Raw genomic sequence first — 72,089 nt, forward strand, 5'->3', positions numbered from 1 at the left:
GTTTTAAACTTCGAAGTACCAGCTCACCTGCTGGTACTTCAAAGTGCCAGGGCAACTTCAAAGTCCCTTCAAGTTGAGGAGTAAAGGGACTTTGAAGTTGCCCTGGCACTTTGAAGTACCGGCAGGTGAGCTGCGGCTAGACGTGAGCCAGTACTTTGAAGTTTAAAACTTCAAAGTTGCCGTGGGGGGGAATTTGCTTAATGAAGTGCTGCGTATGCAGCACACCACTTCATTAGTAAACCTCCAACACCCTACTCACCATCCTTCCTTCGAAGGAGGGTGGTAGTGTAGCCACAGCCTTAGTGTCATTGTTTTGTATAAAAATAGGAGAGACAATATTTTTCAAAAAAGCACTGTCCTTCTTTGAAGCTTAAAAACATTTTTTATGTCCAAGAAATGCAAAACAAATTAGGTATGGAAAAATATTTTTAAATTGTGTGTTTTTATAAATTTGTTATTTTTAGAGAAAACTACTGAAAAATAAAAAAAGTAACATTTGACTGTTTATTTAATGGGAAGAGCGTTTTTGCATCTTTTGATCACAAATCTGCTTAATATTAAGAATGATGACGGAGAGCTGGCTCCTTATATTGGGTGCATCATCATGTGGTTTATCTGAACATGACTCCTGTCGAAACAATCTGAATCAACTCTGACTGTTTCCGTGCAAGTCACATAATAACTATATTAACTATACTACTGAAGAAGTGGGTCTGTCCCATGAAAGCTCACCTAATAAATTATTTTGTTAGTCTTTAAAGTGCTACTTGACTGCTTTTTTGTTTTGATAATAAGTATACTATTATGACTGTTATAAATATTAATATAACTTCACTCTGTATACTATTCAAATACCTTAGTATTTTTGATACACACATCATTTCATATTTAGTATTTTAGAAGGAAAAATATTGCTATCATCAATTTTTTTCATGGAACACCTCTTCACCTTTCACGGATCATCAGTGTTCCATGGTACACAGTTTGGGAAATGCTGATTTATTGTATGCTTAACTGCCAAAATCACATTTAAATATGAATCTTGCAAACTCTTATTGACTGCCATTGACCAACAGTGGTCAGCTGAGACTATATACAAGGAGGACTATTGATATGAGTAGCAGTTTACAGGCAAGGACTTCTGCTATAATGTATATTAGTTCAGGGAGTACTTTGTTAATAAGAAAATCAGCAGCATATTACAGGGCTAAAAAATTCCAGCTTCAGATAGCAGTGTCTTATTCATAGAATGTTTTTCTTTGATACCATATTTTCAAATTAAATTGTCCTTACAGTTCATAATCTTTCCAGAGCATGTAACTAATAGATGAATTACACTGATACAGAATGGGGCTCTGGCACTGCCTTAGCCAAGCATGAGTGGGGAGATCTCCCTTGCTTTTATCAGTAAAGGCTGTGCTTCTGTATACTCCATCTTGCTTTATCCTCTGCATGCAGCTATTGTTGGAATTATATTCCTCCCCTTGAAGCGCTTCATAGCTGAGAATATATGCAGCATGACATCAGTTGACTGTTACATGCCAAGTTATCTTGCTTCTCTAACCGTGTTCTATCTGTGTGGTAGATTTTTTTGGTAATGTCTGTCGTCATAATGAGGCCAAAATAGGCACAAGCCATTACCACCGAGGCACTGAGCAGTCTTAACTTCTCCTGGCTCCACTGGGAATTAACTATGCTCAGTATCTCACAGGATATGCTCAGCACCTTGCAAGACTGGGGCTCAATCACAGTGGGCCTGAATGGGTTGTATACAAGAAGTGTGACTGTTACAAAACACCCTTTCCAGCTAGGCATGTTTCTGAGAGATTTTATAGACAAAAATGTAATTCACTGAGATGAAAATATTATTCTGTGTTACTATCAGTTGACAGATGTAAAACTAATCCAAATTCAGCAGTTTTCCTTTGGCATTACATCTGACAGAAAAATCAATGGAAAGAACAAATTTGTAGGTGAAGATAAAATAAGTAATAGTATTATGTTTGTAAAAGTGAGTGACCTTCAAGCCAAGCCAATGACAATGGAAAAACAAGTGCAATCATCAGAGGTCATGTGTGTGATTAGGACATAATAATTAGCAGACAGACATTTTCTAACCTCAAAGACCTACAATTGCAAACAACCCTTATAACAGTCATCTGTGTCTCTGTTTATTAGAGAGACCCCAAGGTAGGTGAGATAACATCTGTTACTGAATTGGTCCAGTATATGGTGCTATTTTAACCATCTTGCCTTTCTAGCATTCTAGAATGAGCACGGCTATAACAACATTGCATACAACTGTGTTTATTGAGATTTTAATATATACATATTTTCTACATGCCCCACATAGGGAAGTCTGATGTGTAACTATCACAAACAGTATACTTAAAAGAGTCCCATAGGAAAATTCTGTCTGGAGTAAAGTCTCCCCTTACAACGTTTTCTTTACTTTTACAAAGTAGAACAGAATATTTACTCGTATAGGATGAAGTATAATAAATAACATAGTGTGATGGCTAGCGGGTATTCCCTATTTATTAGATACTAATCCTATCCAGGATAATCTCTGAGGCCTAAGGCCAAGATTTTATTAGCTCAGGATATGGTTATTATCACTCAATTATCTGGAAGCAACCACAAGCTATTGTTAAGGGTGAAATTTTAATTAAACATTCCATTTTAAGCGACAGGAGAAAAAAAGCTTACAATACATGAGCTATCAAATAGAAGGGGAAGCTAGATTGTTTTATAAAATGTAAAACTTTTCTTTCTCCTGCTATTTTCCCTTTACTTCCTATTGTTGAGGGGTATCATAATTACTAGTTGTCTGTTAATGTTAATGTTAATGATAGTTATAAGATATTAGCCGTGTCTACACGTGCACGCTACTTTGAAGTAGCGGCACTAACTTCGAAATAGCGCCCGTCACGGCTACACGTGTTGGGCGCTATTTCGATGTTAACATCGACGTTAGGCAGCGAGACGTCGAAGCCGCTATCCTCATCAGGAGATGGGAATAGCGCCCTACTTCGACGTTCAACGTCGAAATAGGGACCGTGTAGTCGTTGCACGTCCTGCAACATCGAAATTGCGGGGTCCTCCATGGCGGCCATCAGCTGAGGGGTTGAGAGACGCTCTCTACAGCCCCTCAGCTCAATGGTGGCCACGTGGAGCGGCCCCTAAAAGGTCCCTGCCCCCTCCCTTTCTGTGCAGAAAGCTGAGAGAGAGTACAGGCAGCAGCAATAACACGCGGCCAGCCTGCACGCTCTTCAGCAGCCCCAAGAACCCCCCAGCGCACTGAGTCCGCCCCGGAGGTAAGCCCCGCACCCCGGGGGCCCCCCGGAGCCCACCCCAGGGGCATCACAGCAGGAGGAGGAGGAGGAGGAGGAGGGGGACTCCTCCTCCGCTGAGACGGGGCTGAACATCCTCCTCCCATCCCGGAGCAGCTGGGCGTCTGCCCCCCGGGTGTCCCCGGACCATGGGAGTGGACCTACAGGTATGTACCCCCCTGGTGTATACCCCCGGGGTTGAGGGGCAGGGGTAATAGATATGTGGCCAGGGCCCTCCACATGCCCAGATGGCCATGGCCCCAAGGACAGCAGTGCCATGTCCCTCACAGGAGTGCATCAGCCCCTGCCCCCACCCTCAGCACGACAGTGCCATGCCCCATCCCCGGGGCTGGGGGGAGCAGAACCTCTAGGTTCCCCCGGGAGGAGGGGGTGGGACACCCTGCAGCAGCAGCAGCAGCCGCAGCAGCATGTGATGGAGTGGGGGGAGTGCAAATGCGAGACTCAGGCTAGATATGAGCAACAAGCTGAATAGCTCCCAGGGGCAAAGGATGATCCTGGGGCTACAACTGGCAGGTGACACCTCTGCCCTGAACAAAGAGGAGGGAGGAGTCGAGCTGGCTTTGAATCGGTGGGCGGGGGGGGAGGCCGCAGGTAGAGGCGAGGGGAAGGGAGAGCTGGAAGGCAGCCAGTCTGAGGAGGGGGAAAGCTACACCCCAGAGGGTCACCCCTTGGGGTCTTCTCCCCAGGACAGGTTGGAAGGACTGTCTCTGACTGCTGTACTGTCTCTCCTGGGAGAAACTGGGCATCTGTGGCCTAAGAAACCTCTCCTGTCAGACTCTGCTTAGTGAAGCGAGAGTCACTCCCACCAGGGGACGGGGTGCAGTGCAGGGGGACCCGTGAACCCCATGACAGCAGCATCTCCCGGGGACAGGGATGGGGAACCTGCAGCACAGGGGTGGGGGGACAAGGGCCACGGCTGGGGGCCCACACTAACGCCTGTCTCCACTCTTCTTCCCCCTCTCCTGTGTTCCGCAGCTGCACCATCGGAAGGACCAGAGAGCGCCAGTGAGGCTTCAGTAGTCCCGGAAACCTCTCCGGGGCATCGCTCCAGGCAAGCCCCTCGGCGGAGGACCGACCGGCCCCACCGTGGGCAAGATGGCTGACCCAGCAACACCACATGCCGGCGACGGACTGCCAGCTGCTGGCCCTCCACCGCCAGCAGGTGGAGGTCGCGGAGCAGTGTCTGCGGGTGGAGCAACGCCACCTCCACCTCCAGGAGTGGGCGCTGGCCTGGTGCCAAGAGGCATGGGGGGCCTACATGGATACGTTCAACCGCCTCATGGACTACCTGGCTCCCCATGCCGCGCCGGCCGCCGCTGCGCCCGCCCTGAGTGCTCCACCCGCCGTGCCACCCGCTGCTCCGCTCGTCGCCGCGCCATCCGCCATCGCCCTGCCACCCACCACTGAGGGTGGACCGCTGAGGGACACCTGGGGCCAGCTGAGACTCGCCAGACGTATCTTCCGGTCCACCCGGCCCCCAGCCAGCCCCGGACAGGGCTGCAGCCGACGCAGGGCTCCCGGCCGCCCACCCCCAGTGCCGGACTATAGGGGCGTGGGGCCCAGGATGTGCCCCACCCCCGTATATAGTTTTGGGACTTATTTATTTGTGCCCCCCGTTTGCCCCATTCCCCGCCCCCATGTAAATAGTTCCCCCCTTCCTTGTAATCCCTGGTTTTCTGTTTTTTGTATATATAATATATGCAAACTTTTTTATTATTCACTTACATAATAGTTTAGTTAGAAGGTCTTGTATATAGTTGTTATTAGTTAAAAAAACAGTTCAAAGAAAACCAGTTTCATTTCAACAACAAATGTGTGCTTTTATTTGTCCAGGAAAAGTGGGGGTGTGTGTGCTGTTGGGTGCTCCGTGGTGTGGGCGTAGGGGCAGGGAGTGTTGTGGAGGAAGGGGGGGCAGTGGGGGGCCTGGCAGAGTTCACCCCGCTGCATCATCGAAGTGGGCCCGCAGGGCCTCCCGGACCCGGGTCCCTTCGGGGTCCACCTGGCGACTGGGGGCAGCGGGTGGCTGCACATCGGCCCTGCTGGCCTCCACAGCCCAGCCCTGAAAAAAGGCCTCCCCCTTGCTCTCCACCAGATTGTGTAGGGTGCTGCACACACCCATAATCTGGGGGATGTTGGTGGGACCCGCATCCAGGCAGGTGAGGAGACATCGCCAGCGTCCTTTCAGGCGGCCAAATGAGCGCTCCACCACCTGGCGCGCGTGGTTCAGGCACTGGTTGAAGTGCTCCTGGCTGGCAGAGAGATGGCCCGTGTACGGGTGCATGAGCCAGGGCCAGAGGGGGTATGCCGCATCTGCGATGACGCAGACGGGCATGGTGGTGTCCCCCACAGGGATCTCCCGCTGGGGGATGTAGGTCCCCACCTCCAGCCGGCGGCACAGGCCCGAGTTCCGGAAAACCCGGGCGTCATGGGTGCTGCCAGGCCAGCCCACATAAATGTCCTGGAAACGGCCCTGGCTGTCCACCAAGGCCTGGAGGACCACTGAGTGGTAGCCCTTGCGGTTTACGTAGTGCCCTCCACTGTGTTGCGGGGCGCAGATGGGGATGTGAGTCCCATCCAGAGCCCCGAAGCAACTGGGGAAGCCCAGCATGGCAAAGCCCGTGATGGTGGCATCTGGGTCCCCCAGCCTCACGAGCCTGTGGAGGAGCATGGCGTTGATGGCGCGCACGACCTGCAGGGAAAGCACATGGGAGAGCACTAATGAGGGGTGAGCAGGGTGTGCGTGGCCCTGCCCTGCCCGGGCCCCCCTGCCCTCCCCTCCCCTGCCCTGCCCTGCCCTGCCCTGCCCTGCCCTGCCAGGGCCCCCTGCCTTCCCCCCCACCCCGTGGGTCCTCTTACCTCCATGAGGACAGCCCCGACGGTGGCCTTGCCGACGCCAAACTGCTGGCCCACAGATCGGTAGCTGTCTGGAGTGGCCAGCCTCCAGACAGCGATGCCGACCCATTTCTCCACAGGGAGGGCACGCCGCATGGCGGTGTCCTGGTGCCTGAGTGCGGGGGTGAGCCACTGGCACAGCTCCATAAATGTCTGCCGGCTCATCCTAAAGTTCCTGAGCCAGCGGTCATCGTCCCACTCCTCAAGCACCAGCCGCTCCCACCAGTCGGTGCTGGTGGGGTAGCTCCACAGGCAGCAGCGTGTGAGGCGGGGGCGGTGGGTCAGGGTGCTGCACAGTTGGGGGTTGCGTCCTCCTCCCCTGCAGGCCGCTCCTCCTCCGGTGTGGCAAGGAGGTGCTCAGCTGCCTCCCGCATGGCATGGATCAGGGCGAGCCCTGCTCCTGCAGGGAGGGCTGGGTGGACCTCTGGCTGCTGCTGCTGCTGCTGCTGCTGGGGGTCCATGACTGTGTCGCCCGAGGTCTGCGTGCCTATGGCTCTTCAGACCACGTGCTGTGCAGGCTGAGTGTGTCTGGGAGGGGCCCTTTAAGGGAGCGGCTAGCTGTTGCCCCGGAAGCGCTAGTCCGCCCTGTGACCCTGTCTGCAGCTGTGCCTGGCATCCCTATTTTGATGTGTGCTACTTTGGCATGTAGACGTTCCCTCACAGCGCCTATTTCGATGTGGTGCTGTGCAACGTTGATGCTGAACATCGACGTTGCCAGCCGTGGAGGACGTGTAGACGTTATTCATAGAAATAGCCTATTTCGATGTCTCCTCATCGAAATAGGCTACTTCGAAGTAGGCTTCACGTGTAGACGTAGCTATTGAGACTCTTACATCTGTCTTGAGGAAGAGACTCCATTTTAAAAGGAGGGAATCCATTTTGGAATTCAGGGTCAGGGACTAAGCTGATCATGACTGGATTTTCCTGCCACAGACTGAATGAGCATTCTATTATCTCAGAAGTGTGCACAGCTCTGCACACAACACAGTTTTGTACACATGTCCCAGAGATTAGATACCACCTGGTCTTTTCATTTGGGGGCGGGGTGCTTTTTCATCTACCCACCAGTGTGACCTCTCCATCTATACTGCTGTGTGATCACATCCATCTGCATTCCACTTGTACCGGGCCACTGTAGCTGCTGCATCGAGAAAGGAGACAGATAATCTTTTCAGGAATCTCCCTGGCGCTCCTTCCCAAGAGCTTAAAATTAGCTCAAGGGTTGCAGGTCCCAGGCTTTGGCTGCATATCATTCAATGTACAAACTTTCCTTATTTTTACTCCTTGGTTTCTTTCCTGTTATCCTGTCTCTCTTCTTGCTAAATGGATATCTGGGCCTGGGCTTCATGACTTCTTTATGAAATCCCAGCAGTGTTGTTTAGCTATATGGTCATTATTGGATGCTTAGTGTTGTGTGACTGTTTGATCATTATTTGTTGCCATTTTTCCAGTTATTGTACTTTCATCCTTTAATACACTCTGTAAATTAGCTTAAAATGTCTCCTTTACTATTTGCACACTATACTTGGAGGGACAAATACATAGGGATTCTCCAATACTGGTGATAGATATAGGAGGAAAGGGGTTCATACATCATCTAAAACAGGGGCTGCCTTACTTTCCCTTTTCCACTTATACTTTCCTTTAATTTCCTTCATCCACTGGGTAACACTATATTTTTCCTTCTGTACCCTTCATTACCTCTGCATTTTATTTTCTACCCCTTTATTCTCATTCTCCTTTCCTCAGGTCCATTCAAAGCCCTTCTCCTCAAAATAACTGCAATGTATTTGCTTACTTTGTTTCACAGCTGAGCTGGGAAAGAAAAGCTGGAACTTCCCAACTGAAAACAAAATAAATACTCCACTCTTGTATAGTGCTCTTCATCTGAGGCCCCCACTGTGCTTCTCAGAGGCCAGTCAGTTTCATTACCTATATTTGATAGGTGTGGAAACTGAGTCACAGAGAGGTGAAATGATTTTCCCAAGCTCGTGCTGTGTAGTTCAATTGCAAAGTTAGGGCTAGCAACCATACTTCTGAGTTACAGAGCTAGCGTTGTAGCCAGTTAAATAAACACACACGACCTGTCAAAACAGGGAAGGTAAGGAAGTAAGTGAATCCAATTTTTCATTTTTCATCCTTCTTTAAACATTTGCACTTTCAGTAGTTTGCCAGCATCATTTACCTTGATTTTATTCTTTTTTTTTTTCTTCCTTTTGTGCAAATGCTAGAATTTCAGCATCTGCTAAAGGGAGAGGTAAAGGGAAGCTCAGGAGACCAGCAAATGTCTTAAAATTCTGAGAACGGGAGTCAGAGTAGTGCAGTTAGTGTTCGTAGTCTGGTTATAATTGTGAATTGATTATGCAAAGTAGGCATCCATAATCAGACTGCAGGGGAATTGCATAACAGGGTAGGAATTGGGGGAAAGGAACTGTCACACATCAATAACTCTACATCTCTGTTTTTGATTGACCAAAACAATTCCATATTAGTAAATGAAATGCACAAAAAATGAACAAAGTTTATTCTGTAAGTATCCTTGTGTTGGCTTGCTTATTCACAATTTGAAAATTGTATTTATCTCCAGTGATGGTTCTGTCACATGGATGCTTGTAAGTAAAGAGTTCATTTCCAGAAGGTCTGACTTTCACGGCATCTATTGGATGGTTTATCTGTAGCTAGGAGAGATGTTTATTATTTTGTACAAACTACTTGTTTAATGTGGGGTTTTTTTTTATTTTGCTGCAACTTATTTTGAAAGGTGTAGCTGCCTGAGCTGTTACATTCCTTATTTGGGCGAAATTGTTACCGACTACAGTTACACTATAGCAATCTGTCTAGAGAAGATACTGTCAGAAGAGATGTTCGGAGAAAACTTCTGTTGACAGATCACATCTACACATAAAAGCAGATTGATCTTTTGATCCACTCTGTTGACAAAAGGGCCCCCAGAGCATCCACTCAGCTTCTCTGTTGACAGTTTCTGTTGACAAAACACATTTTGTGTGTGCACACTCCTCAAGTTTTGTCAACAAAACCCCAGTTTTGTCTTCAAACCTCACTGGTGTAACTGTAGCCTCAGTGTCTGGAGTGGCTCATGACCAGGAGTGCCAAGCTCTGAGCAGACTGAAGAGCAGAAGAGACACCCCAAACTGGTTGTATGTTCTATGATTAGATTTCACTAAGACAATAACAAAGGTAAATTCCTGCATCACTGTAACAGTCTTATCATGGTGCCATGGACAGTGCCTTACACTCTCCTATCTGATCTCACCAAGCAATCTGTGTTTAGGAATAAATGTTAATTTACACCAAAAATCACAAAACATTCAGGCTGCTTCCAGTCCCAGGAGACCAGATTAGTCACTTATCCCAGACCTTACACCAAAGACAACACCTGCAACCAGTCTTGTAATAAACTAATAGTGTAGTAACTAGGAAATGAAAGAATAAAAGAAATGAGCTATCTACAAAATAAAGAAAGCAAACGTGTGCAAAACGAGTTAGCATCTAAAAATGGACCTAACGATTACCTCATCTCTGTCATCTATCAAATCAAAATCTTGTCAGAACAGACTCAGGGGTAAATCCTGCAGATCTCTTCCTTAGTTTAATGTCTCTGCCCCTTGGTGAATTGAAAGAGCAAAGAGATGAAAAATTTTCATATCAGCTATTTTTATTTCCTCCTTCTACTGTTGAAATTGATGGGATGAAACCTTCTGCATATACTTCTCCATAGCTGGATAGAGCAGTTAATGAAGCTTTAGTCGTAAGATGACACACTTAATTTTTGCTATTCCTTCTGAGTGGATGGGTGCCTTGTTTTCCATGTCTGGGTTCACAAATTCAGAGCAATCATTTTAAAGTTATAAAGCAAAGTTTACATATTTGCTTATAGCATGGAATACAGACATTGCAAGCAAGATTAATGCATGCAGCAATTTACAAAAATTTAATAGAGTCTAAACACTAAATACTGTCTTATAAGACTAATATCTTGTTTTGAACACAATTAACATGTAAGTGAGCTGGTTTGGTTTCCCACTATGGGTGTGTCTACACTTGCATTCCTCTTTTGAAAGAGGTATGCAAATTAGGTAAATTGAAGAAGCAAATGAGGTATAAATGTGCATATCTGACACACCATTTGTGTATTCTAATTTCTAAAGAGCTTCTTTCAAAAGAAGAAAGCCAGTGTAGATGCTGCTCTTTCGAAAGTAAACCCGTCTTTGAAAGAATCCTTCTTCCCATTAAATAAAGGGAAGAAGGATCCTTTCGAAGATGGGTTACTTTCGAAAGAGCAGTGTCTACACTGGCTTTCTTCTTTCGAAAGAAGCTCTTTTGAAACCAGAATATGCAAATAAGGCACCAAATGTGCAAATTTATGCCTCATTTGCATTTTCAATTCACCTCATTTGCATGCCTCTTTTGAAAGAGGAATGCAAGTGTAGATGCACCCCCTATGAGTTTTTCTTGTTAGCTAACACCCAAGGTCTTGGCCAGAGATGGAGCTGGTTTTATCAGTGTCACAAAAACATTAAAATGCAGGGCAAGAAAAAAGAAAAGGATCTTATGTGAGACTGAAGTACCTCATCAAATATGGGGTGGACAATATATTATATTGGAATTTTAACAAAATATCATATGGCTTCTTTTCAGGATCTGCATAATATCTTTGCCATAAATGCTGTCTTCATTGTACTTATACTCTAGAGATGAGGTCCTGTTGTATTTAAGCTTACCATGAATCCAGTTTTCCCAGATGTGACCTCCTTTATTTTTCAGTCCCCCAACCACCAGCCAGGAAGACTTTTGAAAAAAGAAAAAACATCCATTATGTTGAGCTGAGTGGCTGGAGATTGGCAGCTACTGGCTGGGATTGGCAGTTGCTGGCTGGCATAGCAATTTGGATAGAACCTTAAATCATGGCTCAATTCACCTTCAGACCCAGTAGCCCTCTAGCTTTTAGGATGCCAGACTCAAGACTGAATGTGAAAAATTAGTGTGCAGATGGGAGGGGAGGAGCTGGAATCTTGGTTCAAGCCTGAATCTGAGTCTGGGTTTACAGTGCAATGTAGACACAACTTTTGCCTAAATCTGTAATCTAGCGCTTCTTGACTTGTCCCTGTTAGTTCTACCTTGCTCCCTTGTTTTCTCTCTATCACAAACCACTGGTGAACCTAACTAAAGAGTAGGGACCTGCAACCTTGGTCATGTGCACTAAATCAATTAGCCTGTGGTAAATGTTTCATACACTGGACATAAGCTTGAATATGGCAGTGTTTCTCTGAGTATGTTCATTGGCTTTGGTAGCCTACAGGTGAATTATCTGTCTATTCCAGGAATTCTGCCATAATATTTTAAAATGAATCCTGAGACTTTCCTCACTAAACTTCAGTGGGAGTGTTACGTAATAATAATTAATTGGCATTGGCTTTACTTCCTCATTATACTATCTCCATTTATGCTGCTGAAATTAAAGACACCATTTCATTCCAGGAGGCTGTTAGGGTTTATAAGCATGTAATGTATTTCCCAATATGACACTAAGATCACAAAGTTTTGCTAGGCACGTTCTTCATATTTTTTAAAAAAAGGATTGTCACTGAAGAATTTTGTAATGAGATATAGTTTTTCCACCTTTATGTCACTTCTAAAATCTGCTCTTGATATATATTAACAGAAAGCAGTTGCAACTGACAGCTATTGAGTGATGCATGCAAAAGGGGTCAGTGATTTCCGGGTCCATATCCATCATAACAACACAATTATCATTAGCATTGTGGTTGGAAGACTCAGCCAAGAGACCAAGTCACACAACAGCCAGATATGCCTTTTCCTTTCTGAGGTGTGTTTGTGGGTTCCCTTTGACTCAGTGATGAAGAACATAGATGGGACACAGTGATGACTGACACTGACTGTCTGGCACCTGCTTTTGTGGAAAAATAAATAACTTCAGAGTCCAGGGGAAGCTGGTCCAATGATGAACACTGAAACCACGAGGACTGTTGTGGCTGGGTGGTTCAAGTTTTTGAAAAAATATTGAACTGGCATTACTCACATAAAAAGGCATGGGCATGTATGAATATGTATACCAATTATATTCACTACAACATCAATTGTGTTATAGCAAACAAAGCATTGTACAGCTGTGTGAGAGAGTGGAGAGTCTCAGAAATGGTCATTTACACAAGAATAAAACTGTCTTGCAACAGAATAGTCATCTACTTTGTAATTATGCATCCAGACACAGGTCCCACTCCTGTAAACATTTATGCATAGAGATAACTCTACTTATGTGAATTTTTCCATTTAGTTCATTTTTACAGGATAGGGACCATGCATTGGCCTCTGCAACACACACAATCAATATTTCTGGTTCATATCAATCAAGTCTCTTGTTGCTGGGTACTGATTTCATTTTGGATTGTAGAAATCACTTTTTTTTAAAAAAATGACAGGAAACAGCACTGTTAGGCTGAGTCTACATGTGCCCCTTCCTTTTGAAAGGGGCATGTTAATGAGCAGGTTCAAAAGATGCTATTGAGGTGCTGCAATGAATATGCAGCACCTCATTAGTATAATGGCGGCCGCGGCGATTCGAAAGTGCGGCTGTTCAAATCGCGCACCTCCCGTGGAGATGGGACTTTCCAAAAGGAACCCCCCCCACAGTATTCGAAAGCCCTTCATCCTATCTGGTGATCGGAAGAAGGGTTTTCGAAAACTGGGGGGGTCCTTTCAGAAGGTCCTGTCTCCATGAGCAGAGCGCGATTAGAAAAGCTGCACTTTCGAGTCGCCGCAGCTGCCATTATGCTAATGAGGCACTGCATATTCATTGCAGCACCTCATTAGCATCTTTCGAACCTGCTCATTAACATGCCCCTTTCGAAAGGAAGGGGCAGTTGTAGACACAGGGTTAGCTATGTATCAGAGGGGTAGCCATGTTAGTCTGCAGCTCCAAAAACAATGAGAAGTCCTATGGAACCTTATAGACTAAAACTGTGTCTACACTACAAAGTTCTGTCAACATAACCTCTGTCTACAGAACGGCTGTCTCTACACTTGCACTCCTCTTTCAAAAGAGGTATGCAAATAAGGGAAATTGAAAATGCAAATAGGGTGCAGATTTGCATGTCTGGCACCTCATTTTGCATATTCTTATTTTGAAAGATGGGGTTTACTTCCAAAAGTGCAGTGTCTACACCGGTTTTCTTCTTTTGAAAGAAGCTCTTTCGAAATAAAATGAGGTGCCAGATATGCAAATCTGTATTTTTGATTTCCCTCATTTTCATACCTCTTTCAAAAGAGGAATGCGAGTTTAGACACAGCCAACATGTCCACACATAACAGAGGCTCCCCCATCAACACCCTCCGTCACTAGACAGCAGCCAGGCTGCCCAGCCCTCTGTTGACAGAACAGCCAACTAGAAGCTCTGCAAACAGGGCAGCCTGGTGAACCAGAAGCCTGTCTGTTGACAGAGGGGCCCCTGAAGCATCTACACTATTTTTTGTTGACATAATCTGTTGACAGAGGAGCTATGCCTCATACAGGTAAGACAGAACTCTGCCAGGAAAACTGCTTTGTTCTGTTGACAGATTTGTGACAGAACGCATTTGTAGTGGGGATGTTCCCTAGTTTTGTCAACAGAACGCCTCTTCTGTTCACAGAACTCTGTAGTGTAAACCCAGTTTAACAGATTTATTGGAGCGCAAGCTTTGTCAGATGCATCTTATGAAGTGGGTTTTTACCCTTGTAAGCTTATGCTCCAGTAAACCTCTTAGGCTCTAAGGTGCCACAGCACTTTTAGATGAAGCTATCTATGCAACCAATGGAAGTCAAGATTGTATACATACACCCAAGACCTTTTTCTAATTGGAAAACATTTCACACACTTAAACACCTTCACCAATTGTAAAGATCCCCCAGTGATCCTTTAAACTCCTGTGATCAAAGAAAGGAATAATATTCTTTCTGCTGAAGTCTCCCAGTTTTGCTCTCTAAATAGGTAAAGGATGCCTTCAGTCAGATCATGTTGTTTTCATGCCCCAGTGGGCTCAGGACCTGAACTGAAGTAGTTATATTTTTTTCTTTACAATAGGCAGTATGTCCAATGAGATTATTTTGAAGGCTTATGGAGTAATCTCATATTTACCCATGTCCACTACTGCATTTGTAAAAATCTCCTGCACTATTTCGATTATTACTATTTTTATGTTATGTACCATTTTGAGATCCCTTTTGTACTAATTGCTGTACAGAAATGTAATACACATTTGAGAAGACAAATGAACACACTTTGCACTTTGAACAGAAGGATGTGAGGTTTGTGATGTGCCTGAGATACTGATGGAGTTCATTCCCCAGTCTTGGACTGAGAGGTTATGTCTACACTACAGCCTTATTCCAAAATAAGATATTTCGAAATGGCTGTCTAGAAGGTATGAAGGGCTGAGGGCAGGAGGTGGGATGTTCAGGTCAGAGAACTCAAGCCAGGGGTCTGGGAGGTCTGTGGGGGCTCACTGGAGCAGCCCACAGTGGTGAGGCTGGCACTGCATCTGCCAGCACTCCCCCAGCTCCTGTGGGGTCTGTCTGGGACGGAGGCAAGCTGGTTGTGCCTCAGCCTGGTTACCAGCCCTTTCAGGAGAAGGGAGACTGGAGCTGAGAAGATCACTAAACCAGAGTTTACAATCTAAGAAAGGGAAAAGGAGACAGAAAGAACAAAACTATTACCATTGTCCCCATCTCTAAGAGGTTCTCAGGTGGAAAGAGATTACGGTTGAGATCCACAAGGAACTTCAGTATTGCAATGCTAAGCATGATACATATTTTTTTAAACGCCTAAGGTGCATCTGCACTTGCACGCCTCTTTTGAAAGAGGCATGCAAATAAGGAAAATTCAAAATGCAAATAAGGTGCATATTTGCATATTTGGCACCTCATTTGCACTTTCTTATTTTGAAAGAGCTTCTTTTGAAAGAAGAAAACCAGTGTAGATGCTGCTCTTTCGAAAGTAAAACCCATCTTCAAAAGAATCCTTCTTCCCATTAAATAAATGGGAAGAATCACAGGAACACTACATTCCCCAAAGGTAAGTTAGGCCCCTCTGTTCCCTATACAGTACGTGGGGAGACAGAGGAGTATCAGAGTTGAATTCAGAAAGCCAGCACATAGGATGGGGTGGGGAGGTGCATAGACTAGTTAGGGGGTGGTGCTGATAAGAGAGATAGGCACTAAGCTCTGCCCCTGCTCACATATAGGCACCTACATCCAAGCTACAGGGAGATGCCTAGCTCCACTAGCAGTTCACAAACAGGAATCTGGCACCTGCCATCGGGTGAGTTAGGTTCCTATAGCATTTCTTAACAGAACAAGTCTGCCTGTCTCACTCCATTCAAAACTCAACAGAGGAAAAGGAGGTGCCTACCTTGTAATTTTTAAGTCCAGTTTAAGTTTAGAAACTCTGGTTCAATTCCCAACAATCTGAGGGGTAGGGGAAGGATTTGAACAGGGGTCTACCACCTCTCATGACTACTGAGATATTCTAATGTAGGATTCCTTCAAACTCTGTGACTTAAGTGGTTTTACTAAGGATAAATAATGAAAGAGTGATTGGAGGAGAGTCTGACTCCTGGGCCTCCCACATCCCAGGGTGGGGGTGGGAATGGGGATACCCTAACCACTGGATGAAAGAGTCATTCCCATGCATGTTCTTTCACTTCTTCTCTCTGGTGCAATGACTTAAGTATTTATCCATGGTGGAACAGTGAATTATGCACCTAAATCCAGTGTTTTGGGACCTCAGTACCATATGGAGTCCACCCTGAGGCTGTGTCTACACTTGCATTCCTCTTTTGAAAGAAGTATGCAAGTCAGGGAAATCAAAAATGCAAATGAAGTGCAGATTTGCATAGCTGGCATCTCATTTGCATATTTTTATTTCAAAATAACTTCTTTCGAAAGAAGAAAACCAGTGTAGACACTGCTCTTTCAAAAGTAAACCCCATCTTTGAAAGAGCAGTGTCTACACTGGTTTTCTTCTTTCAAAAGAAGCTATTTTGAAAAAAGAATATGTAAGTGAGGTGCCAGCTAGGCAAATATGCACCTCATTTGCATTTTCGATTTCCCTCATTTGCATACTGTTGAAATATCCTCACTTGAGTTGCTTGATATGTCCCTGGCCATGGGCTGAGGTGTCTGTGTGTTTCTCCCGGCATCTTAACCAAAAACCGTAGGAACTGGGCATTTAAACATCTATGCTGTTTAATTCGTGACTTTATTCCCTATCAAACCCATAGAAGTGCTTTGTAAAAGGTTTACTTCAAAATCCCCTTTAAAAATACTGTATAGGGCTGTGTAATGCAAGGTAAATAAGAATGACAGTTGGAAATGACAGTTGGTATTAATATTTATAAGGAGTAATTAATATGTATAAGTTTAGGTTTGAAATTCTAACAATTGATTGGTTAGTTTTTGATACCTTATAAATATGTAACATAGAACTTTTCTTGGTTGCCGTGGCAACCAAAATGCAACAAGGTTTTCAACCAGGTCCTCACTGGCTCTATAAAGTTAGGAGCCTGAGGCCCCTGTCGGTCAGTCGCATCAGAGCGGCCGAAGAGAGTGGATCACTGAAGAGCTGAGAAATCACTAGAAGAAAGAAGACAATGAACGTCGTGTCAATCGTCTTACCCTAGCCGTCGTGGGATGTCGAAGAAAAGAAGAGGACCGATTACAGGAACTCGAACTGTGCGACCATAGTCACCGAGGGACGCAGAAGAGCTCCTGTTAAGCGAAACCACTGAAGGCTCCGTTTTTTGCTGGAGAGTTTTGCCCATGCCAGGTGATGCCACCTTACGAGTGCCTGCCCTGAGAAGCAGGCAAACCACAGCAACGGCCCTGTCCTCCCCCTCACTGACCATTGCCTGTGGCCGGTGACGGGAATTAAAGGCCATCTTTTTTCAGGAGGTTTTTTTGTTAACCAAGTTGGTGCTTTTTTCCTCCTGCCTTCTTTTTTTCCCTCTTTCCTGTCAGGCCTTGTGCAGCACTGTAAAAACGCGCCTGTGCCGGCCATAACTTCCTAGCTCATGTGTCAAGAGATCCACAGGGCCAGCGCCTGGACACAGAACAGGATAAGAGGTATTGTAAAAATACAATATACAGGCTAAAGTCGTAATAGTTTAAGTATAATGAATTGCTTAATGTGTCTGTTTTATGCTTGCTGCTGTATATTTGCCTGTTGTTGGATGTGCTAGAACTGTTAAGATTTAAAAGTGGCAGCAGCATATTTAAAGGTAGTGGACTGGGACTGCCCCAGATCCTTAATGCGGCTCAGATTTTGTGACCCTTTAACACACTAGCTTAATGTAAAGCACAGGGGGCTGTATTTGAAACCAGCCAGTGAACTTACGCATTCCACATATTAGAATAGGAAATTGTATTTTATTAACCCTTAAAGGGACAGAGCTTATATTATTTAAACTTTGAAACTGACCTGTAAAGGGTGAACCCATACTGAATGAACTGCTGTGAGAGGTGGTCTTAGGTTTAGGGTTATTGGAAGGAACCGCCGTGAGTGGTAGCCCTAATAGGGAGTTGTCGTAAGAGGCAACCCCCCAAAAAATGGGAGTCTGCCAAAAAGGGGATTCCAACAGAGATATAGTTGGAACCATCGTAAGAGGTGTGCTCTCCGCTATATCTCAGGAGCTGTCGTAGGAGGCGGCCCCACAAGATCTGCTCCTCCCTTGCTTGAGAGGGAGGTCGAGCGACCAGAGTCATTGTAGGAGGTAACTCTGGAAATAGGGTTGAGAACCTTGAAGTTCTTCCCGACCTGCTTGTGAGGGAATAATACCCCACAGCGGGCTTTCTATTAAAAGAAGATTATAAAGCTCTGAGTATTAACAGTTTTCCCTTTGCAGCACCCACTGAAGACAACATGTGGCCTCTAAGATGTGCAGTAAGTAAAGGGTTCAACTAAGGTTGCTGCTTGTTGCAGCGTTACTGCTTGTTGCAGTGTTACGAGTTCACAGGCTCTAGTTTTAAATTAATAAAACCCTGTGCTGAGACTAGTTGTGTGGGGGGAAAAAGATTAGTTTGTTGCTTAGGCGGCTTAGTTCTTGTTTCCTCTTGTTTGTCTTGTGTTACCCTCAAACTGTCTTTTGTTTTTACCCTTAAAAAGCCTCAGTCCTTCTTTCAGGGAAGACACCTATCACACAGATCCTCATCACAACCCTGTACTATCCTATTGGATTGGCCACCGTGTACATCAGCCCGGGTTGTGGGGTAAAACCCAGAAGGGTATTCCACCGAAAGATTCGCAATAATTGCATGTTTTGTACTGTGCCTCAGTTTCCCCTGTTGCACGAAGTTTCTCTGGAGTGCCCTTTTCGCTCGGTACATACCTCTTTTGAAAGAGGAATGCAAGTGTAGACACAGTCTGAGTGACTTGCCAAGGTCACGTAAGAAGTTTTTGAAAGAAGTGGGACATGAAGCCAGTTTGCTTTCCTTAACCATTCGTTAAAATTTCACCCCTCCCATTTGTACTTACAGTGCCATACACACTACTGAAGCTGTTACTCTGTATGAACTTGCACACTAGTCTGCACCTCAATGCATTCTCAAAAATGTAGCCCTCACACTAGGGCTGTACCCCAGAAGTGAGGCTGTTGCACTGAGAAGTGAGTAGAGAGGCATAAGAGCTGCTCTGCCTACCCCACAACAAAAGTAAATTGCATGCCTACTTTTATAAAATTCATTTTTTATTAAAAAGACTTCCATTGCTTTCTAGGATTTCCACATAGCCAATAGGCTACGTGGGTTATTTTCCCTTTCTATCTCTGCATATTCATTGATATCACACAAAAAATTGAAGTTAAATGGTAGTGATTAAGCAAACTTGAGTTATTTGCCTTGTTGACATGTAATTTGAATGCACATAGTCATACTCCTCGAAGTTCAAACTGGGATTCTGATGTCATTGGATGGAGATTTTCACTCCTTTTTCTCTAGGTCCTCATACTTTCCCAATAGATTGCCATTGCAATAGGCCAGCAGTCTACATTTCCTCTCTATTTTCCCTGCAGCAATTGTCGTTTTGTTTGTTTACGTTCTGAACCATCACAATGTAGTTTGAGAAATCAGAGATCTGAGATGCCATGCTGTGTTTCCATAGAAATGACCTAATGTTATAAGAACAATTACGAAGGTCCTATTCTTGGCTGTGCAATGCACATTTCCATATATTTGAGGACATAAACCCTGTTATTGCATTAGCAATGTGCAAGTGCAGCAGTAATAGCATCTCAGGATACATGATTTATGCTCTGTGTAACAAAGATTAGAATCTGATTTAAAACATTTTTCAAAAGGTGGTAAGAGCAGCTTTGAATAGAAAAGAATTAAAAATAAATTTAGCTTAAAAATTACATTTTCTAAAATGGATAATTAGAAATGATTACCTAAATCTAGGCTTTGTTGCTACTAACTACTATTTAATGATATTTTGACATTATGATGAATACTATTTATACATTTTCTGATAATACTTTTAACAATTTAATAATTATAAATTTTTTTTTTCTGTTAACGGGCTCTATTTATTACTGTTGTAAGCAGGTATCAAACACGCTGATTAAACTAGCGAATTCCACAGTTAGTGATATATTCAGTAACAGCCCCAGACTTTTTATCACTGTACTTTGACAAATGGAATAAAGATTTTATCAGACGGAGAAGAGAACATCTTGCTAGTTCCTCTTTGCTTCTAACTGTTAACACCATACTCCTCACACAATTCCGCTGAAACACAAAGGCTATGTCTACATGAGAGAGTTTTGTTGACAAACCCTACACATAAAATGAGTTTTGTTGAGAGTCTGTCGACAAAACTCAGCACTTCTGCTGACAGTGTTCTCTCTCTCCAGGATGAGAAAGAATGTCTTTGTTGACAGTTTCTGTTGACCACAAAGCGTGTAGAAGCTCTGGGAGTCCCTTTTGTCGACAGAGGGATCCTCCATGGCGCCGGCCCTCTCCCTCCACTGCCCTCTCCACCACAATCATAGCTCTGTGCCTCTGGCCACTATTGAATGTGCAGGGAGCCCCAGAAACCCTGTGGCAGGAAGCTGAGACAGTGTGAACAGCAGACCCACCGTGCTGGTAGGTTCACGTCCTTGCAGCCACTCCCCAGGACACAGAAAAATGGAAGAGGCCACCTGAGATGACCCCTGCCCCCCCGCAATGCCTCATGCAACATGCCTGAGGGGTCTAGGACCCACACCAGGGGTCGAAGAAGCAGGACCCCTCCCGGTCTGGGCTGGAGCTCCAGGACTTCCTGGCCCTCTGGGGAGAGGAGGCCATTCTGGGCTCCATGGCCAAGTGCTGAAATGCCCTGGGGTAAGCCCAACTCACCAGAGCCCTGGCCCACCTTGCTGCCAGCCCCATGGGGTGGCGCATGATCCCCAGGGGTCTCGGTTGGTGGTTCACTGCCATGGCTGAGAGCAGACCAACCACACAGTCAATGACCTGACTCTGGACACACCATTGGGGAGGGTGGTCCTCAGCTCACAGGCACGCCCACAGGCAACAGGCCAGCATCTTGCACCCATGGACAGTGCCATGAGCTACACACGTGTGTGTGTGGGGTTGTCTAGGGAGGGCCAGGCTGTGGTGAGTTGGGTGTACCCCAGGGCTACTAGGCCATCAGGGTCTGGGGAGGGGGAGGATTGCAGTGATCAGGCCGGTCCCTGAGACACCACATGGTTCCACTGTGGTAAATGCCACTGAGCAGGGGGCACAGGCAAGTGCTCCCAGGACTTCTGTCTCATGGCTCTGGAAGTGGGGGCTGCTGCTCGTGGTGGATGGGGGCAGGGCTTTGGGGAGGTGTGCTGAAGGAAGGACTCACCATCTCCCCTCTCTCCTTACAGCTGCACCATCTCAGGACTGGGCAAGCCCCACCATGCTACCAGAGCCAGCCAGCTCCATCTCGATCCCCAGAAGGATGGCATCCCACCACCACCAGGGTGGGCCCATGGCTGGAGTGGCCATTGCTGAGCAGATGATGATGCCCCGTGGACATAGGCATCCACCTTCCAACCACTAAACGACCTCCTGGATCAGCAGCTACGGGAGGACCAGCAGTAGTGACAGGAGCAGGCATGGGCGTGGCATTAGTTGACAGCCAGGATAGACTGCAGCCTGGCCAGCTGGGAGGCCAGGGTAGCCCAGGCCTCTGCGCCTAGGGGCCCCACTATCCCTCTTTCCCCTGCTGCCGTTGTTTCCCATCCCACTCCAAATCCTCCTGACCCCATGCCACAGGTAAGGCTGCAGGCTGTGCAGTGGGCAATGGCCATGGCCAACACCCCTGCTCCTCAGGTCCACCCTGCCCTGCCCTGCCCTGCCCACTGCTCTGCTTCCCGGCCCCACGCCCCCAGCTCTCCCTGCCTAGCCTGCCCCGACCCAGCTCCACCCTTACCTCCCTGTGCTCCTGGCCCTATCCCAGCCACAATGGGGACCCTAAACCCATTATAGGAGGGGATCACACAGCTCACACCACTCAGGATCCCACTCTCTTGTGGACTCATGGCCCCCAACCCCAAGCCCCCCCATCCAAGTTGAGATGCCCCCATCCCAAGTTCCACACTGTACATATATTCAAATAGTTTGTTATTGAAAAAAGGTTTATATGATGTTTACTTTCCTGTTAAAAGTTATGTTTTCACCACCCCCATATGTCCTTCTTCATTGGGTAGGAGTCAAAGGGGGTTGAGGGGAAAAGGGATGGATGGGTGGTGATGGGGACAGGGTAGGGACCTGAGGCATCCCTGGGAGATGCCCTGGGAGCTGTGTGTGAAGGTCTCCCATAGGGCCTCCTTGATGAGCATCCTGTCCGTGTGTGTCTGGAAGGCTGGAGCTGCATCCAGCTGCTTGTAGGTGCCTCTGGCATCCACCCCCCCAAATCTGGGAAGACAGCCTCCCCCTTTTCCTCCACAAAATTGTGGAGGGCACAACAGGGGGCCATGATGTGGGAGACATTGTTCCCACACATCCAGCCATGGCAGAAGGCAACAGAACCTTGCCTTTAGGGACTTGAAGACACACACAACTTGTTTGAAGGTTCAGTTGAGGCAGATGTTGAACAGTTCCTGGGTGAGAACCAGGTGCCTGGTATATGGTCTCATGAGCGAGGACACGAGTGGGTATATGTCATCCTCCACCATGCATAAAGGGATGTCCACATCCCCAATGGCCAGTTCCTGGTAGGGGACATAGGTGCCTGCCTCCATCCTCTGGTGCAGGACAGAGTTCCTGAACACCCTAGCATCATTGGTCTGGCCTGATCACCTGACATAAATGTTCAGGAACTGTCTGCAGCACAACCGAGTAATAGCCCTTCCAGTTGATGTACTATGCTGCACTGTAGTCTGGGGCCCAGATAGGGAGGTGTGTCCTGTCCATCACCCTGAAATAACTGGGGAAGCTGAGGGCCTTGAAGCTGGCCAGGATGGTATCCACATCAGGGATGCACATGAGCCTGCAGAGCAGGAGCATGTTAATAGCCTGCACTACCTGTGAGGGGAGAAGACCGCACACGTACATGTCAGATTGAAGTCCTTGCTCCATATGAAGCAGAATGGAAACTTGAACCCTCTCTCCCACATCCTTTGGCTGATCATTGATGTGAAAGTTAGAGGAGGGGTTCCTCTCTTATTCTTATGTCACAGATGGCTTGGCATCTTCTTCTAGAAGAGGGCTCATGACTGAATCCAAATGTAAGTAGGAGCCGAAGTACCTCTGAGGAGCAGAGCTAAAGACCCATCCTTCCTTTCAGCATTCCTCATGGGCTAGCTCAGGCAGTTGCCCTGTGGAGCCCATTCAGCAGTGCCTAATTCTTTCCATGCATTAGGTAACCTACCTCTGAGCTATACATTCCACTGTGTGGCAGGATACTATACTAAATCCAAGTTCCCTCTAGCCCTAAGCTCTCTAAGTCAGGAACTAAGCCTTCTCATGTGTTTGCATAGCTTCTAGCATATCAGAGCTTCTTCTCTAATTTCATAAATACTAGCATATAGGAAAAGGAGGCATCAGGAATAATTTATTTAGATGGGATTAAAGACAACTTTTTTGGGAGGTCTTTAACTTAGTAAATTGCTGGTCTGCGTTCTTAATTTTTATGAGCCCTTCTATGAAACTGAAAATAAAGCACTAAATAAATATTGATCATTTGGGAATACATGCAACTGTTCCAATTGTACTTATATCTGTTCCTTACAAATCTAGCTTTTTCCTATGGTATCCTGATGGGTGAAAAAAACATGATATATTATGACAGCTTTGTTTTTCACAGGGAAAAACAAATTATTGAACATGTATCCCTCATTCAGTATAAGAGGTGGATGGAAAATTTAAACAAAAGTAATTAAAATTTCATTGAATTTCTAATCTTTACTTAGTACCAGGTTTTCAAGTAAATTAACAAAACACTGTCAGAGATTTTATTTATCAAAACATCCAGAAATTATTTACAGTCTCCTTTTAAGAATGACAATTACATAAAAAGGTACATAATAAAATGTTACAATTTCAAGCATATTTTGTATTTGATTAAATTTTGTATTTCCTGAGACATGCATACTACTTCTTTAGGCTACCATAAATTAAACACTGTGCATATCAAAATGTTCTACGTTAACAGCAGTGGTAATTTATAGAAATTTTAGTGGTCATAAAATTGAAGTGCAACAGAACGAAACTATTCTAGGCTTCAAAATACTTTAGACCATCTATAGAAATATGTAGTATGAGCGCCTACACTTCTAACCCAGTAGATTTTTACATCTAATTTAATATAATGAACAGTAAAATGTACTGCAAATATGTGAACAGAATATTTTCCAACCATGGGTTATTTACATGTAGGTTTTCCCTCAATAACCAATGCAAGTGCTTCATTTATATTTTTGGTTGCTTTTTAAATGGAATACGACCATGCATCTTAAGAATCGGACATCCCAGTTTTGGGCCTTGATCTACAGGCAAAACAGAAATAATAATCTGCCTTCACCGTAAGGCAGAAGAGTTTGCTATTAAACGTTTCTCTAAAATTATATATATATTCCATGCATTGAGTCTCTCTTCATGACCTGAAAGTGCAAAACTAAATCGTACATTTTCTATCTTTGGATTAAACATGACAGTACCCCCTCTGTAATTTTTTCAAAGGCCTCTAGGTATTTTTGTAAGTTGTGCCATGTAGAGAAAGTCTTTTACTGGCTTCAATGTAACTTCAGTGGAAGTTTTGCCTAAGAATCAGATTTCTCAAGGGTTTGTACTCTTAGAAATCCCACACAACTATTCTCTCTTTCTGTCTTTCATTGGAAATGGCAGTTTCCCACTGTAGAAACTGATTGGCACATAGCAGATAAACAATACTTTATACTATGGTAAACAATTGCTATATTTCAGGATAAATATTTTAGTGGGAATTTTGGTGAAATAATCTCCTTTATATTCAAATAAGAGCAGCAGAGAGTTCATGAAAAGAGCCATTATGCCATGTTAGATATCGCATTGGCTCACATAAGTTACCTCAGTTCTAAGATTGTATTTGGTACAACATTCACTTTCTACACTTCCTACTGATATTCTATTGGAAAAATCATCGTATTTTTGGCACACTTATTGTTTATAAACATTTAAGCAACTTGGTTTTCTGTAAACATGAAGCTGCAGGACAGCCGCTATGTACTCATATAATTTGCTATGAGCTAGATTGTGCTACAAATCTCATACACTATGTAGTAACAAGAATAAGGGCGACAGAATCAGGCCACATTGGTAATAGGTTTCTACAGCCAGATAGGAAAATTAAAGCATCTCAGGTATGTACCAGAGACAGATCTTAAATCAGTTTCAACAAAATAAACATATTTTGTAAAATTAATGAGACATGCCATTTTTTTAAAATAAAATACATGCAATATTTTGTTACAGAATGTTTAACAAGTTGTTTACAAGGAACTATACAGCATTTCTTAGAAATAAAGTTAATTTAAAAAAAGATTTAAGATTTAATCTGGACATATGTAAAAGATTACAACGATATTTGAACAGGTTCACAAAAAAACAGAAGATTGAGAGGGTTTACTGAATTGCTTAAACATGGAACTTCTCTGCAAGAGGACCAAAACTAAATATTTCTAGATGTTGTTGAAGTTTGCCAAAGATTTGTAGCGTATGTTAAGCAGAATATACATTGGATATTTTAGAAAAAAATTATGTCTCTCTTATTAAGTAAATACATAAGTGTAGGTCTATGCAAAAATAATACCAAAAAGTAATTTACTTGTCCAAGTGAATAAAAATGATGTTAAAGTCTCTATTTTATACCACTAGCAACAAAAACTATTTTTCTGTGAAACTTTAAAGGGTATCTGAAAAACCCATGCAAAAGACTATCAAAGGTATGCAACATGCAAATATACACTACATATCTATACAGTGTGTACAGAATTTCATGGTGAAAGACACTAAGGACTCTTCTATTGAAAAAAAAAAACCTAGTTAAGTCTATGACAGAATATTTGTGCCACTAGATAAAAAGAACTCTACAAATAAAGCTGATAGAGCCAAGATTTAAATTGTGCATTCACAAGATGATAGGCATAAGGGGTTAACAATATGTGCAAAATAGATGGACATATTATTGCCTGGAAAAAAAAAGGTGCAAGACAATTTTTTTTTCAAATCTGTGCAAGATAGACAAAGGTTCCGAGAGTACAGAAAATGGATTATGCTTCAGTTTAGATATAGCATATGAAAATATGTAAGTATATCAAAAACTTACTTGAGACTGTCAGAAGCTGAAATCTACAACTGAATTAATAGGATTTTCACAGGGTTTCTTTTATAAGCGAGTTATCCAGCTTTAGAGATAATACTACTTGGCCTTGGAGAACAGTTCCTGAATATTGTCATCACTGCTGTCCCCAGCCAGGATTGCTTAGTAGTATGTCATCAGTGATTTTAAAATGCTTCTATGGAGCACAGGTATAACAGCAAATGATTACCATTAATAATAGTGGGTTTTTTCCCCCTTTTCTTTTTTTTTTTTTTGCGTAATTACCGTTAATGCAGTATTATCTATTCTCAATAATATGGCAAGCAACTGCTATATCTCAATATAAAGATTTCAATGGGAATCATTGCAATGTGTTTTGAATTAGACTTGGGGAAAGGTGGAGGACATGGTCCAGAGTCCAAGCTCATAGAGAAATCATAACAAGATACTTACTTGAATCATACTCTGCAAACCAAATTTCTGACTTTGAGGTGAACATACCCCAAAGGGCACTTGTTCCTACAAATTTGGAAAAAAGACTCCAATCTCATTTCAAGGCAATTTGACTCCTTTGAGTTAATTGCTTATGTCCAAAGAAGAAACAAAATTCAATGTGTTTGTAGAAGTCCTCTCCCCTCAACCCAATTTGAGGAAAATGTTCTCCCTTCTAAGACACTATGACTCTACGTACGAGAAATAAAAGGCAGCTCCTCTACTTCTCAAGACATGCATAGCTCGTCACACAATTTTTATATATATTATGCAAGCACATGCACACAGTTGTTTGCTGTTTCCAAGACCAGCAGAGGGTGTTATGGGACTCTGGATGCTGCCACTTCATCAATAAGGATGTCTCAAATTGATTTCACACTTTGATGTTTTCTACTCAGACAATATATTTACATCCAGATCACAAAAAGGTTGTGGGATTTTAATGACACTGGGAATTGGGTACCATCCTAGCAGATACCTATCTGTATCTTCAGGCATCTGAACATTTGTTATGTGAACCTTTGAAAACAACATACTTCCACCACTAAGTCACTGCTTAAGAAGATTTATTTAAAAAAAAGAATCTAGAGAAAAGGTACCTCCAGCTGTATAATGAGGTTACAAATAATTTCAAAGGCTTCCACCATAACCAGAATAAACTGGAGGGACCATACCAGTCAAATTTGAAGAGAAGGCTATTGGGGTTGGGGGGTAAGAACAGGCAACCAAAAGTTGAATGCAAACCACCTAAAAAGTGTTAGGAAACAGTAAACAAGAGATTAAAAGGAACTAAACCTAAGAAAACCTGAATACAGTAGACTTCCTCCCTTCTAAACCGCTGCAGAAGGCTCTGACTTGAGACAATGGCAGCAGCAAAGAACATGGGCATGAGGTCGTGGCCACATATCACCAGTTAACCACTTGAGGAGAAGCAAAACAGAGTCTGCTCGTGTGGCCTAAATGGGTGCTACTACCTTAAATCTCCAGCTAAAAGCATGGGGTGCATCAACACCTGCAGGAGAGCACGCACAGGGACAGCATTTGAAGATCTAGTGGTTTGAGACACTTTCCTAGTTCATGTAGGAAGAAACATGAACATCTTTGCAAGTTGATAAGAGACGGAAAGCTGGAAACAAGGAAATAACTGAAGAAATTGTGCATGCTTGTAATTTTTTTAAAAAGTAACAAATTTAAACAAAAGCAGGTTTAGATATTTAAGGAACTTATACTACAAAGTGCATATATTAGTTTCCTTAACAAAGAGGCTATGTGGAAATGGTTAAAATGGGGGACTGGGGAGGAGTCTAGACCGTCACTGATTTGCTGTGACACTGTGGTCAAGTTACTTAATCATCTATCTCTCAGTTTATTCATCTGAAAAGTAAAAACACTGTCTACTTTGAAAAAGCATTTTGACATCCTTAGACATGAAATTGTAATGTCCAAAATATTAAGAGATACAACTTCACAGAATACACCAATACTGAAGGTGCACTGTACACATTTCAGCCTACATTAAGCTCCCTCTTCACTACAGCCTATGTTGGCATAATTTATGACACTCAAACGTGGGAATACTCCTAACTGATAAGTTACACGGACGTAAGTGCTATGTGGACTGCACTATGCCAGCAGGATATCTTGCAGAAGTGACTTTATTATGCTAAGGGGAGAGCTGTATCCCATTAGCATATCACGTCACCAAGTGCACTGCCGTGGCACAGATGCATTGCTGCACTGCTTCCAGACTAGATAAGCCCCAAGTCAAGATAAGCATTTCTCAGACAGGCTGGCGGCACCAAGCTACTTCTAATTTCTCAAAACACAAAGGGAAACAATTCTACGTTCATTGTAGCCCAAATTTGTTTCAAGGGTATGCACAGAATGCAGGATAGGATCCAAAATTACTGCTTAGCACACTTCAGATGTCTCTATTCTGTATTTTGAATAGTGACACCAGGGCCTTTGTTATTATGATTTAGTAGCATTTTGCACTCACTCAGCTCTGGTGTAAGTGACTGGACAAGATGCAAAGCAGTACTCTTGTTCTTTCTTCCCACATCGCCTTCTGTTTACATACATGCACTTCATCTGATGCAGTGGACCTAATTTTCAGATATATTAGGGCACGTCTGAAACACACTGTCACTTAAAGCATCCAGACCTAACCACTGTGAACAGGGCATAGAGGTGTGTCCAGGCCACGTACTTTCAAGCTCATAGCACAGGAGGTTTACTCATGTAAAATGGTATATAGCCAGGGCATAGCTGTGCCCCCCTTGCAACTCCCAGCTTATGGAACAGTTCTGACAGTCTGTATAGTGTAGAGCATCTTGAGGCTGCTCTAAACCACATTCGGGAACCAGCAAGAGCAGAACTGATTGCACCACTGGGAACCACAAATGGCTTCTCTGCCGCCCCTTTTATAAGCTACATCCCACATTCTCTGTGGCTGTTCCTGAGATGTTCATTTTAGGACAGTAGACCTATGGTAGGTCGAAAGTAAGTTGGAATGTCCATGCCTCTGATGCTTAGAGTTTACTGACAGAATCACATATAATTTGAAGTGAAATCTTACATGCAATTTGCCATCCTGGTTGTATAGTTAAAGAATTTCAGACTGTTTCCCTTCATGAAAACTTTGGTGAAAGCAGTCTTTATTCTATGGAGACAAGTTTCAGATTAACCCTTCCTTCTTTCACATTAGGAAGTCACTAACAAATAACAATACCACATCATTAAGATTATATTTAAACACATTCAGAAAATAATTTCAATTTTCAATCCTGCATTGAGATTGCTTGGGCAGATTACTGTGCTTGCCTCAGTTTACATGTGAATCACAATGCAGGATCAGGCTTAAAGTAAATAAAAATAAATAAATATTAAGTATATCATTCCACAGATTGAGTATTTGCCAAAGTATTCTTAATTTCACCACAAACGTAAAACAATAGTGAAATACATATTGGTTCAAGTTTGGGGATTTGCTCTGCTTAGTACTGGGTAAATGCCTAAAATGCATTGCTAGACACAGACAATTGTTGAGTGGTGTCCCAGCAACAACAATGGCTACAAATGAATGATTTATAACATTTGAAATCTGAGAATCTCAGCTTTCAAACAGTATTAAGCATTCATTCCTAGCCATGACACATTATGAAATGTAATAAGAACACTCTATTATCTTGCTTTATTTTCTCCTCACCTGAATTGTGACAAGATTTTGATAGCTGTTATCTCGAGTACTGCAGGAAATCAATGAACTGTCTGAAAACTAGAAATCCCAGATTTCCAATGGTATTAGACACATTCATTCTAGTGACTGAAGGCTAAATGCTTCCAAAATCATGTAACAAAACTGCTGTAAGAAATGAATCAACTATAGGACTAATAAATATGTGTGTGACACAGTCTTTCCAACTTTTCCATAACACTGAATCTAGGTCTCCAATAAAGTAACAAGGAGAGATTATCCCTTATAAACATTAAAGAAAGTCTTATTTAAGAAACAGGCTTATTTTGAGCAATTTTGCAGATACTCCTTTCTTATTCCAGTTACTATTATTCCTTCTTTAATTTTAGTTATAAGAGTTCAATGTATTGTGTTAACACTTCATAGTTTCAAAAAAATACAGAATGAAAAATTCAATACAAGACTAATTTGTAGTTAAATAAGGTGTCATTGTTTTTTAACCCAAAAGCTTTAAAAGCTGCACATTTCTGAACAATTTCACACTATTCTTGGTGGTTTTACCATAACCAAATCAAATACTACAACTGGTAAGTTATTTCATGCACCACAAATATTTATCCTTTGAAGAACTAGTCAAGACAAAACTGTAATCACAGTTGTATTCAAATCTGAAATATATAGCAAAAACTAATAAATGTAACTATGCTAAATACTTTAGCACATGTTGGAATTATTCCAGGTAGAGCTTCAGTACGTTCTGCATACCAGTTATCAGAAAGTATCTAGTAGTTCACAAAATATTTTTAAAATATAACATCCAAGAGGCTGGAGATGCCAACATTTGCTCACTATTATTTTAGCCCCTAAAAGGAGTCAGTTAATTATAACAGAGATACAGTAATAGTGCATACTACATTCAAAGGGTACTTTTTTAAGTATATTCATGATAAAAGACATCTTCATTGGCTGAATTAGAATCCTGTTTAATTTTTACCTGTGAGATGGTTTCATATATTTACAAAAAGGGCACCAACACCTCACATAAGCCATTGTTCTTTTTCCTTAATGTATTTCTCAGACCACTTCCGAGTGAGCTCCAAATACATAGTTGGTTTATGAGGCTTGTAATCCAGGTAAGTTACCTGTCCAGTTCTCTTAGGAACAGCTTTTTCAATCTGAGTCCCTTCATGCCATTCATTGAAAGAGGTGATGGAAATAATTTCTGGTCGTACCAAAAGTGCTGCACTAAAGGCAGTCTCATAATACTTCCCATTAACACGGTTGCGGGTGTTGTGGTTATTCCATGGTCGGATGCTGGTATCAATGTAGCCTGGCCCCACACTTGGAATGAACATTAAGTTGTTGTTGTCACAAAATGCTTTTAGACTTGGCCAATTGTGATGAGAGGAGCCATAAGAAAAACCATTGGTGGCGAAGTATGTATAAATTCCATCAAAACCACTTCTTCGGATATCATGCTTATGTTTTTCTTCCACTAGGAGTGCAATGAATAATCCATCATACTGTGTATTGCGAATGCTCTGGGATCCAGAAACAGTTAACAGATTTGCCCATATTTCAGGGATTGTTACATAAGAATCATAAACGTAAAACATTGGGAGATCTCTGCCTGTGCTAGTCTTATGCCTGAAAAAGGCTGGATGGCCTCCATATCTATAAAACAAAACAAGCAATACGGTAAATATTCATAATATGGTAGCGGGTATATCTAATCAAATACTGAATTGAGTACTGATTAATTAATTTTGTACTCAGCTTTAAAATTAAATTCCATTGTGTGGACAAATATATTTTTATATTTATGCTGGAACACCACACTCTATTACAGCACTAGGTACAACATTCTACGGCATAACAATTATTTGCGCCAAGTCCTACAAGTAAGTACCATTTTCCTTTCAAAGGCAAAATACTAGTTTGCTGAAACAATAAGAAAAATACAAAATATGTGAAAGATACTGAAAAATAGTAGCCATCCATAACTTCTGACTCTCGGTCGGAATGGACTGAATTTAAAGATATTATGGTTCAGACCATTAGAAGTTTAGCAGGCAACCTATGAGCCTAGAAAGCCTTTTAAAAAAAAAACCCAAGTGTCTGTGAGCTTAAATAAAAGCAGTTACAAATGCCTCTCTCTGGTATCATAAAGCATGTGATAGAAAATGATTAGTAATCTGGCCCCACGGCTATTGGTCTTCGACATATGTTTCACGTGCACAGTCCACTGTTGGCACTGGCGTACGTGGCCATCAGAAACTTTTTCTCTTAGTGGCGCCTATTGGTTTGCTCAAGCTCCTGCCCCTTCATCCTGCAGCCGCTGCTGCATAACACAATGCATGCAGATGTAAAGAGCAGAATTGCCTCTAGCCAATATGTTTAATACAGGAACATATTCTTCAGATGTAGAATGTCTGACCTTACTCTGTCTGCCACTGCTACAAGGAACTGGGAGGATTTACAAAACTGACTGGTTCTGTCCAGGTTTGGTCATCCCAAGTAAGCAAACACTCTTCCTCCCTGATTAGTTGTATGTATTTTTAGGCACAACACAGGCAAATTAACTGGCTGATGTAGAAAGAACTCAGCTTCAGGATGAACTTTGGATTAGGATGCGGGTAAACCTTGTCCTTAAAAAGGACGCATATGAAGGTCTTGACATTATAAAGCCCACAGCTCCCCTTCTTTTTCTAGCCAAAATATTCCAAAGAAATTCAACGCCAAGCGCTGCCAAAATGGATCAGATGGTTTGCAAAGGGGTTCAGATCTGAAGAAATGGAGACTAGTGTGACAACCTTGACTGGCCCATCAAAATTTGTGGTTCTTGGTTGTCCTGAGGGGCCCAAAACTGGAAAAGAGGAAGAAGGCCAACACATATAGCTAGCGTGAGCCACATCCACCCTGATCAAAGTGACCTTATTGGCACTAGTAAATACAACACTCCCATCTTTGCATGTGTGTGTATTTACCTCCAAACTAAAGCTGCACTTCATGCATCTGAAAAGTGGATTCCACTTTCCAGATAAATATGTTACTTCTAGGTGAATAAGTTACAACAAAAAGCTGCCCTGCATTTCGCTCAAGCTCAGACCATACTATAGTTTAAGCGTTTATATAATATATGAGAAATACCTGCAAGGACATGTGATAAAGCCAAAAACAATTTTTAGAAAGCACTTACTTGTCTATAATGTATTTCACGTTGGTGTACATACTGCGATCATCTCGATCTTTATATGGCTCAATATGGAAAGTGACCTGTAAAATGGAAATGCAATAAATGCAATATGAATTATAAAACATTACAGAACATAAATAGGTAGTAGATATTATTTACCTAAGACATTTCAGGAACACCAAAAGATCTCTAGAAAGAGAGAATGAGAAAAAGGCTCCACAATGGTAAGAGGAATGCATTCAACACCACCATTCCTAAATACTGCTCTGATGCTATCAGTCTATTTTTTAGACTGCCAAGAATAGCACAGATTCTACACAAAAAAATCCTCACACACCTGCTTTTCGTTACTAGTTTTAAAATAGGATTACTAACAGGAGCCAAGAAAAGCAATGAGCATGTTGGAAAAATACTCAATACATAGCTAGAGTATTCTAAGCTAGTTAGTGAAACTATAAGTTGCCCCTCCTTCATCCAGCACTCTCAGGACTTGACATGTCCAAATGAAGGAATTTGCTGGACAAAGGGAGGCTCTCTTGCCCCCACACCCAGCCTGCTGCCCCTCCCTGGTGGTGTTTCTGTGCCTCACTGGACCCCCTGCCTCTTGTTCCCCCCCCGCCCCCCGACCTTGAGCCCTTGCCACTTCCTTACCTCTAGCCCTGTGGAGGCTGGCTCCATCTTTGGCTGGGCTGCCAGGCGGGGCCTGAGCCTGTTGGCTCCAGCCCCAACTGGGCACAGACCCCACCTTAGGGCATCAGCTCCAGCCTCAACTGGGCTGCTGGCTGTGGCTCTGGAGCACTGGATTCAGCCCTGGCTAAGCTGATGGCCACAACTCCAGCCCCATGGGTGCTAGCCCCAGTATAAGAAGCCCCACCAGACTGCCCTCCTAACATCTTCAGAGCTCACAGCTCTCTGGTCCTGTAACACCCATGGTCTTGCTGGATCACAGATGTTGCTGGACCAGATAATGCTGCTTTTGGGAGGTGGAAACTGTATTATCTATTTACATGTCAAAAATTATGACAGCTGATGAAAGACTTTTATATTTATTTTGGAACAATAACATTCTAGTTGTTCCAGAAAATATTTCTCCAAGGAAAGCCTTCAATGAAAAATTAGATTTTAAAATACAGGATGTGAAAACTCTTTAATTTAGAATTTTATAGATCGAACAAACACCAACAAACACTTAAGCTATGTCTATACCAGAATTCCTCTTTTGAAAGAGGCATGCAAATAAGGGAAATTGAAAATGCAAATGAAGCACAGATTTACATATCTGGTGCCTCTTTTGCATATTCTTTTGAATATTTTTAGGAACAAGGGTTCTTCTGAAGATGGGGGTTAATTTTGAAAGAGCTGCACCTACACTGCTTTTTTTCTTTTGAAAGAATATGCAAATGACACACCAATATGTAAATCTATGCTTCATTTGCATTTCAATTTCCCTTATTTGCATGCCTCTTTCAAAAGAGGAACGCTAGTGTAGACATAGCTTAAAGTGTTTATTGGTGTTTGTTCGATCTATAAAACCCTAAATTAAAGTGAAGACACAGCCTTAAAGACTAGATCTAATATACCTGCATTGCTACTTCTGAATTTCAGGTTCAGGACTTGTGAAATTATTTATGCTATCAACTTCAGCTCATTTCAAACTCAGTTCCATTGTTTTCGACCACCCAGTAAAAAGGAAGAATGTTTTACATCAATTTAAGATAGAATGCATTTAATGAAACAAATAATCAGCTTGTCTCAAGTGAATCGGATACATTACAAAGATTTTTCTTTTTGTCAGTTACAAACTAAAATTAAACACACTGCTGGACTAAACTGATAGGAATGTTAAGCTTTCCCTCAGCTGTTCTATTATTTCAGTTTTTCACTTCAGTTCAATAAGGAGGAAAATCAAACATGACAAGGTTATGCCTAATTACATAGTGTTATATGACCTCTATTTTCTTTTTTAAATTGAAAATATTTTCTTGTGAGAGAGAATTCGGCGTTTGACACATCTATCATCTTTTACACTAATAATTTTTTCAAAGTGCAAAGATGCTTACAAAAGGTAATACTGAAGATTAAATTCATTGTACTATTTTAATAGTTTTAAATTTTAATTACTTGCAGAGTACATGTATTCATACCTTAACAGATAGAAGCTGACATAATTTCAAATTCTAAAAAAGCTTGTGTGCTGGTTCAGACAAACGACAGATAGCTACCACCCCAGGATTTGATTCAGTGTCTACAGCTATGGAGCAACTATGGACATCTTGATTCATCTGCTCCGTAAACATAGCGACATAATTCAAATCTGTCATGATCCACTACTGAATTTTGTAATGGAGCTATGTAAACTCTCATCCTACTTTCTTGATCTCAATTATAATTGAAAAATAAAAAAATGAATTAAACTTATAATCTCTCACTTTTGTAGGCTTCAAATAGACCACTGCATATAGCAAAAAGGCAAAAATGTAATAAATTTAAACCTACTGGTTCTGGTAGCTATTACAATTGAGTTAAGGAATAAAAATTCATAGGAGACTCAAAACCTAAGGGTGAAAGCAATGGAGTGATTCACAATGGAAAGCTGCTCAATATTGTCTTTGAAAAATGTAGTGAGCAATTACAGCTGGGGAAAGCAGCAGAAACGTAAGTCCTGGAGCTGGCGGGGGCGGGAGGGGGCAGCTGAGGAGAGTTAAACCCGGTGGTGGTCTGGGGCCGTCGTGGGAGGGGGAGCAGTGGGTTTAAGCCAGTGGTTGGTTAGGGCTGCAGGGGCTGGAGGTGAGCTGGAGCTGCGCACGGTGGGGGGCAGCTGAGCTAGAGCCACGCACAGGTGTGGTGAGCTGGAGCTGTATTCGGGTGATGAGCCAGGCCGTGGGGGGGGTGAAGTGGGACTAGGGGGTTTGAACGAGGGCTGAGTGTGGGGGTGGTGAGCCAGCAGGGATTCTGAACGGGGACTGGGAGGGGTTGAGCCAGAGCCACGTTTGGGGGGTGGTGAGCAGGGCTGAGGGGAAGGGTTGAACTGAGGCCACGAGGGCCAGGGGGGTTGACCAGGTCCGGGAGCAGCAGGATTTTGAGTTGTGCTTAACTTGCATTAATGCAAGTTAAGTGCAACTCAAAATCGTGTGTTTCGAGGGTTTACTATACATGGAAGCTGGAAACAAGAGGAAGCTGAAGCCACAATAGACAGAGAGAAAGAGGGGACATGAAAGTTGTTAATTTTAAATTCTGATAGAATCGATAAAGTTTAATATTACATGTGCTCCCATAACACCTACTGTATTATTTACATCTATTACAGAGTCAGTACAAGTGATTTAATATTAAATTTACATAAAAGAAAATTTGAGAAGTGAAATTAGAAACACGGAACAATAATATAATTGATATTAATACCTGTTACACATCTAGACAACTGCCATCTGATTGCGGGTCTGGCTGAACCTAAGCAAGTTGATTTAAGAAAGACCTTTATCATCAGAGGATATGACTGGAAAGATGATTGCACAGTTAAGTTGAAAACAACAAGCAGCATGGTGGACTCAAGATATCCAAACCAGCTAAATTAGCAAGAACACTCTGATTAGGGCCAATGGACAAGATAAATCTGGAATTTAGAAACCAGGATGGATGCAATTTGCCACTTTTGGGCTGCTAGACACTTTGTTTAACTGAATGTTCACAGGTACGGCTACTCACAGCTCCCAGTGGCTGCCATTCATTGTTTCCAGCCAATGGGAGCTGTGGGAAACCTTCATTTCAATTACTCCAATTGATCACACAGCTAACTGAAAAAAGCTATGGGAAACCTCCTTATGTGTGCAGAGGCTTTTGTTTTTCTTGATAATTATTTTTTTTATCAATCATAGAATCATAGAACACCAGGACTGGAAGGGACCTCGAGAGGCCATCAAGGTCCAGCCCCCTACCCCAATGGCAGGACCAAGTACTGTCTAAACCATCCCCGATAGACATCTAACCAACCTGTTCTTTATCTCCAGCAATGGAGATTCTACAACCTCCCTTGGTAATTTATTCCACTGTTTGACCACCCTGACAGTTAGGAACTTTTTGCTAATGTCCAGCCTAAACCTCCCTTGCTGCAGTTTAAGTCCATTGCCTCTTGTTCTATCCTCAGAGGCCAAGGAGAACAAGTTTTCTCCCTACTCCTTATGACACCCTTTTAGATACCTGAAAACTGCTATCATGTCTCCCCTCAATCTTCTCTTTTCCAAACTAAACAAGCCCAATTCTTTCAGCCTTTCTTCATAGGTCACATTTTCTAGACCTTTAATCACTCTTGTCGCTCTTTTCTGGACCCTCTCTAATTTCTCCACATCTTTCTTGAACTGCGGTGCCCAGAACTGGACACCGTACTCCAGCTGAGGCCTAACCAGCCCAGAGTAGAGCGGGAGAATGACTTCTCGCGTCGTTTACAACGTACCTGTTAATGCATCTCAGAAATCATGTTTGCTTTCTTTGCAACAGCATCGCACTGTTGACTCATATTTAGCTTGTGGTCCACTATAACCCCTAGATCCCTTTCTGCTGCAGTCATTCCTAGACAGTTTCTCCCCATTCTGTATGTGTGAAACTGACTGTTCCTTCCCAAGCAGAGCGCTTTGCATTTGTCCTTATTAACTTCATCCTGTTTACCTCAGACCATTTCTCCAGTCTATCCAGCTCATTTTGAATTATGACTCTATCCTCCAAAGCACTTGCAACCCCTCCCAGCTTGGTATCATCTGTAAACTTAATAAGCGTACTTTCTATGCCAATATCTAAATCATTGATGAAGATATTGAACAGAACCAGTCCTAACACAGAGCCCTGCGGAACCCCACCTGTTATACTTTTCCAGCAGGACTGAGAACCATTAAGAACTACTCTCTGGGTACGGTTATCCAGCCAGATATGCACCCACCTTATAGTAGCCTCATCTAAATTGTATTTGCCTAGCTTTTTGATAAGAATATAATGCCAGACTGTATCAAATGCTTTACTAAAGTCTAGGTATACCACATCTACCGCTTCTCCCCTGTCCACAAGGCTCATTATCCTATCAAAGAAAGCTATCAGATTAGTTTGACATGATTTGTTCTTTACAAATCCATGCTGGCTGTTCCCTATCACCTTACTACCTTCCAAGTGCTTGCAGATGATTTCTTTAATTACCTGCTCCATTATTTTTCCTGGCACTGAAGTTAAGCTGACTGGCCTGTAGTTTCCTGGGTTATTCTTATTCCCCTTTTTATAGATGGGCACTATATTTGCCCTTTTCCAGTCTTCTGGAATTTCTCCTGTCTCCCATGATTTTCCAAAGAAGATAGAGGAAGTATCCGAGCCTTTATCTATCAGCTCCTTGAGTACTCTAGGATGCATTTCATCAGGCCCTGGTGACTTGCAGACAACTAATTTTCCTATGTGATTTTTAGCTTGTTTTTTTTTTTATTTCAGCTTCTACCCCTACCCCTTTCCCACTAGCATTCACTATGTTGGGCACTGCTTCATCAGACTTCTCAGTGAAGACCGAAACAAAGAAGTCATTAAGCATCTCTGCCATTTCCAAGTTACCTGGCACTTTTTCTCCCTCTTCACTGAGCAATGGCCCTACCCTGTCCCTGGTCTTCCTCTTGTTTCTAATATATTTATAAAAAGCCTTTGTTTCCCTTTATGCCTGTAGCTAGTTTGAGCTCATTTTGTGCCTTACCCCTTCTAATCTTGCTCCTGCATTCAAAATAGTAGAATCATTATAGAACAGTAGAATCATTAAAAGTAGTAGATTAAAACAGTTTCTGGAATTGTAGATCCTAGTAATTGGTTTTAATTTCTCAAGGAAAATGATGGCACAAGGCATCTGAAGACATGTCCATTTTCCTACTATGAACTGTTACTTTTGGTGACATATAGTCTGCTTTTTTCAGTATCTTTCAGAGGGTCTCAGAATATTTTACAAACATACAGTATATTTTCAAAACCTCTGTGATAGAAGTATTTAACCCTGCTATAAAATGGATAGGACGACTCAGGAAGAGAGACACCAACAGAAAGGCAATGAGGAGTTGACCAAAATAAAACCCAGGTCAGACAGACTATATAATTGAACCCAGGAGTTCCATGGCTCCATGTCCCCTTTAACTACTGAACAATAATAAATTTAATAAATCATGAGCATCTAATGTGAACTGACATTTGATTAAAAAAAAAAGGTCTTGAATAGTGACATTGTTTAGCATGAAAAAAATTGGCTACATTGCAAGTGTGACATGCTTTCTTAATTTAAAGACACAAAATATGGGTTAACCACTTCAGTGGCACTATGTGGTCACGTCTACACTAGCAAGTACATTCAAAAGTAACATTGAAAGAAGCCCATCTTTCGAAATCTTCCACAGAGTGTCTACACACAAACCGCAGTCTTTTGAAATGAACTTCGAAAGAACGGGCCATTACATTGAAATTGGTCCTCCGTTCCCATGGTGGGAAGAGCGCTCCTTTTTGAAAGACTCTTTCCAAAGAGAGCATGCGTAGATGCCCCATAGATGGATATTTGGAAAGAGGGAGTCCTCCATGCTGTCAATCAGCTGGCAGGTGGGGGAGCCACTCAGGGAGCAAGCGGAGCTCTATGGCTCCTGCATCCACCCAGGCTTAAAGACGCAGACTCCCAGAAACCCCTAAGCAGGAAGCTGAAGACATGCTGGTACCAGGGAGCCCACACTGCTCACCTGCACACTGCATGCAGCAAGGCTCCAGGCAACCTTCGATGCTCCCTGGAGCCATGGCCAGGACTCCAGAACCCTGCTCAGCCCAGGGACCTTCCAAGGACAGCAGGGAGCTCCCCCCCAGCAGGAGGTGATCCAGTCCCTGAAGTGACAGGACCCCTCCTGGATGGAGGCTGAACTCCGAGTCCACCTCTCCCTCTGGGAAGATGAAAAGGTCCTGTACCAGATGGGGGTCCAGCGCAGGAATGCAGCAGCCTTTGAGTGCCGCTCAAAGGCCCTCACCCTGAACAAGGCGAGGTCGAAAGTCAAGGAGCTCCAGCAGGGGTACTGCAAGGCCCAGGATGTGGCCGGATGGTTAGGGACAGCACCCACCAGCTGCCCCTACTTTAAAGAACTAGACCGCCTCCTCAGCCCCAAGGAGGCAACACCCCAGCCACTGTCTTGGGCACATCCAAACTGGAGCCCGAGCCAAGGCAGGGATGGAGGGCGAGGACCACTGGGACTGCCAGCCACCTCCACGTGGTCCAGTGCCTAGAGACCATCAGTGATGATGAGGGCTGAACTGAGGATGCCCTAGTCATCGACATCCCGTACAGGGCCATCCACCTGTGCCCCCTCCACCTGTGCTTTGCCTGAGGTCCTAAAGGACACTCAGGTAGGTTTTGCACATGCCAGTTGCCCTGGGATCCAGGGAGAGAGTACTTGGTTCCACCCAGGGTGGCCACAGCCCACCCACATGGCCACTAGCCCCGGTCCAGTTGCAACCTAGATGGCCACACTCCCAGGAGGGGCCGGAACGTGGCACTCAGCACCAGGTAACCTGGACAGCACCACCAGCCGCACAGCCATGGAGGAACTGGGGGTTAGGGCATGGAGGGAAGCTTACACCACCCATGCAGGGAACTGCAGGATCCAGACGTCACAGGGCCGATGCACCGGGGAGGGGATTGGTGGGAATGCAGGGGCCATCAGATGGGACTAATGGCCCATTCCTCTGTCCCTTTCTGTCTCCACAGCTTCAGCAAGCAGCAGCCAGCTGAGCCCCATCCACGAGCCAGGGAGCTCCACCATAGAGGGTGATGGGGAGCGGCCCAGACCCCAACCAGGAATGGCACAGGGCCACTGCTTGGGCATATGCCAGTGCCACCAGGGCAGGGAGGAGAATGCAGGGGACCCTGCACATACTGCAGCCCTGCAGGACCTCACAGGCGTGCTGCAGGAGTGGCTCGCGCTGAAGCGGCAGGACTGGGATAGGGTGGCATGCAACCTGGATGCCCTGAACCAGGCTGTGACCACCCATCCCCTTGCAAGCCACTCCCACACCTGCCCCTCCATCAGCTGGCCCCCCTCAACCTTCCCCCCTGCATGCCCCCACCCCCCGAGCCCAAACTTGCTGCCCTGATCCCAACCCACCTCCTCCTGGCCAGCCTCCTCCAGCTGGTACACATGCTCGTGGCCAGGGCCGGCTGTGTGGAAGCAGCACACCCGCCCCTCCTACCTGTGCCGACCTTGGTGAGGCAGTGGATGCTGTAGCCCAGCCGCACCCCTACCTGCCAGCCCCAGCCCAGTGCTGACAGCGCTGCCCTTGAGGGTTAAGGCCCCCGACCCCAAAACCCAGCCCTCCTGGGGTGTTAGTGTTCGCCCACCCACCCACCAACTATAGCCCAGGCCACCCCTGTACATAATTCCCCCCATATCCCGTGTAAATAGTTTGTAAGGTTACAAAGATACACAGCTATTTGGTATATGCTCAGTAAAAGGTTTATTTGTGCTTACCCCTGTGTGTGTGTGTGGGGGGGAGTTGTGGGTGTGTGTGTACATGTGTGCGTGGGGTCACTGTGGCTCCCAGGCAAAGACCTTGCACAGGGGCTCCCTTACCTGCACCCCATCCTACTCGGACACAGAAGCAGGGGGTGGCGCCCGGCCTCGGCGGCCCACCCCTGCACATAGGGTTCATGCTTCACCTCCATGAGGTTGTGCAAGGAGCAGCATGACCCGACCGCTACTGGGATGTTGGGGAGGCCCACCTCCAGCCTCGTTGGGAAGCAGCAGAAGCATCCCTTGAGGTGGCTGAATGCCCGCTCCTCTGTATTCTGGGCCCGGTTGAGCTGCTCATTAAAAATGTCCTGGGCAGGCTATGTCCCATATACAGCCTCATGATCAAAGCCTGCAGGAGGTAGGCTGCGTCAGCCATGATTCAAGGCAGCATTGTGGAATCCCTGATGGCGAGCTCCTGCCAAGGGATGGGGAGCTCCTGCCAGGGGATGTAGGTCCCCTTGCCCATCTGGCCCTCCAGCCCTGAATTCTGGAACAGCCTCGCGCTGTGGGCATGGCTGGATCAGCCCACGCTTATGTCCATGAACCAGCCCTTGACATTGATGAGTGCCCTGCAGCACGACGGAGTGGTAACCCTTGTGGTTTATGTAGGCCCCACTGCTGTGCTCTAGGGACTGCATGGTGATGTGGATGCCATCCAGTGCCCTGAAACAGTTGGGGAAGCCCAACTTGTTGAACCCCCAGAGGGCATCGTCAAGGTCCCTGACACAGATCAGCTACCAGAGGACCACCTTGTTGATGGCCTGGATGAGCTACAGGGTGAGATGGGAGAACACGCCTGTGACTGTGGATTGGGAAACTGCATGCCCACCTGTCCCCGCTGCCCTGTCCCTGCCCTGGGCCCCTACAGGGCATTCCACCCCGGGACACCTTCCCCTGTGGGCACCCCATCGGTGTTCCCTCCCTGTCCATGACAGGGGTTGCCCCCCACCCTCCCAAGTCCCAATGGTGCGCCTTGTCGGAGAACCACGTCCCGCCTTCCTGTGGTGGGAATGTGACCTGAGCATGGCTTACCTCGTTAAGGACGGCCTTGACTGTGGCCCTGCCCACTCCAAACTGTTGGTCAGTGGATGTCCAAGGTGGCTAGTTTCCACAGGGCAACTGCCATTCTTTTCTTCAGGGGGAGCACTGGCCTCATGTGGGTGTCATGGTGCTGAAGGACAGGGGTGAGCCAGTGACACAAGAAATGTCCCCTTTGTCATCCTGAAGCTCTGCAGCCACTGGTTATCGCCCCAGTCCTCCATCATCAGCCATCCCACCAGTTCATGCTTGTGAGGTAGCCCAGGGGACTGGGTGAGGGCATCACGCCCTGAGGACAGCCTCCAGGATGGTAGCTACGAGGGTGGCCACCCAAGGCTGCTGCAGGACCACAGCCAGCACCATGACCAGCATGCTGGCCATAGCCTTGATGGGTGGTGGTGGTGGGGAGCTGCTCTGGGTCCATTGGGTGCCCTGCAGTGCCTTCTCTTTACAGTCATTCTTTGCGTGCCTGTGGACACCCAGCTGGTCCTCAGACTGTGCAGGCTGAGGGTCCTGGGGAGAGGCTGGCAACAGCCCCAGAAGGGCTTGCCCGCCACACAACCCTGCTTGTGGTGTTTCCTGGCCCTTTACTTTCAGAAGGGTACCCTGGGACATGTGGATGTTCTCTTGCAAAAGAGTGGTTGGGCCATTCAAAATGGTGGGTCGGACCTTTGATCCTTGTTTGGCTATGTGGATGCTCCTTTTCAAAAGGCCATCTTTCAAAGTATATTGTCAAAAGCTGGCCTTTTGAAACCGTGCTAGAGTGTAGACGTAGCCTGTATATTTATTTACATTAATTCTGAAGATTTTTTTTGTTAAATTGGTGAGGTTATTTATTTTTATATTTGATTTAAATCCAAAAACATGCAAAATCCAATTCACAGCTATAACACACACACACAGGCCGAGTAACTTAGCTTTCCTTAAATTCAGCAAGAACAGCTTGGGCTCTACATCTGCCATCTTCAAAGAGTTATTATTCTGCTTCCACCATGCATTTGAAATTGATAAAATGCACATAACTTGACTCTCCCCGGAAACAACAAAAAGATATGCTGAGTTTTCTCTTTCAAAGACAAAACTTTTGGTTCCTTTTTCCATGGAATTCAAAAGAATAGATACGTAACCAGGACTTGGGAAAAGAAATAGACATGTTAACTTCTCTAAGCCTAATTTTGTTCCTTCCTCCAGCCTCTCCTCTGCTTGAGGAAATTCAGGTATTACTTAGAAAGTTAACAGTACAATAAAAGTGTATTTCTTTGTTCATGCTTTTTAGAGCATGCATACTCCATTTCTAATCATTTCACAAACACCTACGTTAGCCTCCTAACACCGTTTTTGAGATTAGGAGGGGGAATTCCCATTTTATAGATAAAGAGAATAAGACACAGAAAGATAAAGAAACCTTACCCAGATCATACAGAAGTGCGCGACTTAGCTGGGAACTGACTCCTTATCTCCTGCACCCCAGTACTCTACCTCATTACAGTACATGAGCTCCTTCAAGAACTGCATTCAGTGATACAACTATCTGTCTCTTGTGAGTCTGATGCTCCAATTTTCCTCTTGGGGGAAAAAAAAAAAAAAATCCATAACTTGCATTCAAGATGTTCTGCTCACATCCATTACGCATTAGGGCTGTGTCTACACTAGCCCAAATCTTCGAAATGGCCATTTCCAAGATTACTAATGAGGCACTGAAGTGCATATTCAGCACCTTATTAGCATGCTGCTAGCCACAGCTCTTCGAAATTGCCACTTTTCGCTGCTGTGTGGCTCATGCAGATGGGGGCCCTTTTCAAAATGACCTCGCCAACTTTGAAATCCCCTTATTCCTATCAGCAGATAGGAAGGTGAAAGAATCCTCTCTACCATGCTATATGGGGGCCACTCCTGGGGGCACCAGCGCCAAAGAAGGAAATACTTACAGCACACACACTTAGGCTACATCTACACTAGCCCAAATCTTCGAAATGGCCATGCTAATGGCCATTCTGAAGAATACTAATGAGGCACTGAAATGCATATGCAGCACGCCACCAGCCACAGCTCTTCGAAATTGCCACTTTTCGCTGTCGCATGGCTCATCCAGACAGGGGGCCCTTTCCGAAAGGACCCCAGGAACTTTGAAATCCCCTTATTCCTATCTGCTGAAGATTTGAGCTAGTGTAGACATAGCCTGGGTGTGTGTGCTATAAGTATTTCCTTCCTTGGTATTCATCAAAGATTGGCTCTGGTGCCCCCAGGAATGGCCCCCCATATAGCATGGTAAAGAGGGTTCTTTCGCCTTCCCCAGCTTCAGTTCCTTCTTGATGGAACTCTGACAGTGTGGAAGGAAGGCAAGTTATGGAATGGACATGAGAAACACGTCCTGAAGAACACGTGGTGCTAAGAAGAAACTGAGGGTGGGGCATGCCACTGGCCACATACACTGTGCCACAGCAGGTCACCTTATGGATGCCACTAAGGGAAGAACTTCCGACACCAGGTCTTTGTGGCAAGCACACATACCTAGTGTGGAATGGACAAGAGCAAGCACTCTAAGAAGAAATAATGTACTTGCTATGTTTTATTCTTTTTTGATACAATTTTCAAAAACACTGAAATCCTATTTTCAAAAAGTTGCTTAGGTATTTCTGAAAAATTAGCCTTTATATACACTCTGTGTGTACTTATTTTTGAAGGCAAGGTCAAAGAAGTGCACTTTTAATTGAAATACAAACTGGTGAGGTTTGAGGTTAGTCTTTGTGCCATAACCACAAACCTTTCTTCTTCTTTCTAAGTGTTGGCAAATAAACCCAGACAAAGCATGGTGTTTTGTCTGACTATAGCGAGTCTCTCCTATAATCAAAGACATCTCCTTAATTTTTCCACCTGAGATACATACCATCTCTACAGACTTATTTAAAAAAAAAAAAATCTGGCAAGAAAACATAATACCCACATATGGACTACGAGGATTTATTTGAGCACTACAGGTAACATCACCACTAATACATGAAGGAGTTTATTTCCCGATTATATATAACATAATGCAAAAGGCAACCAATTAAGATAAACATAAATCACCATCTATTGAGGAAGGTATAGTCTACACTGATCATAAAAAAAAAATCTGTTTTTTCCTTCATCATCAATTGCGTCTACTAGCCTACAGACTTTTTGTGAGAATGAATCCATACTTAATTCATTAATGCCAAAGCACATTATATTTCCATGAAAGGTTTGTTTCTTTTTTAAAATAGAAACACTAAAAAGTTATTAAAAATTGTTGCAGTCATAGTACTAAGTTATTAAAGTACTCCTTGTAGGAATTAGTATTTTAGGCACTTTTACATTAAAAAATAATTATTCAAAGTTTCCAGGTTACAGTGATAGAAAATTAACAAACAATGTTTCTACTGTTTTTCAAAGAAAATAAAAAAGTGATCTAATTATTTGACAATAGAAAGAACTTCAAATTTTTTCTCTTTAAAACTTTAATTAATCAATTGATGGCTTACTCCACCTTAAATTATTATATTACTGACCATTATAGTGTTAACGTTAAATGTGTTCTTGAAAGAGTTCTTATGAACCAAACTCTACTATAAATACCTTTGGAATAATTGTACATATAAATGAGAATTTATAAACCTTAGAACACTTATACAATGACTTCCAAAGGTAAGTGAAAAGAAAAAACTCTCAATAGGGAACGAACAAAGTTAAATCACCTTAAAATCAAGCTAAAGTGTCTAGTTTCATGAATGCCAAACAACTAAGAAATCACTGAAATTCTCCACATCTCATATCACGAAAAATAAAGCTGCAAGCCTGTTTAAACCCAAAATATATACAGCTGTTAAAAAAAACTGGTTCATGAAAAAAAAAAAAAAATGAATCTACACATTTGATTTAGTGATTTACTGAATTTACACTTTAAAAGTACCATACCTTTAGATTATATTTATGTGCATTATCCAAAATAACAGGCACCAAATCTTCAGTAGGTTCCCCATTTTCATCAGCCATACCAGGTGGGTACCATGAAAGGGCTATGACACCTAAGAGACAAAACACAAGGTTGAGTTATGCCACCAAAAATAACTATGCCTTCTAAAAGTTTAACGAAACAGAAGTATGTGAAAGGTATAAATATTCAAGTAAAGGTACAACAGTTTGTACAGGTAACTGAATAACAATCACGTAGGAGTAAGACTGGCATTTGATACAAATATGTAAATGTCTCTTATAGGAATAATATTAAATTATGATTTATAATACCGTAATTTTATTACAAAACAGGTAAAGGGCAAGACTTTCCAATAACTTAGATGCAGCTGTATACCAAATATGCCACTGCAATTACTGCAGAGGAGCATACAAATGGTCAAATTGGCAAAGTACAGAAATAGGTTTAAGTGCCCCATACAATTTCTCTCCACTCTCAGAGACAGACTGATGGGTTTACATTTACTAGCTGAAATCTTTAGTTACTACATAAAGGTTGTATTGCTAAGAAGTAAACAGAAAATAGTTACATTTATAAAAATCAGGATTTTTTTTTTACCCTGGCAGAAGAATATGCACTAGACTTTGGGAGTGAGGAACTTATTTAGAGTGGAAGTTAGCATGTTAAATATACTATCTAGAAAATGGATTGTATTTTATGTGAAACCCTAATGTTTCCATTATCCTTACTCATTATCACTTGAAAATTTGGTAATAAACTTATGGCTGTTTTCATTGTAACTATATCTCAGTGCTGCGGTATTAACAAAGGTACTGATCCTTAACAGAATCACACAAGATGGTGTGTACACTTATCCTTTTGTAGACAGCAAACCTAGGATTTCTGAGAGTGTTCAGCTGACAAGGTCTGAGTATGACAGTGCTTCAAAAGGGCTGGAATTGGGTACACATATTTTTAAAGTTAGAAAAGTCTGGACTCTTTGGGTGGTGAACAGGCTGGAAATGTGATGGAGCTGACACCCAGGTAAACACAAACATGCCTTCCTCTTGAGGAAAGTAAGAAGAGAAAAAGGTGTTACTTGGCTCCGGATAGCCTGACAACCACTACAGAAACATCTAGGACTGATCTTCCCTACTTAAAAAAAAAAATATCTGTATTCTTACACTACAGACAGTACTACCAAACAGGTAAACAAATGATACTGAATTCTTTCATTTAAACAATAAATATAGCCACCAAATCTGCATCTGCTCTGTACAGGTCCATCAATATGAAGTAGCTTGACAGAAGAGAGACCAACTTACAGGTTGAACCTGAAGTACAAAGTCATCTGATAAAAACTGAAGTTCCATGAAGGAATCATTGAGATGCATCCCCCCCACATACAAAAATGAAATACCAAAAGTCCCATTAATTTCAGTAAATCAAGGAAAACAAAGGAGGTGAACAATTCTGTTTACTCAAATATCTGATGTCAAACAAATGACTACTAAGCAAAATATAAACAAATATTCATTACCAACGGAAGCTGAACGCATTTGTTGCATGTGCGCTTCTATGACAGAAGGGTCTTTAGAGCTGTAAGTGCCAAGTTCAGGATAAAAACTGGATGCAATATCATCTGGAGGATTGTGTCTTCCTTTTGGGTAATTGTTTGCAATTTTGGAATCCCAATGTGGCAACAGTGGATGGTTCCAGTGAATATATTTACCATCAAATTGCGGATTTCCAAACCAGCTGTAGTAGAATGCATGAAAGTTATAATTAGGAGTAGGCAATTCTTCTTCCAACTTTGTTACAGAGGCCAGAGATGTTTTCATGCTGTTCACTGAAATACTGTGCAAGTTATCCATGTGTGTTACTCTATCCCCCTTGGCAGCAGCTAAGGGACCATGTTTATCTTCTAAGAGCACTGTTCGTTGTTGAAGTTCTGGTAAGAGACCAAGTCCAAACGGATCCCCAAAACCAGCTGTGTCAGGTCTCAAAGTTTTCAAAGCCATCATCATTGAGAAAATGAATAAAATAAAAAGCAACAAAATAATGCAAGTTCTTCTGTGAAATCTTGCCATGATGTCATAGTTCAGAGTCCAAACAACTGGTCTCCAGCTACAATTGGTCAAGAAAAATATTTTAAAATCAGCTTTCTTTATCTATTCAACAAAATTAAACAATTCATAGAATTTCTAAATAAGGGATTTCTGAATAAATACTAATTTTTAAAATTACATACAATACCCTCCTTTGCTGGGAATAAGAAAAAAAACAACGCATACATTCTTAAAGATTATGCAGATGTCTTTTAATGAAATATGAAATTGAAGCTTTACAGCATTCAAGGATTACACATTTTATGAAGCATCCTACATTTGCACTGTCTTTTAGGTTTTTCTATACTGCCCCTAAACCCTATAAAGAGGGAATTCTGGTTGCACTACCAAGCGACTGCTTCATGCTTTCCCTATGTCAGTGTTTCCCAATTTTACTTGGTCACAGGACACTTTTGAATTCCAAAGAATTTTGCGGAACCCCTAATAACAGTCTTCTACATGGAGCTGAGAAAGTAGACCACAAATAAGCAAGGACAATAAAAAATAAATGCTAAACAAGGTCATGAGATCAACATTTAGTTTAATTGTATACATTTTAAAACAAAAATTACATTTAATTTAATAGATTTAAACAGACTGAGTATAGGGATTTACAACAGTATATAACAGGTGATTGCAGCACTGACTGTGTGCAGTGTGGAGTAGTTACATAACCATCCCCACTCTCTGGCTAAGCTGGCATTACACATCAACACTTAAGGAAAAGAGAAATGAAAATAGTTTTTAATAAAATTCATAAATGCGTAAATGTAAATTCTTATTTTTAAATCATAAAGTGTTATTGTAATGGAATTTTTTCTTGGAATCCTTATTTTCACTTTGGAGAACACCACTTGGGAAACACTGCCCTAAGTCACTGGTAGGAACACGACAGTATAGCTGTGTTTGTTCATTTTGTGCTGCATGTGATACTCCTCGGGGAATTCTGTGTCGTCATGTATACAGAAAACCCCTGAAATAGGCGTAACCAACTGGGATGCTGCCATGGATAGGAGAGGTTTCCCCACTCCTGTCAGAGGTGGCAGGTGCCCTTGTCACTGGTGGCAGCGGAGAGTCAGGCTCTCTGCTGCTGCCATTGCGAGGAGTGGGGAAAACTGATGACGGCACCAGCCTTGGTCAGTTTCCCAGCTCTGCAAGTGGAGCTGAGCTGGGAGCCAGGCTGCCACCTGGTTCCCAGATCCCCTCCACTCACTGGAGCCAGAAAACTGAGGGCACCAGCCCTGGTCATCAGTTTCCTGGCTCCCCTGATTTGCATGGAAATTTGACTTACATGAGAGTTGTGAGAATGCAACCCCCACATATGTTGGGGGGGCCTCCTGTATACAGAATCCATGCCTTCCGTAGGCTATTTTCCTTGATAGAATAATACATTCTGCAGAGGAGGCACTGCAATTACATCCACCAATGTCTGCTATAGCACCCAAATGAGCAGCTGTCTCAGGCCCAGAGGAGCTAGTCCCTGACAGGGAGGAAAGGGGCTAGGTGAAGAGGCATGGGATACTGAGAAGTCGGGGGCAACAGCACAGGCAAAACAGGGCTATGGGGGGGGGTGTCACACTGATTGAGGTTCAATGAGGTTAGGGGAGACAGACTAGAACAGCAGCACAGGAACTACCATAGTGGCAGCACTGAGACAGGCACTTAGTGAAAATGAGGGTACATAGCCACCTTCAGTTCCTAAGTGGTGGTGCACAGACACATGGGGATGGGGCAAAACTTCCTGACTGAATGGGGAAGACAGGTGTCAGTCATGGGCAGCGTCTCTCATTCAGACCAACTCCCTAACAATCCCGCCCCACCTTCCCCACAAAAAAGAATGTTCCACTTTTCTCCCATTCACACCCTATAACACTCCTGACTCACTCTTGTGTTTCTTCCTAGCAATTATTTCCCTCTCCCTCAGATACTCCATTAATTCTGACCTCCCCAAGCAAAGATGGGTGCGGGGTATGGGAAATACTTTTCTGTAGTGTTGTTTAATGAATTATCACACAAAGTTCTGTATTAATAAGTTCAGGAAGGAATCTATGCCAATACTTCCTGATTCTTTGTCAATTGTATTACAAAAGACATACTTGCTGACAAGTATTTTGAAATATACAAAACCCATTAAGACTGCGTATTATTCTGATAATTAATATGTTCAGAATTTTAAAATACTGTGCCCAGAATTTAGATTTTTGGTGCACAATTCCCACAGAAGTGACTTAACATACATTTTGGACTGTATTGTAAACCTAGGACACTGACCCTTTTATAGTCTGGATTTTAAGAGGACAATTTATCAACAGCAAATCAAGGGGATTTAAACTGCCTCTGCAACTTATTTAAGGTATGTTGTTGAGTTTGATATAAGGACATTAACTTTGTGTACTGGTATGCTGAAAATGTGTATTTTAATCATCATTAAGCTTTAACTTTAATTATAATTTCAACATCCACAGTTTTTTAATTGCCAGGCCCTCCCTACTTTCTGACCTACCTGTAACTTCACACAGGTGTGAAATTTTAAATCTCAAAAAATTGGGGGGGGGGGGTGCTTAAAACCCATCACAACCAGCAAAATTGTGAAGAATTTAAAACAAAAAATAAAACACTTAAAAAGTAGTAATTGGTATTATCTGTTGAAAATATAACAGCAGAAATTGAATTCTAACAAGCCTACTTATAATGCATTTTTCCTTCAAACAGCCATGTATTCCTCATTCTTGAATAAGAATTAACATTTTTTCAGTTCTGTGCATTACATTAGCCTATTATAAAAATGATACACAAAATATGATTTCACTGAAAAGTTCTGGCAATATAAATAACAAGATTATTGACTAACATTAGGATAGAGTCTTGTCTCCCACAAAACATTTTGTACCCATTTGTAACATGGTACAGCGGAAGTCATTACTGTTAACAATTTAAGCATTATGGCAGAAAGGCTCGGGTGTTTTCAGCCACACATTAAGTATATGCTTCTATACAATATCCTTCTACCTCCCCACCACCCCCTGCAAAAAATACACACACACAAAAACAAAAACACACTGTTACCACTATTTCAGCTCCACTGGTGGAGTAGCATTAGTGTTGAGCAGTAAAAGGCAGCAGCACACAAATACTATGTCATTCAATCCTGTTCAGAGGAGATCTTCATAGTGCAAGTGAGTAAAACACTGGACCAGTGTACTTTCTCTACACACTATACCCCTCCATTTGGGCCATCACAGTAGAAAGCAGTAGAGCATTTGGGGCAAATAAGCATAACAGACAAGTGCGCAAGCATTCTCAATGCAGGTGTGAAAACAACTGAAGCTGGCCTACCTTTACATTCAAGCCATGGTAAAAGTTGGATGTAGGTGCACGCATATGGACAACAGGTAAAAAACACATTAATGTAGTCTAGATGTGGGTTACTGCCTTTTCTCTAGGTGCCTGGACTCCTGAAGCTTCAAGCATTTGAGAGAATGGTTCCAGGTTCTTCCTCCTGGTATGGGCAGTAGACCTTAGATACGGGACTCAAAATAACTGCAATCTAATTAAGATGATCTCCTTTAGCTACTCCCAATATGGACAAAGACACTCAAACAAACATCTTTCATTCTGTAGGGATTCATCAAAATCTGACATTTTCCTCGTGTGTGATTAATGAAATATGGATTACACGGTCCTCCCTTTTAATCCAAAAAAGCTTACATGCCTGCTTTACTCACAGCTTTCTACACTCCTATATATGAAAAACTAATTTTACCAAATCTTTAGTCATAAAATCCACTTTTTCCTCTACCACCATACTGTTCTGCAACAATCATTTCCAGGTGACTATTATGTTATTCATTCTTGCCTCTGACCCTTAGAGGAAAACCATAATTCTTGTTCCTGCAAGAAGGCTAATGTAATTTGACCCCTTTTTAGATAACTGAAGTTTAGCCTTCTGCTGTCTCATAAAAAAAATGCATATAAAAGATATTCTAAGTCAGTCCTGAGAGTTCTGATTTTTTTTTCACCTTGTCTTCCATATTCACTAATATGTTAACCCTGAAAGAGGCTATGATGATTATGAAACTACAACAGTGGTATTGTAAGATCAGTTTTCATTTGCATAGTATCAGTGACCATTTCTTCAGCTGAAATCAGTCATTGGCAAGGTTACCCATGCTCCTGAGCCAGTTTAGATGACAAAGCAAAAACAGCAATTTGTCTAGGATATTGCCTCTACTCTCCAATCCTTACTAGAAGGAACAGAATAAAAACTGAAACATATGTAAAAGGGTGAGTTGTACTTTTATTTCTCAGTCTAAAATAATTAAAAAACTCAATTCTTAATACAGTTATAACATGGTCCTTTCTGTTCCATCCAGTTCTCCTCCTCTCCTTCTCCCTCTGCCATAAAGGTATAAAAGCTCAACATATTTAAGCAAAACAGCAGAAAAGTAGCACTTTAAAGACTAACACAATTATTTATTCAGTGATGAGCTTTCTCGGGACAGATCAATTTCATTTCCAATACAGACTGACAGCTACATAGTACAGAGGACCAAAAAGGGAAAAAAAAAAAATGCAATAAAAATTGACAAATCAAATAAGATTGAAGGAGGGGGCGAGAGGTGGAGGGATATTAATTGTCCTGTCTGGGATAATTTCGAACATCAAAGGAAGGGAAGTAGTTCTTGTAATGCGTGAGGAAGTTGATGTCACTGTTCATACCATGCGTTAATGTGTTAAATTTGAATATGTACTCCAATTCAGCAATTTCTAGCTCTAATATGTTGTTAAATTCTTTTTGTTCCTGTACACAAATTCTCAGGTCTTTAACAGAATGGCCCACTCTACTGAAGTGTTCACTGACTGGCTTACATGTCTTAAGTTTCTTGATGTCCACCCTGTGTCCATTTATTCTTTGGTGAAGGTTTTGCCCAGTCTGTCCAATATACATAGCATCAGGGCATTGTTGGCACATAATAGCACAGTGGCTCCCAAACTTTTCGGCATCACGCCCCACTTTTGATTTTTGAGAAACCTTCACGCCCTCCCGCATCTTCTTTACTATCATCCAACCCCCGCTTTTAACAAAAAATTCAATTTGTAATTTAAAATAAACACAAAACCTTAATATAAATATGTTATTTAAAATTAAAATAAAGCACAAATAGTTCTTCTTAGCCCCTTGTGGGTGATCAGAGCAGACCATGACAGCTGCCTGCCCGCCGCCTGACACCTGCACTGCCAGAGCTACCTGCCTAAGCCCCACACCGCCAGGGCCAGACAGCTGCCTGGGCCAACTGCCTGCCTGCCTGAGCCCTGACCTGCTGAGATCAGCTGCTCACTCAACCAGCCACCCACCCACCCCCACTGTGGGCTAGTTGCCCAAGATGCCCACCCAAGCTCTTTGCTGCCAGGGCCAACCACTCACCTGTCATCCCAAACCACCCAAGCCCCAGGCTGCCTTGGCCAGCCACCCAAGGTCCACATTGCTGGGGCCAGCCACCTGCCTGCCAGCGCAAGCCCCACACTGCTGGGGCCAACCACCAGCCCAAGCCACCTGAACCCTGCGATGCCAGGGCCAGCTGCCCAAGTACTGCGAGTCCCACAAGCTGGCTGCCAAGCCAAGCCCTGTGAGTTGCCCACCTGAGCCCCTCCCATCCCATAAAACCAGGCACCACCAGCCTGCCTGCTTTTACCCCATCCCGCTCACCTGAGCTAGGCACCCCCAGCCTCTCATCTAATCCTATCCTCCTCTTTCCCCACCCAAACCACACTCACTCACTCATCTTTGCAGAAGGCAGCTAGCTCCATGTAGGTTTTCACCAGCTGCCTGCTTTTTATAGCAGCTGCACCAGGTCACCCACATAAAATGGCACGGGCTGAGAGCCAGAAGCAAAGGCGAGCTCTTTCTTCATGTGGGGGAAATGGGGGGGCTGGATCACCTCCCCCCCTGGAATTTCTCCATGCCCCCCCAGGTTGGGAAACCATGTAAAGCATATATAATGTTGCTGGAAGTGCAGAAGAATGTGCCTTTGCTCTTGTAACTAACATGGTTAGGTACAGCGATGGTACCCTCAGAATAAATATGTGGGCAAAGTTGGCAGCAGGGTTTGTTGCAAGGAAAAGTTCCAGGATTCATATTACTGTGGTGTAGCCTGTGATTGCTGGTGAGAATCTCTCTCAGGTTAGAAGGCTGTCTATAGGAAAGGATAGGACAATTAGCATCCCCCCACCTCTCACCCCTTTCCTTCAATCCTATTTGATTTGTCAGTTTTTGTTGCAATTTTTATAGCAATCTTTTTTTCTTTTTGGTACTCTGTACTATATAGCTGTCAGTCTGTATTGGAAATAAAAATGATCTGAAGAAGTAGGTCTGTCCCACAAAAGCTCATCACCAAATAAATCATTTTGTTAGTCTTTAAAGTGCTGCATTTCTGCTGCTTTGTTTTGTTGGAGTACAGACTAACAGGGCTACCTCTCTGTTAATATTTAAGCAAAGTTGCTTTTAACAGTGCAGACAGAACTTGAACGCTATTTTTGATTAACTTGTCCTGACCTTGTAGAACAAACTTTGGCAGAAATGCTAAAGATGCAACAATGTTTCATATTTTACTGAGTTTCGACAACACAAAAAGAAATGTAGCACTTTGAAGACTAACAAAATAATTTAGGGGGAAATCTCTCAGGGGAAAGTTTAGACAAGGTTGCGTCCCAGTCCTGCGAAGGCTTCACGGTTATCCACTGATTACAGGAAGAGAAAACTGCAGCTACCCAGCTGATACCGCACCTCCCTCGTGCGGACCCGGATACAAATTGTGTATCAGGACCCGCCCCCAAACACACAAACACGCACATTTGCGGATAACTGCTTTATATCCGCACCCGAGGATGCCTATGTGGATATGCAGGGCGCGCTTTTGCTGGGGGGTAAAAGAGAGACCCCAGTGGCTGGCACTGCCGGCTTCTGTACCCTTGGGACCAAAGGCTCCTTAATTTTAGACCCATTCACCGCTCTCCTGTCCAGCCTCCCCCTGCATGGGCGCCGCTCTCGCGCACCCACGCGAGTGACGCCAACCCTGACGCTCCAAACCCAAACACGCCTAAACAGCAGCACCGCGGAGCTGCCATCGCAGCGTCGAGCCGGCGGGGCTGGGCGCCTGCGGCGACAGAGGCTCGCTCTCCTCCCGGCCCCGGCCCCGGCCCCGGCCCCGATCCCCCCTGCGGGCCAGTCCCGGCCCTAGCGAAGCGCCCAGAGTCTGGATGGGAGGAGGAGCAGCAGCCGCCGCCGCCGCCCCCGGCACCAGCCCACTCGCCCGGCCGAACACGGCCCCCCACGGGTGGGGGTATTGGGGGGCTGCCCAGGTACTCACCCGGCGGGGGCCCCACGCTGGCGGAAGGAGGAAGCAGCAGCAGCGCTGCGCCTCGCGGCTACTCCCGCGCGCGGGACGAGCCCGGGGCAGCAGCTGGTCGCTGCATCGCTCCGCTGGAAGGCGACGGAGCCAAGTGCACTGGTTCCGCCCCCTCGCCCAAGTCCGTTGGGTTGCGGTGCCTGACTGTTGCTGCGCGTGCGCAGTAGCTAACGGAGAAGCCCCTGCCCTGGACCGGGCAGCGTCACAGCTGTCTGGCGAGCATGCGCAATAATGCGGCGCTGGAACGCGCGCTCCGCTGCGACGTGGGGGCGGCGTTGAGGGTAGAGGGGCTCATGTGGGCAGTGCCGAGGAAGCGCGTGGGGCGGGGGCCGCTTACCTCCGCACGGCCAGGGGAGAGGCGATGGGAATGGGCGGGCGGACAGACAGCGTTCAGGGACAGGGCTGGAGCCTGGGCACGCAGGGGTTACCCGCAGTGGGTGAGGCAGCTGTGGTGTTTGCAAAAAAGTAGATACGCACACTTGAGAGAGCTGGAAGGGACCCGGTGAGGTCATCAAGGCTAACCCTTTGCAGGGGTCAGGCACTATTGCTTTTTTCCCCGTCTGTTGACTGCAGATCCTCCAGGGGCCCCTTCAGGGATTGAACACCCAACCCCTGGGTTTAACACACCGATGCTAGTAACTACTGAGTGAGCTGGGCTCCTTCCTGCCTCTGGGGTGATGGGGTTGAGCTGGGGCTTCTCAGATCTGGTTTTGGAATCGCACCATGTAGCCCAGTGCCTCAGCACAGTGGCTATGTCTACATTGGCGCAAAACTTTGAAATGGCCATGCAAATGGCCAAACTGAAGATTACTAATGAGGCGCGGAAATGCATATTCGGTGCCTTATTAGCATGCCACCAGCCGCCGCGCTTCGAAATTGCCACTTTTCGCTCCCGCATGACTCGTCCAGATGGGGGTCCTTTTTGAAAGGACCCTGCCAACTTCAAAATCCCCTTATTCCTATGGGGAACACAACAGCTGACTCACCCACTCTGGGTAACCCCTGCCTGCCCCGCCTCCCTTATCTGATGGAATAAGGGGATTTCGAATTTGGCTGGCTCTTTTCGAAAAGGACCCCTGTCTGGATGAGCCTGCAGGAGCAAAAAGTGGCAATTTGAAGAGCTGCGGCTGGCGGCATGCTAATGAGGATCTGAATAAGCATTTCAGTGCCTCATTAGTAATCTTTGATTTGTCCATTTGCATGGCCATTTTGAAATTTTGTGCCAGTGTAGACATGGCCAGTATGGATCAGAAAAAATCTTTTTTAGGCTAGTAAAGGATGATCTGGGGTGGCTGGCCCAGGCTCTGCATTTTTTTGGTGGGGGAGTGGAGGGGCTGGGGGATTATCTGGGACAGGGCATGGTGGGTAGGTATGGAAGGCAATGCAGCAGCAGAGGCTGGAGGTTGCCTCTCCCAGAATGTTTGCTTTTTTTTTGTCAGAAGTTCACTCATATTTCGTTCTGATCCACTCTATCTCCAGTTTCCATTAGTACATGGGAAGTTACTCCTTCCTTTGCAGTCATTTCCCATTTCCTGAGTGTGCAGCTGGTAGTTTCTAAATGGAGCACATTGTATTTGTCCTTATTGCATTTCATATTGTCTTCACAGCATTTCTCCCCTTTGTCCAGATCATTTTGAATTTTAATTCTGTCCCTGAAAGCACTTGCACCCTCTTCCAGTTTGGTATCAGCCACTAAATCTATAAGTTTTCTCTTTATAACATTATCTTAATAAATGATGAAGATATTAAACCGAACCAGTCCTAGAGCTGATCCCTGGGGGACCCTACTTGATAGGCTTCCTGCTTGACTGTCAACCACTGTTAATTTCTTTCTGGGGATGGTTTCCAACCAGATATGCACCCCCCTTGTTTCTTAAATATCTAATTTTGTTTTTCGTTACTATGATGCATTGCTAGGTATACCTCTGTTATCCAGAGTATTTGAATATCTGACAACCTCTAGGTCTCAGGGCTGTGGGGTATGAAAGAACAGATACGAAAGAGTTTACTGTACCACTTCATCTTTCACATTTGCTGGTATTGTTCTCCTTCTCCCCTCTATTGCAGGTAAGAGTAATTCAGGTCTGACACTGGGTTCTCTGAGTACAAAACATGCTGCACAGGTGTCTGTCAAACACAAGCAGTTTATTCCCTCACAAGTTTTAACAAAACTCCTTAACTAAAAAAGCATGACAGGAAAGCAGCTCTTACATCCCTTAAGCAGCTGGGGACCCCAGTCAGCTGTGGACGAGTGGGAGTTCTTTAGTCTTCCGAGGCACCGGCACCATGGCCCATCGGTGAAGTCCAAATTGCCATACTTTCTGTGCTCCCTTATATGCAGGTTTTTTTTTCCTGCCTTGCTATGCAGTTCCATAAGGTCACTCATTACCATTTAAGATATCTCCTTATTTGTTAGTTATTAATCTGTCAGTATGTGTTCTGTTCCTTATGTTGCTTACGGGTGCTTGTTACATCTGGTTGCATTAAATAACAACGTCTGCTCCCTTCCCTTTATCCTCATGTACGTATGTTCTGGTACAGTAGCATTACTGCTTAGCTGGAGTGTTAGTTCTTCCTAAGGCATATCCTTAGCTTATCAGATATGGAGGCAGTGTGTTGCCAAAATACCCCTAAATTGTGCATACAAAGTTCTTCCACAATTAACCCCTACACCCTCTTATTTCTAATGTATTTGTAGAATGTTTTCTTGTTACCTTGTATCTCTCTAGCTGGTTTATTTTCCTTTGAGACTTTGGCCTTTCTCATTTTATTCCTGCATGCCTGTGTTATTTGTTTGTATTCATCATTTGTAATTTGATGTAGTTTCCATGTTTTATAGTACTCCTTTCTGAGTTTCAGATAATTAAAGATCTCCTGGTTAAGTGAGGCCACTACTCTTTGGCCACCTATCCTGTGTTTAATTTATATAGGGCTGACCCTGGCACCTTTTTCAATTTCAGAATTGATGTGGGGCATCAGAGTGGCTAGAGTAATGGGGAGGCTGACAATGTTAGGCTGGGGGAATTGGGGAGAGCTCCCATGGGGGATGGGGTCACCAAAATATGTTTGCCCAGGGCTCCGTTTTCCTTCTGTAAACACTCTGACCACTACATATAACTCCAAATATGCTAAACAGTTGTTTGGAAGGACCTCAGAAAAGCTCAGACACCATAACCTGTACCTTACGTATTTTACAAGGGACCACCACAGACAAGATATCATCACGTGCTTCCACACAATGGAATTTACAAAATCAGGAAACTGACTTGGAGATCATGCAGAAAACCCAAAACAATAACAATAGTACTAATTAATAATAAATAAACCTGTGATAGCATAGACACACAACCTGATGTCATACCAATATGTGGAGAACTAGAAGAATTTTCGCACCAACACCACCTCCAGGAATTCTTTCACAACAAAAATGACACCATGCAGTACATATCCCCACCAAAGCTATGTCTACACTAGTCACTTCTTTTCTTAAAAGGCATGGTAATGACCAAGTTGGGAAGATGCTAATAAGGCACTACCATGAATATGCAGTGTCTCATTAGCATAATGGCATCTGTGCGTGATTCAAAAGTGCCACTTTCGAATTGCATGCCACCTGCTTATATGGGGGCCTTTCAAAATACCCCCTGGACTTTCGAAAGCCCCTTCTTCCTATTTGGTTTTAGGAAGACGGAGCTTTGGAAGTTGTGGGGGGGTGTCCTTTCAAAAGGCCCCAATCTACACAGGCAGGATGCGATTCGACAGTGGTGCTTTCGAATCGTGTGCGGCTGCCATTATGCTAATAAAGCGCTGCATATTCATGGCCGCACCTCATTAGCATTTTCCCAACTTGCTCATTACCATGCCCCTTCTGAAAGGAAGGGGCTACTGTAGACGCAGCCCAACAGTCATGAGGAAAAATATTATTCAGATTGGACACCACATGGCTCAGCAGATGAAATCACGTACTGGATCATTACTTTTCTTTTCTTAAGCAACCAAAGACTGAAATCTTCAGTAAACATTACCAAGAGGATAACTGTAGAGACCCTGAAATCCAAGCACCTGGTAGTGATTAAAGCAGTGGACATGGGATTATTTTTTTAATTCAAAATTATGAGCACTGCTTCAACAAAGCCAAGGGACAATTCTGATTACAATTACTATTAAAAACTTAAATAAGACCCAACTTCACAATTCTCATAGAAACTTAAAGATACAATCAAATCCTTCTCCACACACCTCAAAGAAAACACTACTATCTCATTCCGTATCAACTAATCCAAGAGATCTTCTGCATTCATTCCAAGACACACAAACAAAGGAACCTAGACTGATTGATTGATCCCTATATGACCACGACACTCTTGTACAAATATCAGGACTCAAAGAAGCCATCCTCAAAGCACTCACCATGCAAATGGCCAGATGCCACAAAGAGGAGGAATTCCTCAGTGTCAACAGTCTCCCCCAGAACACCACAATAGCCATCATGCATGTCACTTCCTTATCATAGGCTCTGGAAATAAGGGTGCGGGGAGTGCTTCTGCACCCTTTGGCTTGAAGTGATATCAATCATATACAGGTTTATAGTTTGCTACAATATTCTCAGCACCCCCACTGTACAAATTGTTCCAGAACCGCTGCTCCTTATACCAGAAAAGCATTGCTGCCAAATACCTACAAGATAAAATACACCATCTAGAAATCCACTTTGAAAACATTGCCAAACTCATCCATTTCATTCTTACCTACAAGTTCATATTTAATAATTTCTTTGTCGAAACCTTGGGAACAGCCATGGATGAATCCCCAATATGCCAGCCTCCTTATTAACCACCTTGAGGAAGAATTTCTAGAAAAGTTTTCCATAAAACCAACTATATAACAGAAACACTGATGATACTTTCATCCTTAGACACATAACCTAAAATACCTTTTATTTCTACCCTTCCAAACTCTATAGAGTATCCAACCACCAACATTAAGTTCCTGGAAACCTGAATCCCCTCTTCTGGTCTTCAAGTGGCGCTGCGACCTCATTAAGCTCATCCTCAGAAAAGCTTTTCAATGATCAGGGCTCATCAACTCAGAGTCAAACCACACCCTGCCAGAACAAGGCAACTGTATCTCCAATGCTATTATTTTCAGTATAACCCTCAATGCGCCTTTGAAGAACCAGTAGTCCTGCACATCCTGATTGCGACATATGGTGCACCACAACCAGTGCATCAAATGTCCCAACAATGTCAGTGAAACCTGACAATCATTACGCTTTCAAATGAACTCCTAGAGAAAAATGATAAGACAAAAACAATATAACTCCCATGGGCAAATGCTTTCCACAAAGCATTAACTGAATATCTGATCCAGCATGTCCTCTAATTTTTATGTCCATGTGCGGAATGAATTTTGTTACGTACACCAGTATGGATATGAGGCATGACACATCATCTCCATATCAGTGTACATAACAAAATTCATTCTGCATATGGATAGTCTCTGGTGAGGAGTGAAGGGTTTGGAAGGGAATTCAGAACTGTGGGGGATGAGGGCTCTGGCTGGAGGTGTAAGCTCTGGGGTGGGTCTGGGGACAGTCTGGAGTGTGGGAGTGTGCCCAGGTTGCGGTGGAAGGTTCTGTCTGGAGGCACGGGATCTGTGATGGGGCTGGTGATGAGGGGTTTTGAGTACAGGCTCCCTGGAACAGAGGGCTCTCCCCAGTCCTCTCTCACTTCAGCAGCTTTGGGCCAGATGAGAAGTGCTTGTCTGCCAGTTTAGCAGCCCTGGTGAGGCTGTGTTGGGATGGGGGAGAGTCACCCTTCTCCTGGGTATGGCAGATCCATGCTTCTGAGTACAGCAGGGAGAGAACTTGGAGAAAGCACCTCTCTTCCAGCCTCAGCAGCTGTCTGCTAGGGCTGGAGGAGCATAACTTTCTCCCGGCAGTGGCAGGTCTGTGCTGGGGTGCCTATCCCACTGCCTGTTGCAGCTCCTTGCTGTGGCTGAGGGGTGTGCCTGTTGGAGTTGAAAGTTTTATTCTTTTTATATTCATATTTTAGGTTTAATAATGTAGCAATGTAAGGTAACATATTAATACATTTAGCATTTTATTAATTAAGTTCTTTAATTGAATATAAGCCTCTTTGTTTTAAAGTTTAGTGAGTTTAGTAAGTAAAGAGAGGAAGTTCTGCTATTGTGGCTATGTTAATGAGATTAGAGGAATGTTGGAGGCTGATGTCTTAATTGCTTGATTTACAATGGCCTTTGCTTTGCCCAATGTGAGATACTATGGTACAATCTGGCCCTCCCTTTTACTCTGACCCCCCTCTTTAAATACTCCTCTGAAACCCCTGTCCCCACAGTCATGCATCTGATGAAGCAGGTCTTTGCCCACGAAAGCTTATGCTCCAAAATATCTGTTAGTCTATAAGGTGCCACAGGACTTCTTGTTCTCTGTGGTACAACACTTTTCTCTGAAAGTCCTTGTGACATTTTTGTTTATGTGTGAAAGTGGTATGTCTGTGCGGAGATATAGGTGCGAAGGTTATCCTTAGAGCTAGATGGCCAAAAAAGAGGGGGCAAAGCTGGGTGAAGACAGACTTAACAGCGTCAGAGAAGAACCATCAGTACAAGAAGTGATCAGATTGGCAAACTGACAAATCTAAAGCATGCAGCAGGCACCCCTAAAGATGATTGACTACAGAATGAGCCTTTTGGATGTTTTGGGAATGATTGATACCAAAAAGATAACACACCGATTACAGACTGACAGCAGAATCCATAGACTTCAACAGAGAAAAGGATTATAAAAGCAGGGTTCTCTGCCATGGGACTTTGGGTTCATCTTGCCACCAACTCCAGGAGATCATCGGATCGTGACCGACAAGACCCTGCTCCCCCTCTGTGATTGATCTAGCTGGCCACTGAATTGATCCAGACTCTGGATTGGTAACTATAACATCATCTGGCAGGGCTTTGCTTATGGTGTATGTGTGTGTGTGACTGAAAATTGTATGCTACTGTTGTATTCTTAATAAATGTGGCATACTGCCTTTTCCCCTGTAAAAGATCTCATGTGCTTCATTTAAGCATAACATGCCTCTCACCAGCCACAGTGACTGCGTGCTCAGCAGCCCCAAAGCCCTGTGCTGAGTTTACTGGGCAGCTGTGCAGCCTCACAGCTTAGAGGGAATTTAGATCAGATCTTCCAGCCCTTTTCCTCAATGGAAATCTGCACTTCATCATCAAAAAATGAAGTTAGTATCTTAAATTCATGACTTTTCTAGACACTAAAAACCATGGACTAATCAGAGACACTGACTTTATGGCACATTACAACTATTTGTAACATACCTTATTGCCTGCTAATCCTCATTACCTACTTATTTTAAATGATTCTCAACAGCACGTGTGAACCCTACTCCTAACAATTTGTTCCAATTTTGTGCTTAACTAAGACAATCTCGTTGCCTTTCCCAAGTATGATGAAGAGCTCGAAAGCTTGTCCCTTCCACCAACAGAAGTTGGTCCAATAAAAAAAAATGTATTACCCAAAGATCTTGATCAAGCAATTGAAAGTTAAAAGTCTTTGGGAAGCGATAATGTAACAGCAGAGCTGCTGCGAGTAGTGGAAAAACAGACAGCAAAGATGACAAACAATCTATTTAACAAGGTGTACAAACAAGAGTAAGTGACGAAGGAATGGGGAAAAGTGCTAAGAGCACTGATCTATAAATAAGGAGATAATGAGTGCAAAGAATCAGCTTATTGAGCATGCTTATAAGAACGTTCACTAAGCCATTGCAAATGAGATTTAAGAGGTGTGTGAAATCAATGCTTACAGAGGAATTGGCTGCATTTAGGCTGGATGAGGTACAATAGATGAGCAATTTATGATGTGTGCTCTAGCCATAAAAAGGGCAGTGGGTTTATTTTAAATATTTTATTTTAGCTTTTTATTATTAGGTAATACATTTTTGGTACAATCAGATATTCCCTCCACTGACATTGTGGATATCACTAGTATTATTAATATCTATTATAACATTAATATGCATTATTATCTAATACATTATACATTTTGCTTGGGCTTGGATGCATACCAGATGAATGCTAATGATGCTGAGTTTGGAGTGAAGATTTTGCATTATTGTGTGATTCTGAGGAATACGTTGTGTAATACACGCTGGATGTATAAGGAGCTTATTCGTAGAGGGGCATGGAAAACTAGAGTATGCTATAAGTGAGTTAATACATTTTAATAAAGGATAATATAACTGGACTGGATATGTTCTTACTTTCAGAGGTTTGTGTGGAGAGTTATTGCATCATCATCATCATCAATGAAGTTATTCTAGCCTTTATTATTATTATTATTATTATTATTATACTTTAATTCTTTTTAACAGTCTATTTCGATGAATAACGTCTACACGTCCTCCAGGGCTGGCAACGTCGATGTTCAACTTCAACGTTGGGCAGCACCACATCGAAATAGGCTCTGCGAGGGAACGTGTACACGCCAAAGTAGCACACATTGAAATAAGGGTGCCAGGAACAGCTGCAGACAGGGTCACAGGGCGGACTCAACAGCAAGCCGCTCCCTTAAAGGGCCCCTCCCAGACACAGTTGCACTAAACAACACAAGATCCACAGAGCCGACAACTGGTTGCAGACCCTGTGCATGCAGCATGGATCCCCAGCTGCAGCAGCAGCAGCCAGAAGCTCTGGGCTAAGAGCTGCTGCACACGGTGACCATAGAGCCCCGCAGGGGCTGGAGAGAGAGCGTCTCTCAACCCCTCAGCTGATGGCTGCCATGGCGGACCCCGCTATTTCGACATTGCGGGACGCGGATCGTCTACACGTGCCCTACTTCGACGTTCAACTTCGAAGTAGGGCGCTATTCCCATCCCCTCATGGGGTTAGCAACTTTGACATCTTGCCACCTAACGTCGATTTCAACTTTGAAATAGCGCCCAACATGTGTAGCCACGACGGGCGCTATTTCGAAGTTGGCGCCGCTACTTCGAAGTAGCGTGCATGTGTAGACGTGGCCTGGGTCAAAGATACTGAGATACACACCGCAGTTCCTGATTGGTCACACACTTCCCACCATTCCCACCCCCCTGGGAAGTGATTTTGAACTGAGGGGCTGCATCTACACTAGCTCCCTACTTCAAAGGGAGGAAGGTAAGTAGGGTGTTGGGAGTTTATTAATGAAGTGCTGTGGTGCAGATGCAGCACTTTATTAAGCAAATTCACCCCTGTGGCAACTCTGAAGTGTTAAACTTCAAAGTGACAACCCGCATGTAGCCGCGGCTCACCCACTGGTACCTCGAAGTGCCCAGGGAATTTAGAAGTCCCTTTACTCCTCAAAATTTTGAGGAGTAAAAGGACTTTGAAGTTACCTAGGCACTTCAAAGTACTGGCAGGTGAGCTGCGGCTACATGCGAGCTGTCACTACGAAGTTTAACACTTTGGAGTTCCACAGGGTTGAATTTGCTTAATGAAGTGCTGCATATGCACCACAGCACTTCATTAATAAACTCCCAACACCCTACTTACCATCCTCCCTTCGAAGTAGGGAGGTAGTGTAGACAAGCCCAGGGGCTGGGATGGGAAACGCAGTACTACTTTTTATTACACTGTTGCCCTCTATGTATATTTGTAGATGTAAGAAAGCATTATCTAGGCTACACCTACACTAGCCGGCTACTTCGAAGTAGCTGGCACAACGTTGAAATAGTATGCGTCGCGTCTATATGCGCCGTGTGCTATTTTGGCGTTCGAATCGACGTTGAGCGGCGAGACGTCGAAATCGCTATTCCCAGATGGGAATAGCGCCCTACTTCGACGTTGAACGTCAAAGTAGGGTGTGTGTAGACGATCCGTGTCTCACTACTTCGAAATAGCGGCGTCCTCCATGGCGACAATCAGCTGAGAGGTTGAGACGCTCTGTCCAGCCCCTGCAGGGCTCTATGATCTCTGCACCCAGCGGTTCTTAAAGCCGCAGGGACCCAGAAACCCCGTAGCAGGAAGCTTGCAGCGTGCGTGCAGCAGCCCTGCCAGGAGGTGTCCCTGCACAGCCAGAGGGACACCATGGCAGCTAGCCAGCCTCGCGAGCGCCTCCAGAGCTCCCCCACTGGGCCATCCCAGGGCTCCCAGGCCTCCAGCCAGCGGGGTAGGAAGCGAGGCCCCTCCTGGACTGACCCTGAACTCCGAGACCTGCTGGGGCTCTGAGGGGGTGGAGGAGGTGATGCACATCATGGGGAGCAAGTGGCGGAACACGGAGGCATTCGCCCAGCTGGCCAAGGGCCTGGTTGCCCAGGGTCACCCTTCCCGCACTCCTGACCACATCAGGAGTAAAGTCAAGGAGTTGTGGCTTGGTTACGCCCGGGCCCGGGACTTGGCCAGCCGGTCTGGGGCTGCCCCCGCCACTTGCCCCTATTACTGGGAGCTCAGGGCTATCTTGGCCCCCCGGGGCACCTCCTCCCCCCCAGCCACCCTTGACACCATGTCCGACAAGCCCCAGCCAGCCTCGGAGGCAGAGTCAGGTCCAGAGGCCAGCCTTGCCCCCCCCACGGCTAGAGCCGGGACTCTCCACCCCAGCCACTGAGTGGTCCAGCGAGGAGGGGGACCTCGTGCTGGACATCCCGTCCTGCAGCTCCAGCCGTGTGTCCGCTGCATGGGCATCTCCTGAGCCTGGCAGTGCACCGTCAGGTACGTACCCCATAGGGCACAGACCCCCTGAGCATGGGGTGGGGGCACCACTTGACTGGGGGACCCCCACATCCCCACAACACCCCAGCCTGACATGGCCTGGACAATCCACAGCACAGGGACTGTGCCACAGCCAGCAGTGCCCAGCAGCACCTCCACCTATGGACAGTGCCGTGCCCCACCCCCAGGGAGGGGAGAGGGGAGGTCCACTGGAGGGGGCCACCCACAGGATCACTGCACGCATCAATGGGGGTGGATGCAGGGGGACACAGGCCCTTGGGTGGATGGGGGGTGGGCCACTGGTCAAGGCTGGGTACTCTTGGCCTCCCTCCCCCCTTTTCCCCTATTTCTGCAGCCGCACCATCTGTGGTCCCAGACAGCCCTCCAAGACCACTGGAGCACAAACTCCTGGGGTCACCGCCTGCCCCAGGACAGGCCCTCCCCTGCTGAGGACACCGCCGCGCCACCACAAGTGACCCCGAGGTGACTGTGGCCCTCTGGCACCAGGCGGACCTCATGGAGCGGAGGCTCCAATTCGAGGAGCGGGAGGCCACCTGGCACCAGGAGGCCTGGTGGGAATTTATGGCCACCTTCAACCGGGTGGCCAACACCTTTGAGGAGCTGGTGGCCCGTCTGCCTCCCCCTGATGTCCTGCCTGCTGCCCTCTCCGCCGCCCTGCCTGCTGATGTCCTGCCTGCTGCCCCGCCTGCTGATGTCCCGCCTGCCGACCCACCTGCTGTCCCGCCTGCTGTCCCGCCTGCCGACCTGCCTGCTGTCCCGCCTGCTGCCCCACCCACCAGCTCCTCAGAGCAGGAGCCACCCGGGGCCGAGGACCCGCCTCAGCCATACCTCCCCCTGCTCCCGGCCCCCAGCTGGCCTCGCTGGGGACCCCGGCTGAGAGGGGGACCGGCCAGCCGAACGCGGCAGGGCTCGCGCCCTTCCACCCCCGCCCCAGAATGATGGACCAATGTGTGGCGAGCCCACATGTCCCCCCTGTACATAGTTGTCCCCACCATATATAGTTATTTATAGTTGACCCCCACCATAATAGTTTATTAGAGATGTCCCCAATTGTATATAGTTATTATTTTCATTGAATCTGTTTTATATTTGCTAATATTATTTGCAGAAAAGAGGCAACATTTTTGTTCTTGTAAATAAAGATAGTTTTATTTTTCCAAAAACCTGCGTCCCATGTGCTTTTGGTGAGGGTGAGGTGTGGGTGCTGGGGTGGGGTGCAGGGATGGCCATGGGGTCACTCACTGGGCCCCCTGGTCAAAGTACTCCCTTAGGGCCTCCCAGACCTGGAGCCCGTCCTGGTGGGCCTGGCAGCTCGGGGCAGCAGCTGGCTGGGGGTAGGCTGTTGCGGCCTCCTGTGCCCAGTCCTGCATGAAGGCTTCCCCCTTGCTTTCCACCAGGTTGTGGAGTGTGCAGCAGGCCCCCACAACCTGGGGGAGGTTTGGGAGGCCCAGGTCTAGGCATGCCAGGAGGCAACGCCAGCGGCCTTTCAGGTGCCCGAAGGCTCGCTCGACCACTTGTCGGGCATGGTTGAGTCGGGCATTGTAGCGCTTCTGGCTATCAGTGAGGTGGCCTTTATAGGGCCGCATAAGCCAGGGCCGGAGGGGGTATGCTGCATCCCCCACAAGACAGAGGGGTACGGTGGTGGTATCCCCCAGAGGGAGATCCCTCTGCGGGATGTAGGTCCCCGCCTGCAGGCGGTGGCATAGTCCCAAATTCCGGAAAACGCGGGCGTTGTGGGTAGAGCTAGGCCAGCCCACGTAGATGTCCTGGAAGTGGCCACGGCTGTCGACCATGGCCTGCAAGACCACAGAGTGGTAGCTGTTCCTGTTGATGTAGCGGTGACCACAGTGGTCTGGGGCACGGATGGGGATGTGGGTCCCATCAAGGGCTCCACAGCAGTTGGGGAATCCCATGGCGGCGAATCCCTCGACGGCCACGTCCAAGTCCCCAGCTCGGACGACCCTCTTCAGCAGCAGGGCATTAAGTGCACGCACCTCCAGTGGGGAGGGAACATGGGTGCCTGTGAGGGTTTGCAGAGTGTGACCCCCTCACCCAGGCCCCCTCCTTGGCCCCCTCACCTGGGTCCCCCTCCCCAGGCCTTCCTCCTCGGCCCCCTCACCTGGGTCCCCCTCACCCAGGCCCCCCTCACCTAGGCCCCCCTCCCCAGGACCCCTTCCCAGGACCCCCTCACCCAGGCCCCCCTCCCCAGCAGGGGGTTCAGCCCCAGGCCTCCTTACCTCCATGAGGACAGCCCCGACTGTGGCCTTTCCCACTCCAAACTTCTGTCCCATGGAGTGATAGCTGTCTGGAGTGGCCAGCTTCCAGGCAGCTATTGTGACCCTCTTCTTGATGGGGAGGGCATGCTGCATCCGGGTGTCGTGGTGCCTCAGTGCAGGGGTGAGCCACTGGCAGAGCTCCATGAAGGTCTGCCGGCTCATGCGGAAGTTCTGTAGCCACTGTTCATCATTCCATTCCCCCATAACCAGGTGCTCCCACCACTTGGTGCTGGAGGGGTAGCTCCCGAGTTGGCGGGGCACCCGGTGGGGGAGGGTGAGGATGGCCTGATGGTCTGGGGCATCTGCTGGTGCTCCTGGGGAGGGCTCCCATTCCAGAATCTGCTGGGCGGCTGCCCAGGCAGCATCTAGAAGGGCGCCTGCTCAATGGGAGGCAGCTTGTAGGGCTTCCAGATGCTGCTGGACGTCCATGTCTGCGGGCTCGAGGTTGCGAGGTTTGTATCACCAACGCAGGGCTGCTCGTGCAGTGCAGGCCGAGTGTGTCTGGGAGGGGCCCTTTAAGGGAGCGGCTTGCAGCCGCCCCGGAAGGGCTAGTGTGCTCTGTGACCTGGTCCGTGGGCTTTCCTGGCCCCTTATTTCGAAAGAGGGGGCTTGTGTGTGTGGACACTCCGCATTTCCTTCCGGGGTGGCTCTTTTTGATGTTCCCTGGCGCTACTTCAACGTTGAACATCCACGTTGCCAGCCCTGGAGGACGTGTAGACAATAATCGTCAAAGTAGCCTATTTCAATGTTCTTACTTCAAAATAGGCTACTTTGACATTGGCTACGTCTACACGTGAAGCCAACATCGAAATAGCTTATTTCGATGTAGCAACATCGAAATAGGCTATTTCGATGAATAACGTCTACACATCCTCCAGGGCTGGCAACGTCGATGTTCAACTTCGACGTTGCGCGGCACCACATCGAAATAGGCGCTGCGAGGGTACGTCTACACACCAAAGTAGCACACATTGAAATAAGGGTGCCAGGCACAGCTGCAGACAGGGTCACAGGGCGGACTCAACAGCAAGCCGCTCCCTTAAAGGGCCCCTCCCAGACACAGTTGCACTAAACCACACAAGATACACAGAGCCGACAACTGGTTGCAGACCCTGTGCATGCAGCATGGATCCCCAGCTGCTGCGGCAGCAGCCAGAAACCCTGGGCTAAGGGCTGCTGCCCACGGTGACCATAGAGCCCCGCAGGGGCTGGAGAGAGAGCATCTCTCAACCCCCCAGCTGATGGCCACCATGGAGGACCCGGCAATTTCGACGTTGCGGGATGCGGATCGTCTACACGGTCCCTACTTCGACATTGAACATCGAAGTAGGGCGCTATTCCGATCCCCTCATGAGGTTAGCGACTTCGACGTCTCACCGCCTAACGTCGAAGTTAAGTTCGAAATAGTGCCCGATGCGTGTAGCCGCGACGGGCGCTATGTTGAAGTTAGTGCCGCTACTTCGAAGTAGCGTGCACGTGTAGACACAGCTATTGTGTCCTAGTGTAGATGTAGCCCTAGTGTATGTTTTATATGTTGAAAAGACTGTTAGTCATTCTTGAACACATGAAATTGTTGAAGAAGTCTTCTTCCTACAGAATGCCTTCTTTGATACTAAGATCTTGTTTTGGGCTCTAAAGTTGAAATTTACAGCTTCAAAGCAAGAACACTGAGAGAAAGGCACAATATCAGGGTGCAGCAGTCTCTTCAACTAACCACATACACTATATAGCCCAAAGAGGAGCATTAGCAGTTGGGAAAATGCCATCTGAGCATAATTAAGGAAATTACTGTGCAGTTAAAAGAATAACATCTTCAAATTAATTGGATCTGCTATCATGATGCAGACGGTTGTATGTAATGATATGGGATGAACTCCATGCAGTTATTGTGCTCTAGCTGATGGGCAAATTTGGCCGCTGATTTATTGCCACAGAGGAGGAAGTCTTCAGCTGAGCTAGCAAATGATCAAGCACTACAGTTTTCATTATAACAGTCACTAACTCTTTTTTATCATTAGATTACTGGCAAAGCATGATTTATCTCTGAGCAGTATATCCATAATAACAACAATTATTTCTTAAAACAGCTAATTGTGTGAAGTGCTACACAAAAGAGATAAAATTATATTACCTGACCTGAGTAGCTCTCACACTAATTAGATATGATGTAGCAAGGGATCACAAACAGTAAGAAGAGAGTTAGAGGAAGTTATGGGTCATACCAGTAAGATAATCCCATTACTTAATGCACAACATGATGGGACACAGTTTAATAAATTAATCACATTTTTAATTGGGTAACTGCTCCCAAGCTTTCCAGAAGTGAGTCTGAAAGAGGAACTTGGATGAGGAAAGAGTGAAGAATAGTAGCTTTGCAGACCAGATTGGAAGGATGTTGCATAGATAGGGGTGGTATAGCAGCACAGATGGATGTGGGAGGAGCGAATGAATTGCCCATTGAAGCTGGTGCCCATGGTATCAGACTGTAAATCTGAAATATGTGTTTGTGATAAGTATTGCTGCTGTTTTTGCTGTACAAACAAACAAACCGACCAACCAGAAGTAAAATTCAGGCATATGGCTGTTTCCTGCTTACTCTCATAAACCAAGATTTTCAGAGTGACAAGTGATTCTGGGCATTCAACTTGAGATACTTGGAAGGGGCCTGATTTTCAAGGAATCATCTTGATTTCTCAGTTCTGAATTCTTCTGTTAAAATCAAAAGGACATTTAATTTTAAACATTTTATACAAATTATTCACAATTTCTTGTGATTAAAAAGAAAACTATCTGCAGCTTTTAACATGGCTGACAAAGCGGTAACACTTTAAGGTACAGATGAGACAGCAGTTACACACCAAAGTGCACTCATCACCCTCCGAGGTGAAAAAGGGCTGGCGGAAGAAGTACATGACAGTTGTTAGTCACATCATTTAGTTCATTACTGGAAAACACTCAGACGCTCTGGCGATGGTGTGGTATAAGAACCTGTATAGGCTAGAAAAAGCTTGCTACTTCATTATTGTGTAATTTTAGAACTGTAGAAAGTAATCAGCTTCCAGTACACACTATAGGCTTGCTCT

The 72,089-nt window shown here is 44.7% G+C and overlaps 1 protein-coding gene across 2 annotated transcripts; it reads right to left on the bottom strand.

The window, feature by feature from the left end:
- Positions 1 to 23,706: 23,706 nt before the first annotated feature.
- On the bottom strand, positions 23,707 to 56,106 carry MANEA (mannosidase endo-alpha). Of its 2 annotated transcripts, XM_074990864.1 has the most exons (6): positions 55,958 to 56,067; positions 51,927 to 52,089; positions 48,023 to 48,609; positions 46,485 to 46,594; positions 32,968 to 33,044; positions 23,707 to 31,442 (listed from the first exon to the last, which is right to left on the bottom strand). In XM_074990864.1, exons 3-6 carry the CDS (start codon positions 48,570 to 48,572, stop codon positions 30,806 to 30,808), a joined length of 1,374 nt encoding a protein of 457 aa, XP_074846965.1. In that variant the 5' UTR covers positions 48,573 to 48,609; positions 51,927 to 52,089; positions 55,958 to 56,067; the 3' UTR covers positions 23,707 to 30,805. The 2 variants fall into 2 exon arrangements, with proteins under 2 accessions (XP_074846965.1, XP_074846966.1); XM_074990865.1 differs by lacking the exon at positions 51,927 to 52,089 and having other exon boundaries at positions 55,958 to 56,106.
- Positions 56,107 to 72,089: the final 15,983 nt, after the last annotated feature.

This window comes from Carettochelys insculpta, chromosome 3 (genome assembly GCF_033958435.1).
Source record: "Carettochelys insculpta isolate YL-2023 chromosome 3, ASM3395843v1, whole genome shotgun sequence".
Taxonomy (NCBI): Eukaryota; Metazoa; Chordata; order Testudines; family Carettochelyidae; genus Carettochelys; species Carettochelys insculpta.

Bases quoted from the DNA above. Each gene is read 5' to 3' on its own strand.
- MANEA (XM_074990865.1), bottom strand. From the start codon at position 48,572: ATGGCAAGATTTCACAGAAGAACTTGCATTATTTTGTTGCTTTTTATT. The intron at 33,045-46,484 runs GTATGGTACTTT...TCCATTTTACAG, and splicing joins CACATAAATATAATCTAAAG to GTCACTTTCCATATTGAGCC. The intron at 31,443-32,967 runs GTAAGTGCTTTC...TTTGTTTTATAG, and splicing joins GTGAAATACATTATAGACAA to ATATGGAGGCCATCCAGCCT.